This window comes from Nomascus leucogenys, chromosome 7b, assembly GCF_006542625.1.
Source record: "Nomascus leucogenys isolate Asia chromosome 7b, Asia_NLE_v1, whole genome shotgun sequence".
NCBI classification, from domain to species: Eukaryota; Metazoa; Chordata; class Mammalia; order Primates; family Hylobatidae; genus Nomascus; species Nomascus leucogenys.
In genome coordinates, this window is record NC_044387.1 from 50,758,104 (window position 1) to 50,822,348 (window position 64,245).

The 64,245-nt window shown below is 52.1% G+C and overlaps 2 protein-coding genes across 4 annotated transcripts; one reads left to right on the forward strand and one right to left on the reverse strand.

Moving 5' to 3' along the window:
* Nucleotides 1-2,127: 2,127 nt before the first annotated feature.
* SMARCB1 (SWI/SNF related, matrix associated, actin dependent regulator of chromatin, subfamily b, member 1) lies at nt 2,128-48,166 on the forward strand. 2 transcript variants are annotated; one of them, XM_030815966.1, is made up of 9 exons: nt 2,128-2,451; nt 6,911-7,022; nt 8,716-8,845; nt 15,771-15,908; nt 18,112-18,239; nt 30,324-30,490; nt 38,558-38,748; nt 47,225-47,356; nt 47,794-48,166. In XM_030815966.1, exons 1-9 carry the CDS (start codon nt 2,359-2,361, stop codon nt 47,831-47,833), a joined length of 1,131 nt encoding a protein of 376 aa, XP_030671826.1. In that variant the 5' UTR covers nt 2,128-2,358; the 3' UTR covers nt 47,834-48,166. The 2 variants fall into 2 exon arrangements, with proteins under 2 accessions (XP_030671826.1, XP_030671825.1); XM_030815965.1 differs by having other exon boundaries at nt 2,153-2,451; nt 6,911-7,049.
* Nucleotides 48,124-52,680, reverse strand: DERL3 (derlin 3). Of its 2 annotated transcripts, none has more exons than XM_012508059.2 (7): nt 52,516-52,680; nt 52,332-52,397; nt 52,185-52,258; nt 51,975-52,068; nt 51,274-51,469; nt 50,657-50,747; nt 48,124-48,610 (listed from the first exon to the last, which is right to left on the reverse strand). In XM_012508059.2, the coding sequence occupies exons 1-7, from the start codon at nt 52,606-52,608 to the stop codon at nt 48,523-48,525; spliced, it is 702 nt and encodes a 233-aa protein (XP_012363513.1). In that variant the 5' UTR covers nt 52,609-52,680; the 3' UTR covers nt 48,124-48,522. The 2 variants fall into 2 exon arrangements, with proteins under 2 accessions (XP_012363513.1, XP_003281777.1); XM_003281729.4 differs by lacking the exon at nt 48,124-48,610 and adding an exon at nt 50,329-50,557.
* Between the last annotated feature and the right edge of the window lie 11,565 nt (nt 52,681-64,245).

A 64,245-nucleotide genomic window follows, 5' to 3' on the forward strand; every position in this document is an offset into this window, starting at 1 on the left:
GCAGGAGAATTGCTTGAACCTGGAGGCAGAGGTTACAGTGAGCCGAGATAGTGCCATTGCACTCCAGCCTGGGTGACAAGAGCAAAACTCCGTCTCAAAAAATAATTAATAAAATAAATAAATAGGCCAGGCGCGGTGGCTCATGCCTGTAATCCCAGCACTTTGGAAGGCTGAGGCGAGCAGATCACAAGGTCGGGAGATCGAGACCATCCTGGCTAACACGGTGAAACGCCGTCTCTACTAAAAATACAAAAAATTAGCCAGGCGTGGTGGCGGGCGCCTGTAGTCCCAGCTACTCAGGAGGCTAAGGCAGGAGAATGGTGTGAACCCAGGAGGCAGTGCTTGCAGTGAGCCAAGATCGTGCCACTGCACTCCAGCCTGGGTGACAGAGGAAGACTCTGTCTCAATAAAATAAATAAATAAATAAATAAATAACTAAATAAATAAATGAATGATGGTTACCTCTGTACTGAACATGTACAGACTTTTTTCCTTGTCATTGTTCCCTAAACAATAGTATAACAACTATTTATATAACATTTGCATTGTATTAGGTAGTATAAGGAATCTAGAGATGATTTAAGGTATACAGGAAAATGTGTGTAGGTTATATGCAAGTATGACACCATTTTATATAATGGACTTGAGCATCTGTGGACTTTATTATCTGCAGGGGGTCCTGGAACCAATTCCCCTGGATACTGAGGGATGACTGTACTTTGGTTTCCCACCACTGTGAGGATACAGAGCAAAGCAACTTCAGTCACTGCCCTTCCCAACTCTCCAGTGTCTCCTTGCCCTACCTTCCAGCCCCATGTGTGTCTTGGTAATAGTATAGTTGCATTTTTTTTTGAAGAGAGGCAGGGTCTCCCTTTGTTGCCCAGCCTGCAGTGCAGTGGTGCAATCAGCTCACTATAACCTTGAACTCCTGGGCTCAAGGGATCTTCCCCTCTCCACTTCCCAAGTAGCTGGGGCTACAGGTGCACACCACCAAGCCACACCAAGCTTATTTATTTTAAAATTTTTGTAGAGACAGGGTCTTGCTGTCTTGTCCAGTCTGGTCTCAAACTCCTGGCTTCAAGTGATCCTCCCTGCCTTGGCCTCCTAAAGATTTGGGATTACAAGGCCGGGCGCAGTGGCTCACGCCTGTAATCCCAGCACTTTGGGAGGCCGAGGCGGGCGGATCACGAGGTCAGGAGATCGAGACCATCCTGGCTAACACGGTGAAACCCCGTCTCTACTAAAAATACAAAAAATTAGCCAGGCGTGGTGGCGGGCACCTGTAGTCCCAGCTACTTGGGAGGCTGAGGCAGGAGACTCCAGCCTGGGCGACAGAGCAAGACTCTGTCTCAAAAAAAAAAAAAAAAAAAAAGAGTTAGGATTACAGGCATGAGCCGCTGAGCCCAGCCACAGCTGCAATTTCATTAGACTGAACCGTGTGAAATTATCAGTAGTGGGCCACTGTTTTACTCCCTGCATTATTCAATCAGATACATAATTGCTTTGAGACTTTCATCAGTTTCATTAGCTTCGCGCTGTAAGAACCAAGAGGCAGAGCCACAGGGCTGGGCTGCCTGGTTTCGCTCCCCACTGCAGGGCTCGGTTAAGCAGAGTGTAGAGCTAAGAGAGGAATGGAGAAGGTGGAAGGTGTCCCTCCCTTCCAACGCTCATCTAATGCACCAGCCAAACCAAATACCACCTGGGCCTTTGAACATTGCCAGGCCTCATCCGCTGCTGTCATTTTGTCCACCTCCACAGCTGCAGGGACAGCCGTAGGCCTGGTACTGGGATATCTCTTCCTAGGGGCCTGCCTATCTGCTCAGCTGCACTGCGTTTTAGGGGTGGGGAAGCTAGGGCACGAGCTTGGGGTCCCAAAGCATGCCCAGACCACTCAGGCTTCCAGATACTAGGTCCTCCTCCTTCAGGCCTCACTTCGTTTCTTTTCCCCTGGGCTCAGTTCCAGTCCTGGCTGTAAGACTGGGAAAGCCACTGCTTGAGTCAGGACCTCAGTGGCTATTTTTGTCAGTGAGAAGTCCTCTACACCACGACTTGGGAGGCAGCCTGGGAGAAAGAGAAATTAGTCGTGGCTCCTTTAAGGGGTCCGCGGAGGCGCGCCCGGCCTTTTGTTTGAGCGGCGGCGCGCGCGTCAGCGTCAACGCCAGCGCCTGCGCACTGAGGGCGGCCTGGTCGTCGTCTGCGGCGGCGGCGGCTGAGGAGCCCGGCTGAGGCGCCAGTACCGGGCCCGGTCCGCGTTTCGCCTTCCGGCTTCGGTTTCCCTCGGCGCAGCACGCCCCGGCCCCGCCCCAGCCCTCCTGATCCCTCGCAGCCCGGCTCCGGCCGCCCGCCTCTGCCGCCGCAATGATGATGATGGCGCTGAGCAAGACCTTCGGGCAGAAGCCCGTGAAGTTCCAGCTGGAGGACGACGGCGAGTTCTACATGATCGGCTCCGAGGTAGCCCGCGGCGCGTCCTCGCCCTCCCCGGGCTCGGTCCCGCGGGAGCCCCGGGGCGGGCCCATGCGCCGAGAGCGCGCGTCTCCATTCATCGGGGCGGGCGGGCGGGCGCGCGCTCGCGCTCGGGGCTGTGGGGCGTGGCCTAGTGGGCGTGTCGGGTGTGGCCCCCGCCCCCTCATCGACCTGGGATTTCCTTACAAGATTCGCCGAGGTCCGCCGTCTTCAGTGCTGCCAGGATTTTGGCGCGGTGAGGAGCCCCAGTGGTTCCGCGCTGGGTTGGTTTCCAGCCAGACGCAAAGAAACGGGATATTTAGTTAGCCCCTGCGACGTTTGGGGGACCGCACTGCTGCTTTTGACCCTTTTTAGCTGTCGTAAATTTCACGTGCACCCGTCCCCGTATTGCTACTTGTGGGAACCTGAAATGGCAGGCTGGAAACCCTGGACTTAGTGAGGGCTCATCCCCATTGTGTTTGTTGCCTCTTAGGTGGGCAGTGGAGGTCTTTTGACCTTTGTTTACCAGTGAAGAAGCAGATTGGAGGAAGATGTTTGCTTTTGGGTGAATAAGGGCCCCATGCCTAAGCTAGATCTTTAAGCAATTCTGAAGCAATTGACCCTTTCCATATCTGTGAACTGATTCTGAATTATTACAGGGGAAAGAGCCTAAGGATGTTTAACCCCTAACTAGAGTGGCTGCATTTTGTTGCATCAACTGGATGACTGACTTCAGGAAAACCCTACTGGCCTTTGAATGGGTGTTTGTTCCAAGTCTATTAGGTTCTTGTTTTTTGTTTTTTATAGAGACCCGCTATGTTGCCCAGGCGGGTCTCCAACTCCTGGGCTCAAGCAGTCTGCCCGCCTGGGTCTCCCAAAGTGCTAGGATTACAGGCATGAGCCACCATGCCCAGCTGTATATTAGGTTTTTACAGATTGTCTCAAGCTAGCCTTTTTTGCTCCAAAGGCAGTCCCCAGCTAGTATATGTTACCTTTTTAAAAAAATTATGGATATACAGTTCAGATGTACAAATGTCAAGCAGTAGAATCTCATGTAAGGAAGTAAGTGCCAATCCTGGAGAATTAAAGCTGTCATGAAATGCCAAGAGTTTCTTCTCCTTATAGCAGTTTTTAGTATCATATTCCAGCATTTTATTCATACTTTGTTTTATTTTTATTTTTGAAAAAAGGTCTCACTTTGTGCAGTGATGTGATCTCGGCTCACTGCAGCCTTGCCCTCCTGGGCTCAAGCGATCCTCCTGCCTCAGCCTCCCAAGTAGCTGGGACTACAGGTGTGCACCACCATGCCCGACTAATTTTTGTATTTTTTGTAGAGACAGGGTTTTGCCATGTTGCCTAGGCTGGTCTTGAACTCCTGGGCTCAAGTGATCCTTGCACCTCAGCCTCTCAAAGTACTGGAATGACAGGTGTGAGCTACTGCACTCACACTCAGCGCATTCATACTTTTTAAACTTGTAGGTTTTTTCCTTCACAACTGAGCATAGCATGAATGAATGAAGCCTCGAGATGGTCACACTGAGTCCCATGGCATCAGAATTTTAGTGTTAGCATTTTCCACCATTTTTTTTTCTTCTGGATGGGGTTTGACTCTGTCACCCAGGCTGGAGTGTAGTGGTGCAATCTTGGCTCACTGCAACCTCTGCCCCCCAGGCTCAAGCCATCCTCCCACCTCGGTCTCCCAAGTAGCTGGGACTACAGGCACACACCACCACACCTGGCTAATTTTTATATTTTTAGTAAAGATGGGGTTTTACCATATTGTCCAGGCTGGTCTTAAACTTGTGAGCTCAAGTGATCTGCCTGCCTCGGCCTCCCAAAGTGCTGGGATTATAGGCGTGAGCCACTGTGCCTGGCCTCCACCAATTTTTATAAAACAAAAAATACAGGATTCAATAAAATTTTCACGTTGTCACTTAAATTACAGCTCTTCAAAGATGCCAGTGCTAGGGAGGTGGAGCCAGTGTCTGTCCATCTGCCACAGTTGAGAATGGTCCTCATTGGCCAGTAGGCCCCTGCCTAACTGCAGAATGCAAAAGGTGTCGAATTTCAGCCTGTGATACTAGGCGAGTTGTTTACCTGATATAATGGGTGTGAAAGTAATCAGTTTGGCTGTGAGTGGGTGACACTTCAAAAGAAAGCTTTCATTTATTAGTTGGAGCAAATTGAGAAGCTGTGCGTGGCCAAGTGGGAAGAACCTTGGGAGGCCTGGTTCCAGCCCTGCTCTGCCTTGCCGTCGCGTTTCTCATGTGTATAGTGTGATGCTTAGACTAGATGGTCTCCAAGATCTTCCCCAAAACACATTTTAGTTTCTAGAAAGCTAATTATAGTCTTGTCTTTCAGCCCCTTCACTCCTGGGCCTCCCAGTAAGAATAATCTTCCTGAGACCCAGGCTGTAAGAGACTCAGATGGAGAGGCAGTTTGTTCTTTTGGGCCTGACTTAATTATCAGACCTTCGGAGTTTAGGGAAGGGTTCAAGGTCAGAGCTCTATTGAAATTCAGTAGCTCCAGTGACAGTAGTGGATGGATGGTCTCAGCCCACTGCCCTGTGGAAAACAGGCACTGTATTCAGAGAGGTGGGCCAGCCATAGCAACATACCCAGTGCCTCCATGCGCCATCTGTGGAGCTGTCTTGGGAAGGCATCTGCATTTACTATGAGTGTGTGTCACAGTTCTGCCATTGACAGCTGTATTTACCAAGCCGGAGTCATGGAGCTTTGAGGACCCTAACAGATCCCCAAGTTCAGCACCTTCATTTTATATTCAGGAAACCTGGGTCCCAAGAGAGCGAAGGCTGGTTCAGAGAAAAGCCAGGAAGGCAAGTCCAGTTTCCTAAGTTCTGAAGGGGCTTTGGGGGGCATCTAGGAGACTCAGAGCCCTGCAGGGCCTGCAAGGTAGTCATAGGGGGGAGTATTGTCAATTTCTTTTAAAAAACCTAATGGAAACTCTACATTTACCATGATACTGGATGATACTGACACATAAGCCAAATAACATAGAGGGGTCTGTGCCCTCTATGTGGAAAGCGAGTGACTTACTGTGGCTGCTCTTCTGTCAGTGTTCAGTAGCCCTGGTTGTTGATTACAGTCACTGCTAAAAATGGAGAAACATTTTATTTAATACTATGCCTGGGTCTCATACCTATAATCCCGGCACTTTGGGAGGCCCAGGCAGGAGAATCACTTGAACTCGGGAGTTTAAGACCAGCCTGGGCAACACAGTGAGACCCTTGTCTCTACAGATTTTCATTTTTTTTAATTAGGCCAGGTATGTGGCTCACACCCGTAATCCCAGCACTTTGGGAGGCCAAGTTGGGCAGATCGCTTGAGCCCAGGAGTTTGAGACCAGCCTGGGCAACATGGTGAAACTCCGTCTCTACAAAAAATACAAAAATTAGCCAGTTGTAGTGGCACGCAACTATAGTCCCAGCTACTCAGGAGGCTGAGGCAGGAGGATTGCTTGAGCCTAGGAGTTTGAGGCTGCAGTGAGCTATGATCGCACCACTGCAGTCGAGCCTGGGTGACACAGCGAGACCCTGTCTCAAAAATAATAATAAAAATTAAAAATAAATTAAAAAATTCAAAATATATACTATGTTGGGCAGATAAAATGGACAACATAATAGAAGTGGTCCTTCATGGGGGTGAAGTTCAGAGTTGCTGAGCATTTGGCAGATGAGTAAAGAGACCCAGAAAATGGGAAGTGATCCCAGGTTACAGATGGAGCCAGCACCTGGCACCCAGTCTATTGGCCATCCCCTGCAATGTGACTCCAAAGTGATCATACTTGAAAAGTCAATGAGACAATAGGGTACCCTCATAAAAACTTTAGGTCTAGATTTATTTTCCTTAAGGAAGTCAGACTTTCAGTATTTGGTACAAGCAAACTGAAGCCATTGTTTGAGTCAGTGATGATTTATATAGCAGTCTGGTGATTGCCTTGTAAACCTTTTGGAAAATTCCTTTGGTATCCCTGGTTTGGGTTTTGTTACTAAACAAAGCAACACAGGCCATAGGGGAAATTATCTGGCATCTGTCTAAAATTAAAAGACCTTTTTGGTGTTTATTACATTGTAAAAATATCAAAGTCTCGTCCTTAAGATAAAAGAAGGTCAAGGAGGCCTTGCATTTCTGGAAAGTGCCAGAGATCCTTAGTCCAAAATCAAAATCACCACGAACTTCTTGCTAAGCTCTGGGGGCCTCCCACTCAGGCATCTGCCCAGGCCTTTCAGAACTTGGTTCTGTTGTCAGGATGCACACATGCAGGCCAGATGTGCACTGCTGGTGAACCCTTCGTATCAGTGGAATGTGTTTTAATGCTGCCGAAAGCGTGGCGCCTGGGGGCCACCTCGAGGCCTGTTTGTCTGTTGCTTGATGCAGTCTGCGCCAGGACCCTCCCCTTCCCTGTGGTGCTGCGACCCTTATAATGAGCCTTCTTGCTTTACTCATAGGTGGGAAACTACCTCCGTATGTTCCGAGGTTCTCTGTACAAGAGATACCCCTCACTCTGGAGGCGACTAGCCACTGTGGAGGAGAGGAAGAAAATAGTTGCATCGTCACATGGTAAAAAAACAAAACCTAACACTAAGGGTGCGTCTTCACGAGGGTTTGTAAACCTGTTTCAAAACCACTCGCTTATGTCATAAAAATAAAACGTTTTCACTCCAGAGTGTCTTCACTGCAGCCTTGGCCTTAGTCGGGCAGGGAGCATCCCAGGGGTGGGCCGCCCTGTGAGCCCTCCAGGCGAGGAAGTGGCTCCAGGGAGCCATTGGTGGTCCACCGTCAGGTATTTCCAGTGGGGCCATTGGGTATGTGAGCGGGCCGGGGCCAGGACACTAGCAGGTGCTGTGAAGACATGTTGGTCTCAAAACGTTTTAGGAATGCTGCGATGCTCTGCCATCTACCGTGGGTGTGTCGCCATAATCATCTTCCATGCAGCCCAAGTGGCGGGTGGTGGTCCCAGCTCCCACTCCCCTCTGGGGCTTTCACCGCTTGCTTCCCGGAGCACATCCATCCCATAGCACTTCATCCTGGCAGCCAGTGTGCTAGAGCCCATGTGCATGTTGCTGCTCCTGGTGGCCTGTGTGTGCCTGGGGCTTGCTAGGTACACTAGTGAAACTAGTGGGCTTTGGGTCATGGCAGCTCTGTGCAGGGTGAAAGGGTGCTCTTCAGACACTCTGAGGGCTCTGCGGGAGACACTCCCATGGAGACATTTGGGTATGGACACAGCATGTCCTTTGGCAGGTGGCGAAACTGCTTCCCACGTGGCAATGGCGCCTTGTAGAGAGCTGCCCTGGGCCTGGGTGTGTCTGTGAGCACGTGCGTGATGCTTCGTAGTCTGCCCTGTTTGTTTGTGTCTGTAGGTGCTGCTGTGGTTTTGTCCACTGCGGGAAAGTAGTGGTTCTTTTAATGCAGGAGCCGGAGCTTCTTTTTGATCTGCTGCTATGACATTTCCACTTACTTGCTTAAAACAGTTAACTTTTTGTTCCCCCTCCTCCCCTAGCAGAGCATCAGTCGCTAACACAGTGAGTCCCCAGCTTTGCTTCCCCCTCCGCAAGTCCCTGGGCTAAGTCTTGGGAGATACCTTCCCTATAAGCGATTGATTTCTCCAGGAGAAGCCAGACTGGGCCCACAGACAGGTAGCTCTTGACGGAGATTCCCCGGAAGAGCTAGGGGTCGAGCTGCCTAGAATCTGTCCTGCTTCCCAGGCAGCACGTGTGGACCGGCTTGGGGATAGAAATTCGTGTTTGGTGTGAAGCAGCTCTTTCCAACTCTCTGGGCTCTTGTTTTAAAAGAAAAGTATTCTTCATCTTCCATTCCATCTCCCCACCTTGCATCGTGTTGTGGATTGTGGTGGTGTCAGACCTCTTCCCACTGGGGTGTTACTCTGGGAGCTTTCTTTTCCCCTGAGTGAGGACCAAGAGAATATGTTCTGGAGTCGAGTGTCCCCGCTGGTCGTGCTGTATTGTAGTCACTGGTGCTGCCCTGAGCACTTCCTTCTGCCCCTGAGCCAGTGCTCCTGGGGCAGATTAGTCCAAATCAGTCCCATTGGAGGCTCTACCCAGCAGGACTTGTAAGTAAAGCACTCAGTCCAGATTGCCCTTTTGGAAGAGGCCAGCATTCAGCAGTAGTAAGTTTGACACCTTGCTTTTCCCACCTCCCGCATGCGAGGACCTTGATGTGCTGCATCCACTTGGCTGGCTGCTGTGTGCCACCGCCACCAGCAGAGTGACCCAGTGATGTCTGTCTGTTACAGATCACGGATACACGACTCTAGCCACCAGTGTGACCCTGTTAAAAGCCTCGGAAGTGGAAGAGATTCTGGATGGCAATGATGAGAAGTACAAGGCTGTGTCCATCAGCACAGAGCCCCCCACCTACCTCAGGTAATGCGTTCCTGGCCAAGGCATCTCTGGGGACATCTGTGGGGTCTTTTCGCAGACTCAAGAACTGGTTGGGTTGAAGTTAAATTGAAACACTTTTTTTTTTTTTTTTTTTTTGAGGTGGAGTCTTGTTCTTGTTGCCCAGGCTGGAGTGCAGTGGCGCGATCTCGGCTCACTGCAACCTCTGCCTCCCAGGTTCAAGCGATTCTCCTGCCTCAACCTCTCGAGTAGCTGGGATTACAGGTGCCTGCCACCACACCTGGCTAATTTTTTTTTCTTTGAGACAGAGTTTCACTCTTGTTGCCCAGGATGGAGTGCAATGGCGTGATCTCAGCTCACTGCAACTTCTGCCTCCTGGGTTCAAGTGATTCTCCTGCCTCAGCCTCCCAAGTAGCTGGGATTACAGGCATGTGCCACCACGCCCAGCTAATTTTGTATTTTTGGTAGAGACGAGTCTCTCCATGTTGGTCAGGCTGGTCTCGAACCCCGACCTCAGGTGATCCGCCCACCTCGGCCTCCCAGAGTGCTGGGATTACAGGCATGAGCCACCGCGTCCCGTCCTAATTTTTGTATTGAAACACTTTTTAACAGTTCCCTCTGTTTTTATACATTTTCTTAGCCATGTTTCTAAGTTTCTTCTGTATCATTGGAATTTCTAAGAAACGTAAGCCAAGTCCTGGATTCCAGAGAACAGTTACAAATGCTTGGAAAGTGGGACTTGCGGGGCACGTGGCTTATGTTTGTAATCTCAGCACTTTGGGAGGCCGAGGCATTGCTTGAGGCCAGGAGTTTAAGACCAGCCTGGGGCAACACAGTAAGACCTCATTTCTTAAAAAAACAAATAAGTGGGACCAGTTTGTCAGAAAAATCAGTGGCTCACATAAACTCACAAAAGAAACAACAATAGATTTGAATGTATAAAAACTTAGAACCTGGCTGGGCGCAGTGGCTCATGCCTGTAATCCCAGCAGTTTGGGAGGCCGAGGTGGGCGGATCACCTGAGGTCAGGAGTTCGAGACCAGCCTGACCCACATGGAGAAACCCCATCTCTACTAAAAATACAAAATTAGCCAGGTATGGTGGTGCATGCCTGTAGTCCCAGCTACTCGGGAGCCTGAGGCAGGAGAATTGCTTGAACCCGGGAGGTGGAGATTGCAGCGAGCTGAGATCACACCATTGCACTCCACACTGGGCAACAAGAGCGAAACTCCATCTCAAAAAAAAAAAACAAAAACAAAACAAAACTTAGAACCTTTAGAAGGGTATTTATAGTAACAATTAAAAAACCAAGTAATTGGGAAGTTACGATGTTGTATCTAGAATCTATACATCTAGATTTATACAACAAACTTGGATACCCCAACAAATAGGTAAAAGATGGTCCATACCTTGAAGTACAAGGGAGTAAACAAACATGGAAAGAATTTGCCCTCATGTATAATTTCAAAAATTCCAAGCATAAGACTGGTGGCTTATGCCTGTAATCTCAGCACTTTGGGAAGTCAAGGCAGGAGGATCGCTTGAGCCCAGGATTTGACTGTGTTGCCCAGGAGACCAGCCTGAGCAACATAGTGAGACGTTATCTCTACTGAAAGTTAAAAAAATTAGCTGAGTGTGGTGATCACACCACTGTCCTCTAGCCTGGGTAACAGAATGACACTCTTCATCTCTTAAAAAAAGTAAAAAATAGGCCGGGCACAGTGGCTCACGCCTGTAATCCCAGCACTTTGGGAGGCCGAGGCGGGCGGATCACCTGAGGTCAGGAGTTCAAGATCAGCCTGACCAACATGGTGAAGCCTCATCTCTACTAAACATACAAAATTAGCCGGGCGTGGTGGCGCAGCCTGTAATCCCAGCTACTCAGGAAGGCTGAGGCAGGAGAATCACTTGAACCCGGGAGGCGGAGGTTGCGGTGAGCCGAGATTGCGCCATTGCTCTCCAGCCTGGGCAACGAGAGTGAAACTCCGTCTCAAAAGAATAAAATAAAATAAAATAAAAAATAAATAAAAAATAAAAATAAAAATAAAAATTCCATGCCGGGCGCGGTGGCTCACGCTTGTAATCCCAGCACTTTGGGAGGCCGAGGCGGGCGGATCACGAGGTCAGGAGATCGAGACCACGGTGAAACCCCGTCTCTACTAAAAATACAAAATTTAGCCGGGCGTGGTGGCGGGCGCCTGTAGTCCCAGCTACTCGGAGAGGCTGAGGCAGGAGAATGGCGTGAACCCGGGAGGCGGAGCTTGCAGTGAGCCGAGATTGTGCCACTGCACTCCAGCCTGGGCGACAGAGCGAGACTCCGTCTCAAAAAAAAATAAAAATAAAAATAAAAATTCCAAGCATAAAACAAAAAACTGGCAATGTAAGGAATTGGGGAAGGTGTGATAGAGCTGCGCTCATATGTGCTGGAGGTGGTTTTTTTTGTTTCTTTGAGACGGGGTTTTCACTCTTGTTGCCCAGGCTAGAGTGCAGTGACGTGATCTCGGCTCACTGCAACCTCCGCCTCCTGCGTTCAAGCGATTCTCTTGCCTCAGCCTCTGGAGTAGCTGACATTACAGGAATGCACCACTATGCCTGGCTAATTTTTTTGTATTTTTATTAGAGGTGGGGTTTCACCATTTTGCCCAGGCTGGTCTCAAACTCCTGACCTCAGGTAATCTTCCCTCCTCGGCCTCCCAAAGTGCTGGGATTACAGGTGTGAGCCACTGTGCCCAGCCGGGAGTGCCCTTTGTGTAAAGCACCCTGACATCAAACTTTTTTGTTCTCTGGCCCATTAATACCACCCCTGGGAATTTGTCCCAAAGAAACATTTTCAAAGTACAAAATGAATCAATAAACCCACTATATGTACAGAGATTCTTTGTAGCATTGCAAATAATACTGGAGAATATGGAGTTGCTTAAGTATCCAGCCTTAAGGAAAGGCTAGGTTAGTGATGGGTCAGCCACTTGAATGGACAAAGGTGTGACCCATACATGGTATAATTAAGTAGATTCTGCAGTGACCCGAGACAGGGGTCCTGTGGGTGAGACGTGCATAATACAAGATTGTACCCATCTACCTTGTGCATTCAGCTCTCAGCAAAGTATGCAATTCTCTGCACAAAGCCCAAGGAGCATTAAGGAAGAAAAAGGATTATTGTTCAGAGTGATGTGGTTATGGAAAATCTTTTTTATGATTCACCCAAAAGAAAGGTGGCACGCCTCCAGGCTGGCCAGTGTTACAGACGTGTGCTTTGCAGATTCTTTTTCCCCCAAGGGATGTGGTAAGAACATAAGGATGGCTTGACCTTCCCAGGGAAGTTGCAGAAGGAAATTGTGTACATATGGATGGCACTTTAATTCTGCACACTTCAGCTGGGAATCTTTTATGGGGCAATAAAACAGTTTATTGGTGATCATGTCGTGAGGAACAGCTGCAGGAGTGGAATCCTGTTGCCCTGGAGGTCAAGTCTTTAGGGGTGGGGGCTGGCAGAGGTTTGAGGGAAGTGGCTTTGGCTGGTTCCACACTACTCAGTCAGCCCAATAAGGGGACTCATGGCACCCTCCCCATCCTGTCATTGGACAATTTGAGCAGAGGCTGGGTGCCCTCTCTCAGGGATGCTGGGATTGCAATAGAAGGAAGGTTGTTTTTTTTTTTTTTTTTTGAGATGGAGTTTCATTCTGTCGCCCACGCTGGAGTGCAGTGGCGCCATCTTGGCTCACTGCAAGCTCCGCCTCCCAGGTTCACACCATTCTCCTGCCTCAGCCTCCCGAGTAGCTTGAACTACAGGTGCCTGCCACCACACCTGGCTAATTTTTTTTTGTATTTTTAGTAGAGATGGAGTTTTACCGTGTTAGCCAGGATAGTCTTGATCTCCTGACCTCGTGATCTGCCCACTTCAGCCTCCCAAAGTGCTGGGATTACAGGCATGAGCCACTGCGCCCGGCCTTTTTTTTTTTTTTTTTTTGAGATGGAGTTTCGCTCTATCACCCAGGCTGGAGTGAAGTGGCGGGATCTCAGCTCACTGCAACCTCTGCCTCCTGGGTTCAAGTCATTCTCCTTCCTCAGCCTCCCAAGTAGCTGGGATTATAGGCACCAGGCACCACACCTAGCTGATTTTTTGTAGTTTTAGTAGAGACGGGGTTTCACCATGTTGGCCAGGCTGGTCTCTAACTCCTGACCTCAGGTAATCCATCCACCTCGGCCTCCCAGAGTGTTGGGATTACAGGTGTGAACCACCACACCTGGCCGGAAGGTTGAATTTTATGGCTTAGATTTGCAGATTCTGTGTATGGCTGAGCATATTACTCACATTCACTGTGTCTAGTGACACTTGCATTGCCCACTTGGTAGCTAGACCTGGAAATGAGAACTTGCTACTGAGATAGGGCAGGATGAGGGGGAAGGGGCTCAGCCCAGGCTCTAACGTATCCAGTCAGAAAAGAGGAGGTGGTCAAGATCTGTGGTTTCCAAATACAGGCTCAGCTGCCTGGGAATCACCCATGGAAGCTGCAAAGAACCCATCTTCTTGGGCCCTTCCTCAGAGGTGGGAAGTCACTCCACCTGGGTGGGGCTCAGGAATGTGCTACTTAAAATTTTGCATTCTGGGGTCGGGTGTGGTAGCTCACACCTGTACTCTCAGCACTTTGGGAGGCCAAGGTGGGAGGATTGCTTGAGCACAGCAGTTTGAGACCAGCCTGGGCAACATAGTGAGACCCCCCATCTCTATAAAAATAAAAAAATAAAAAAATTGCACTCTGAGTCTGAGCGGCCAGGATTAGGAACCATGACCCAGATAGGCTGTAGAGGGGACCCCTGTCTTGCTGTCCCCTCTTGTAGTCTCTGCCCAAGCTGATTCCATGTTCCCCAAATTGGGTACTACAAAATCCTCCCTACTCCTACCAGCGATCAAGGGGTAGTCCCGGCCTCAGCATCAGACGTGTAAGTGACTCCCACTTTAGAAGGGAAAAGAGTTAAAGGGCCCAGAGTCCAGGTAGATCTTGGCCATTGCTTCTGCCCTCCCCCACTGTCTGGAAAGGAGAAGGACCTTTGTGCTGTCTTCCAGGGTCCCTCCTTAGAGGGCGCTGGCAAACATTTGTCGGCCAGGCGCAGTGGCTCACGCCTGTAATCCCAGCACTTTGGGAGGCTGAGGCGGGCGGATCACGAGGTCAGGAGATCGAGACCATCCTGGCTCATACGGTGAAACCCCGTCTCTACTAAAAATTAAAAAAATTAGCCAGACGTGGTGGCGGGCGCCTGTAGTCCCAGCTACTCGGGAGGCTGAGGCAGGAGAATGGCGTGAACCCAGGAGGCAGACCTTGCATTGAGCCAAGATGGCACCACTGCACTCCAGCCTGGGCGACAGAGCGAGACTCCATCTCAAAAAAAAAAAAAAAAAAGTTTGTCATGACTTGCTCTGAACGGTTGAATAGTTACTGCGGAAGTGGTTGCGCAGGTGTTGGGGTTACACAGGGAAGTGACACACAGTCCTGCCTGCTCCTGCTCACAGCCTTGCCAGGGAAAATGGGAACGCACAGAGCACAGCGGGCACCCAAATGCTCTCATCTGTCTCACCCAGCCCTGGAGCCTTAGTTTAAAATAGCTTTTGGTTTTTTTTTTGTTTGTTTGTTTTTTCGAGATAGGATGTTGCTTTCTCGCCCAGGCTGGAGTGCGGTGGCTGATCTCGGCTCACTGCAACCTCCGCCTCCTGGGTTCAAGTGATTCTCATGCTTCAGCCTCCTGAGTAGCTGGATTATAGACGTGTGCCACCATGCCTGGCTAACTTTTGTATTTTTGGTAGGGTTGAGGTTTCACCATGTTGGCCAGGCTGGTTTTGAACTGACCTTTTTTTTTTTTTTGAGACGGAGTTTCACTCTTGTTGCCCAGGCTGGACTGCAATGGTGTAATCTCGGCTTACTGCAACTTCTGCCTCCCGGGTTCAAGCGATTCTCCTGCCTCTGCCTCCTAAGTAGCTGAGATTACAGGCTCCTGCCACCACACCTGGCTAATTTTAGTATTTTTAGTAGAGACAGGGTTTCACCATGTTGGCCAGGCTGGTCTCGATCTCCTGACCTCAGGTGATCCACCCTCCTTGGCCTCCGAAAGTGCTGGAATTACAGGCGTGAGCCACCACACCTGGCCTGGTTTCGCACTCTTGACCTCAGGTGGTCTGCCCATCTTGACCTTCCAAAGTGCTGGAGCTACAGGCGTGAGCCACTGCACCTGGTGCTTTTGGTAAAAGCAACCTGGAATTTGGGAGAAAAGATCAAACTCTTCATGGGATATGGGTTATTTAAATTACCTTGGATGTCACCTCTGGAAGGTATTTATCAACCCATCTTCTCACTTCTACTGCTCTGGAAGCTCAGAGGCCAGAGGCCTTGCCTGGTTCATCTCAGGATGGCTGGTATGTCTAAAATGACAGCCTGATCACGTCTCTTCCTTCAAAACCCTGGGGACTCCCAGCCACCTGCTGAGTAAAGTCATCTTCTCACGGAGCATGTGAGACCTGTGATCAGTCCCCTCCCTAGGGTCCTCCTCCTTGGACTGCCCCTCAGTCTCTCCTCCTTGCTGCTGCCCGTTTCCCTGCCCGCAGTGAACCCTGTCTCGGTGTCTAAGGCTCGGCTCTATTGTCCACTCCTCCGGGAAGCCTCCCCCTTGTACCACTTCCCTGCTTGCAGGAAGTGCTTCCGTGGAGCCATGCCTGGTTCATAGTGCGGTACACCATGGCTGTGCTGTGTCCGCTGCCCCTCCATACCCTTGCCCTTGCCCAGGTGCCTCTAGCATCTGATGACAGCCTGCGGAGGAGGCTCCTTCAAAATCAGGTGCACAGACAACTCCCACGGGAGCCTTGAGCCTGACAGCGGTACAGTGGGCATCCCTGGAGCATGCTGGTGGGCAGGATCAGGCTCCTAGACTGACTGGGGGGACTTTTCTTGTATCTCCTCAGAGAACAGAAGGCCAAGAGGAACAGCCAGTGGGTACCCACCCTGCCCAACAGCTCCCACCACCTGGATGCCGTGCCGTGCTCCACAACCATCAACAGGAACCGCATGGGCCGGGACAAGAAGAGAACCTTCCCCCTTTGGTGCGGCTGCATCACCATGCTCACCCTCCGTGCTGATTCCACCTTAGTTCTCCAGCACATTTCAGTCCCCTCCTCCCCAGAAAAACACTCTGCTTTGACCTTGTGCTCCCCATGCTACAGTACCTCCACCCCTCTGAACCGCTGTGTTTCCCTGACTTCCAGGACATTGTCCGTAGCCTCTTTGGCTCTGTCTGCTGTCACCTTGCCGTGTCCTCCTCACCTCTCTGGCCCCTCAAGTGGAGTTACTCGGGGCACAGTCCTTGGGCCCTTTCTCTGCCCTCAGTTTCACAGGAGTGGGCCACAGCCAGTCTGATGGTTCAGATGCCATCCACGTGACTCCCACTGCGCCACAACTTCCCAGAGGCTACTGGAATAAACCACCACAAACTGGTGGCTGTGAGCAGAGCACATTTCTTCCCTCTCGGTTCTGGGGCCCAGGAGCCCGGATTTAGTTTCACTAGACGAGACTCACGTGTGGACAGGGCCATGCTCCCTCCAGAGGCCCTCGGAGCGATTCGGTCCTTGCTTCTTCCAGCTTTGGGGGCTGCCACGTTCCAGTCTCGGCCTCTGTGGTCACGTGGCCTTCTCTGCGTGAAACTTCCCTGTCTCTCTCTTAAAAGGACACTTGGCGATGTAATTTAGGGCCCTTCTAGTTAATCTCTCAGGATCTTAATCGCATCTTCAGAGTCTCCTTTTTTGGCCATATGAGGTGACAGTCACAGGTTTTGGGGATTAAGTTGTAGACGTCTTTGGGGTCTGTTTTTTTACCTCTGTGGCCCAGACTTCCTCAGCTGCCCTCACCCCCTCAGCCTCATGCTGCCTGAAGACCTCCGTCTTGGCACGTGGATATCCAGCCCTCTCCTTGCTCAGGCCATAGGTTTCTTTCCCAAGGCCTGCCTTTTCCTCACACAGTAAGTCCAGTCTCTCCAGGTTCTCGCCTGGTAACTGCCTCAGTCAGCCCCCCACCTCTCTCCTTGGGGTCTCTAGCAGCCCCTGCCTCCCCTCCCTGCTGCCTTGTCAGCTCTGCAGCTGGTGTGGCCTCTGCTCCAGGCAGATCATGTCACCTCTCCAGGCAGAATCCTCCAGGCTCCCCATCACCCTCGGAGCAGAAGCAGGAGTTCTCACTGGGGTGCCAGGCCCAACCTGGCCTGGTGCTGCCACTGCCGCACTCTGCCCCACTCACCCTGCCTCAGGGCTGAGAACGTCCTCATTGCTGTCAGACCTCCCAGAGCTCCTGCCCTGCAGTTGCCTCTGCTGAGGTTTAGCCCTGTTCTCCCTCCTTCCCTCTTTCCTTTCCTCCTTCCTTCCATCATTCCTCCTTCCATCCCTCCCATCCTATCCCCTCCTCCTTTTCCTTTTGTCTTCCTTCCCTCCATCTCTTCTTCCCATCCCTAGTTGACTGTCGCTTTCTCCCTTAGAGTGGCCACCTCTTTTCTGCAGCACCCCTGCCCCTTTCCCTGTCTGTTTCCCAGCGCATTCATGCCTGGCACTCAGCTCATTTCTCTCTGTCTTCCATCTGCCTCCCAAGGTCACTGGGGGCCCTTCTCAGCCCTCTCCTTGCTCCCAGACGCCCTTAGGTGTCCTCTGTCCTCCAGCTCCATCTCACCAACCTGCCTGCCCGACTCTTCCCTCTTTATCTTCCCAAAGTACTCAACTCCATTGCTTAGAATCCTCCTGGGACTCCCTCAGGGCAGTGGCCAGTTTGCATAGCCTGAGAGGAGAACTGTGGGTGCTTCGACACCCGCTAGCTTTGCAGCATCCCTGACCACTGCTCCCCACCGAATCTGTGCTCTGTGGTTTGTTTATGCGTCCTCAGCAGTTCCTCCATTCACCTGCCTTGGCCTTGCTGGAATATTTCCTCTTCTGGAAATGCCCTTCTCCTTTCCCACAGCCTTCCATGAAAGTCCTGCCAAATTTCAGGCTTAAATATCCCTTCACAGGACATCTGGGTGTTGTTCCAACACTGCCCAGGTCGATTCTATTGCAGACAGACTGGTGCTTGTTATTTATGGCCCCAACTGTCCCCATTAGACCGTGGCCCCGGGACCCCTGCTGGCCTTGTCTGCTGCCTCAGCTGTTAGCTGACAAGTGGCTGTCTTCTCCAGACGGGTTTGCAGAGGCCTGCTGTGCAGAGAGAGGCTGAAAATTTGCATACCTAGGGCTCTGGCCCTCTTGCTGACTGTTGCTTCCATTTCACTTTCAGCTTTGATGACCATGACCCAGCTGTGATCCATGAGAATGCATCTCAGCCCGAGGTACTGGTCCCCATCCGGCTGGATATGGAGATCGATGGGCAGAAGCTGCGAGACGCCTTCACCTGGAACATGAATGGTACAAGGTGGTCGGGCTTGGCTGGGCCTGGCCCCAACCCCTGTATGTTACGTGGGAACAGTCCCCTTTCCTGCCAGCTGCCTGTCTGGCAGATTCTGGACCTGACACGCAGGACATTGGGGCATAGTTTTGGAGGGTGTGGGCTCTGGGTTCAGTCCTGGTTCTGTTGCTGTTCACTGTGGGTTGGGCCTGTGAACTTCGGACTCCTTTCCCCATACTGAGATTGGGTGGCCCAAGGGGCCTGGCATGGGAGGTGGCTGATCTGCATAGCATGGATGATGATGACAATGCCAGTCAGACCTAGTTCAGCCCCCGAGTCGTGCACACGCCTGCCTTGGGTCCTGTCTGCCACCCTGCTTCTGCTGTGTGAGGCTGCATGTGTGCCCCGTGCCTCTCTCCACCCCTAACTGGTCATCTCTTTAGACATCCTCACTCTGTAAGTCCTGGGTCAGATGCCATCTCTTCTGGCTCTTCCTGGGCTTCCAAAGCCTGAACAGAACTCGGTCTTTGTGCAGATGTAGACAGAAAGGTTAGAAGGATATGCATCCCAAGTGTCTAGACTGCTTATCCCATCTGGGAGGGAGGATCATGCATGCATTTATTGTTTTCTCTATTTTTAAGTCTGTTAGAATGTATTTTTACTATTTTATTATTACTGTTGTTTTAGATCTTGTTGCATACCAGTTTTTTTTTACTTAGTGTCTGTATCCTGCTGAATTTTTATAATGAACATACTATTTATATTCGACAAAATGCAGTGAATATCATCTTTATTTTATTTTACCTATTTTTTTTTTTTTTTAAGAGTCTCATTCTGTTGCCCAGGCTGGAGTACAGTGATACTCTCATAGCCCACTGTAATCTTGAACTGCCTGGGCTCAAGCATTCCTCCTGCCACGGCCTCCCAAATAGCTAGGAATACAGGTGTGCGCCACTGTGCCCAGCGTTATCATTTTTAAGTGAGTAAATGTTTAAAATCATCAGAATCTCACCACCTGAATAATGTTTTCAGTTTTACCTTTTCTGTCAATTCCACATGCAAACATATTTAACATAGTTGTCACTACAGAGCAAGTATCGTTTTATTTTTCTTCACTTATCATAAGTATCTTTCTGGTTTCTCTTTTTTTGCAGAGGGAGATGGAGTCTCACTCTGTCGCCCAGGCTGGAGTGCAGTGGCGCGATCTTAGCTCACTGCAGCCTCTTCTAAGTTCAAGCGATTCTCCTGCCTCAGCCTCCTGAGTAGCTGGAACTACAGGCGCGTGCCACCATGCCTGGCTAATTTTTATATTTTTAGTAGAGATAGGGTTTCACCATGTTAGCCAGGCTGGTCTTGAACTGACCTCAGGTGATCCGCCTGCCATGGCCTCCCACACTGCTGGGATTACAGGCGTGAGCCACTGCACCCAGCCTCTTTCTGATTTCTTTAATCTTCAAACAGTGCAGCATTTTCTCCTGGGTCAAGGCGCCTTTGTTTGCTAAAACTCCCCCTGCTGTAGACGGCTCCACAGCAGATAACATAGTTGCAGCATTTTTCTCTCAGAAGGGATTTCCTAAGGGAGGAGAGTGTGAGTGGTTGTTGATATGCGGCTGCCTTGAGCTTTCTGGAAGGATTAGGCTGCTTCCTTTGGTCATCCTCAGGCACTCAGCATGCTAGGCCTGAGTGCTAGGCCTACCACTTGCTCACACCAGTGCCAGGCCTGAGTCCAAAGGCCTCTGCTCAGCCCTGAGAAGAAGGCCTGAGAGCCATGTGCTGGGTGCTTGTCCCCTAGGTCCCACAGGTCAGCTGGTGAGGGGGGACGCCAGTGGGAGGAGACATGGGTGAGGGAGGACACTGGCAAGAGACTCCAGGAGGTTGTATTGAGTGTAGATGGGGACAGGTACAGTTCACTGGTCATGCCCCAGAACAGGGACAGGACAGCCCATGGGGACCAGGCCACCAGTGCTGCACAATGCCTGTTATCTCTGCCAAGCTCCCCGCTTATCTCTGCTGACCCACATCATAGTTATTTGTTAATTCTTGTCTCTCCCTCCCCATTTCAACCCTTTAAGGTCAGGGGCCTTGTTTTTCATTGCTGTTTTTCTTCTTTTTTTTGAGATGGAGTTTCACTCTTGTTGCCCAGGCTGGTGTGCGATGGCGTGATCTCAGCTCACCACAACTTCCGCCTCCCAGGTTCAAGTGATTCTCCTGCCTCAGCCTCCCGAGTAGCTGGGATTACAGGCATGCACCACCATGCCTGGCTAATTTTGTATTTTTAGTAGAGACGGGATTTCACCATATTGGTCAAGCTGGTCTCAAACTCCTGACCTCAGGTGATCCACCCGCTTCGGCCTCCCAAAGTGCTGGGATTACAGGTGTGAGCCACCGTGCCCGGCTGCTGTTTCTCTTAACATAGAATCTAGCCCAGCATAGGAACTTAGTTGTTCAAATTGGATCAGTCCATGCTCTGTCTCATTACCTTTCTTTGGGCAACACATAGAAAGTTCCGGTTTGTTTATACATCTGCCCTGTTCCAGAAAGGATGCAAGGAAGCTTACCATATGTACACTGGGCCCAAATGACTAAAGCAAATGAAAACAGAGTGGTTAGGAAAAACTGGATAAAGAGGAAATGTTCAAGTTGAAGAGGGAGCTCGTACTCAGATTTTATTTGGTGAACGTTGGCTGGAAGTTGGGCGTGGCTCTGGGTCTTTTTAGAACCAGGCAGAATGAGACGTGAAGATCATTTGCATACTCAGTGTGGTCAAGGTTAGCAGCAGCCTGTGGCTCTGAAGAAGTAGAATCACACGTGGTCCTGGAATCTGAGATTTCCCACAGCCCTCAGGAAGAGGGCACAGTATAGTAAGGAAGACCAGGATCGTCCATGAACTCCACAGTGAGTTTCACTGGGCTGTTCCTCCTAGGAGTCCTCATGTGATATGAGGATGCCCACTGAAAGTAATTTAGAACAAAGTCTTAACCGGTGGAGAACCAAAATAGTGTTGTTCTGCGAACTCTTCCTCAGCTCTGAGTGGTATTTGGCATGTGTAAGAGCTGTGATTCTTAATTGGTGGTTAGAAGGCCATGCCAAAATTGTTATTGATTTGCTTTGAAATTTCATACATCTTAAAGGTGGGCATGAGAGTCTATCACAGAGGGATTAAATATGTGAAGTAGCATTACTTGAGTAGCATGAATGAAGTGTACGTTCAGGCCACCTTCAGAAGCAGGATTGGCCAGGCATGGTGGCTCACGCCTGTAATCCCAGCACTTTGGGAGGGTGAGGTGGGAGGATCACTTGAGGCCAGGAGTTTGAGACCAGCCTGGCCCTCATGGCGAAACCCCATCTCTACTAAAAATACAAAAATTAGTTGGGTGTGGTGGCACACACCTGTGGTCCCAGCAACCTGGGAGGCTGAGGCACAAGAATCACTTGAACCCAGGAGGCAGAGGTTGCAGTTAGGTGAGATTGTGGCATTGCACTTCAACCTGGGCGACAGAGTAAGACTCTGTCTCAAAAAAAAAAAAAAAAAAGAATCAGGATTTTTCTCAGGTTTCTGGTAGGTGTTGTGATGAGTTTGAGGTTATTTTCTCTGAAAAGGACTTGAAGTAGTGCTTCTCTGAATCACTGGTGGTGTATGGTGTCACCTGCCTTAACAGCCTGCTGAGGGAGGGAAGTATTAAAATCCTCCAGAAAAGATGAGTTGCCTAACCAGAACACATGCGGACATAGACGCCATCTTCACCCAGAAGGGGAACAAGGGAATCCCCTCAGGAAGAGGTTTGGAATCTGTCTTGGCACACAGGCAAAGGAGTGATTAGGGCCCTGAGTGTTACACTTGGCTACAGAAGGCAAGTTTTTAGAGATTTATATCCACATGCTTGTTTTGGGCTCTAAAAAATTAAATGAGGCTGAGCACAGTTGCTCACGCCTGAGGCTGAGGTGGACAGATCACTTTACCCCGGGAGCTCAAGACCAGCCTGGGTGACATGGTGAAACCCCATTTCTACAAAAATTCACCAGATGTGGTAGCGTGTGTCTGTGATCTCAGCTACTTGGGAGGCTGAGATGGGAGGATCGCTTGAGCCCGGGAGGTTGAGGCTTCAGTGAGCTGTGATTGAGCCACTGCACTCCAGCCTGGGCAACAGGTGAGACCCTGTCTCAAAAACATTTTTTTTAAAGTTAAAAAAAAAACAACCAAATGATAGATTCAGGAAGCCAAGTGAAGCCCAACATGATTAACCCAAAGCAATCCATGCAAAGACACATCATAATTAAACTTCTGGAAACTCAACACAAAGAAAAAAATCTTGAGAGCAATCAGAGAAAAAGGAAAACTTACTTATAGGGAAAAGACAATAGATTTCTTTTTTTTTTTTTTTTTTGATATGGAGTCTTGCTCTGTCGCCCAGGCTGGAGTGCAGTGGTGCGATCTCGGCTCACTGCAAGCTCCGCCTCCTGGGTTCACACCATTCTCCTGCCTCAGTCTCCCGAGTAGCTGTGACTACAGGCGCCCACCACTGTGCCTGGCTAATTTTTGTATTTTTTTTTTGTATTTTTTTTGAGACAGTCTCATTCTGTCGCTCAGGCTGGAGTGCAGTGGGCATGATCTCGGCGCACGGCAAGCTCCGCCTCCTGGGTTCACGCCATTCTCCTGCCTCAGTCTCCCGAGTAGCTGGGACTACAGGTGCCTACCACCATGCCCGGCTAATTTTTTGTATTTTTGTATTTTTTTTTTTTTTTTTTTTTTTTTTTTGAGACGGAGTCCTGCTCTGTCGCCCACTCTGGAGTGCAGTGCCTTGATCTCGGCTCACTGCACGCCCCGCCTCCCGGGTTCACGACATTCTCCTGCCTCAGCCTGCCAAGCAGCTGGGACTACAGGTGCCCACCGCCATGCCTGGCTAATTTTTTGCATTTTTAGTAGAGACAGGGTTTCACTGTGTTAGCCAGGATGTTCTCGATCTCCTGACCTTGTGATCCGCCCGCCTTGGCCTCCCAAAGTGTTGGGATTACAGGCGTGAGCCACTGCACCCGGCCAAATGATGGTAGATTTCTCATGAGAAACTGGAGTCTAGAGGAAGTGGCATGATATTTTTCAAGTACTGAAAGAAAAGAACTGTTAATCTAGAATCCTGTACCCAGTGACAATATTGTTCAGGAATGAATGATATTGGACATTCTTAGTCAAGACATTCTTAGATGAAAGAAAACTAAGTGCTGGGCGCGGTGGCTCACGCCTGTAATCCCAGCACTTTGGGAGGCCGAGGCGGGCAGATCACGAGGTCAGGAGTTGGAGACCAGCCTGACCAACATGGTGAAACCCCGTCTCTACTAAAAATACAAAAACAATTATCTGGACGTGGAGGCGCATGCCTATAATCCCAGCTACTCTGGAGGCTGAGGCAGGAGAATCACTGGAACCCGGGAGGCAGAGGTTACAGTGAACGGAGATCACGCCATTGCACTCCAGCCTGGGCGACAGAGTGAGACTCCAACTCAAAAAAAAAAAAAACTATCCCCTGCAGACCTTCCCTAAAAGAGTGGCTAAAAGAAAGGAAATGATTGCCGGCGTAGTAGCTCCCCACCTGTAATCCCAGCACTTTGGGAGGCCGAGGCAGGCGGATCACAAGGTCAGGAGTTTGAGACCAGCCTGACCAATATGGTGAAACCCAGTCTCTACTAAAAATACAAAAATTAGCTGGGCGTGGTGGCACACGCCTGTGGTCCCAGCTACTCGGGATGCTGAGGTAGAAGAGTGACTTGAACCTGGGAGGCGGAGGTTGCAGTGAGCCGAGATCACGCCACTGCACTCCAGCCTGGGCAACACAGCAAGACTCTGTCTCAAAAAAAAAAAAAAAAAAAAAAAAAAAAGGAAATGATTAAAGAAGAAACGTTGGGACATCAGGAAGGAAGAAAAGAAAGCATGATAAACAAAAATGTAGATAAATAAAATAGACTTTCCTCTCCTCTTGGGTTTAACAAATTATGTTTTGACAGTTGAAGCAAAAATTGTAACAGTATCTGATATGGTTCTAAATGTATGTAGAAAGATTTAAGCCTGGGCACGGTGGCTCATGCCTGTAATCCCTGCATTTTGGGAGGCTGAGGCAGGTGGATCACCTGAGGTCAGGAGTTCAAGACCAGCCTGGCTAACATGGCAAAACCCTGTCTCTACTAAAAATACAAAAATTAGCTGGGTGTGGTGGCGGGCGCCTGTAATCCCAGCTACTTGAGAATGGGAAGCTGAGGCAGGGAGAATTGCTTGAACCCAGGAAGTGGAAATTGTGTTGAGCTAAGATCACACCATTGCACTCCAGCCTGGGCGACAGAGCGAGACTCTGTCTCAAAAAAAAAAAAAAAAAAAAAAAAAGATGGATAAAGGTAAAACATTAATCAAAGGAAAGCTGGAATGACAATGTTAGTATCACTAAGGCAGACTTCAAAGAAAATGACCAGAGACAGAGAAGGACATTAAATAATGATAAAAAGATAAGTTCACCAAGAAGACATAGCAGTCCTAAATATGTGTGCAGCAAACGACAGAGCTGGAAAATATGTGAAACAGTATCGGATAGAACCGAAAGGAGAAATAAACAAATTCACAATCATCAGAGACCTCAGCATTCCTCTCTCAGCAACTGATGGAACTGGACGGAAAATCAGCAAAATGATGTAAGATCAAAAGCACTATCGACCAACAGAATCTGATTAGCATTTATAGAACACTCCAGCACAGCCGAATGCACATTCTTTCAAGTGCCTGTGCAACATATACCATATAATCCGTATAATGGATCATAAAACAAGTTTCAACAAATTTAAAAGAATTGAAACCATTTAGACTGTGTTCTCCAACCATAATTAACTCAAATACTTGTAAACTAAATAACAGACTTCTAAATAATCTGTGGTTCAAAGAGGAAGTCTGTAGGAAAATTTAAAAACATGCACAGACCTAAATGAAAATGCAGCATATCAAAATTTGTGGGATAAAGCTAAACAGTGCAATGCAGATTATCTGTAGCACCAGTGCGTACATTAGAAAACAGGAAAAGCTTTCCTCAAGTCGATAATCTAAGCTCTAATCTCAAGAACCAAGAGAAACGAAACCAAAGGAAGCAGAAGGAAAGAAGGAGATTTGAAGAGCAGAAATCAATTACATTGAAAACAGAAATCAAACAATAGAGAAAATTAATGAAACCTAGCTGGTTCTTTGAAAAATTAATAAAACTGGCAATCTCTAGCAAGGCTGACAAAAAGAACGTAAATTATCAATATCAGGAATGTAATGGGATGTCACCACAGACCCTGCAGATTCAAAAGGAATACTGCAAACAATTCTATATCTATAAGTTTGACAACTTACACAAAATGGATTAATTTCTTACAAAACACAAAGTACCACAACTCATCCAATATCAAATAGATAATTTGAGTTGCCCTATAACTATTAAGGAAACAGAATTTGTAATTTAAAAACCCCAAAAAATGGCCAGGCACGGTGGCTCTTACCTGTAATCCCAGCTCTTTGGGAGGCTGAGGTAGGAGGATTACTTGAGGCCAGGAGTTTAAGACCAGCCTAGGCTACATAGCTGGATCCAATCTCTAATTAAATTTTAATATAAAACTATTTTTAAAAAGGAAAACAATTCTCCCCCCCCAAAAAATCTCTGGGCCCATGTGATTTCACTGGAGAATTCTATCAATCAAATGTTGACAAATGCATTAACACCAATTCTAAACAATCTCTTCCAGAAAATGGAAGAGGAGAACGCACTTCCTAATCAATTTTATAAAGCTCGTATTACCTAGATACCAAACCTAAAGACAGTACCAAAAAAAGAAAAATACAGACCAATATCCTTTATGACTAAAGATGCAAAATCCTTAGCAAAATATTGGGAAATAGAGTTCGGCAATATATAGAAATAATTATATACTGTGACCAAGTGGGATTTATTGCAGGGATGGAAGGCTGGGTCAATATTTGAAACTCAGTCAATGTAATCCACCATATTAACACACTAATGAAGAAAAATCACAGGATCAGATCAGTTGATAACAGAAAAAGCATTTTGTAGAACTCAACACCTGATGATAAAAATGCTCAGAAAAATAATAGCAAGAAACTTCCTCCATTTAATAAAGAGCGTCTATTTAGTACAGAAAGTCCTGTTGCTATTTTTTTTTTTTTTTTTTTTTTTTTTTTAGACGGAGTATTGCTCTGTCGCCTAGGCTGGAGTGCAGTGGCATGATCTCAGCTCACTGCAAGCTCCGCCTCCTGGATTCACGCCATTCTCCTGCCTCAGCCTCCCTGGTAGCTGGGACTACAGGTGCCCTGCCACCACGCCCAGCTAACTTTTTGTATTTTTAGTAGAGACGGGGTTTCACAGTGTTAGCCAGGAATGTCTCGATCTCCTGACCATGTGGTCCACCCGCCTCGGCCTCCCAAAGTGCTGGGATTACAGGCATGAGCCACAGAGCCTGGCCTCCTGTTGCTAACATTTAATAGTGAAAGGTTGCATGCTTTCTGCCAGAGACCAGGAACAAGCCAAATATGTCTGCTGTCACTATTCTTATTCAACATATTGTTGGAAGTTCTGGCTAATCCAGTAAGCCGAGAAAAGGAAATAAAAGACGTGTAGATTGGAAAGGAAGAAATAAAATCCTATTTGCAGATGACATGATTGTCCATGTAGAAAATCCCAAGAGATCTACAGAAAACTTGGAGAACTAATAACTGAGTTCCCCAAGATCACAAGATACAAGGGATACAAGGTAACATACAGAAATCCATTTTATTCCTATATACCATTAATGAGTACCTAGACACAAATTAAAAATACATTACCATTTATCATCACTCAATAAAAAAAGGAATACTTAGGTATAAATCTAACAAAACATGTACAGGACTTATATACCAAAAACTATAAAACACTGACGAAAGTAATTAAAGAAGACCTAAATAAGTAGACATATCATATTCACGGATTAAAAGACTCAAGATGATGTCAGTTTTCCCCAAATTGATATACAGATTTAATGCAATTTCATTGAAAATCCTAGCAAGAATTATTTTGTAGATATAGACGAGATTGTTCTAAGATTTATATGGAAAGGCAAAGAAACTAAAATAGCTAAAGCAATTTATTTATTATTATTATTATTTTTTGAGATGGAGTTTTTTCTTTTGCCCAGGCTGGAGTGCAGTGGCATGATCTCTGCTCACTGTAACCTCCACCTTCTGGTTTCAAGCGTTTCTCCTGCCTCAGCCTCCTGAGTAGGTGGAATTACAGGTGCCTGCCATCATGCCCAGCTAATTTCTGTATTTTTAGTAGAGACAGGGTTTCACCATGTTGGCCAGGTTGGTCTCGAACTCCTGAGCTCAGGCAGTCTGCCTGTCTCAGCCTCCCAAAGTGCTGGGATTACAGGTGTGAGCCACCGCACCCGGCCAGCAATTTTGAAAAACAGTAAAGTGGGAGTAATCATTCTACCCAATCTCAAGGCTTACTATATAGCTACGATAATCTAGGTTGTGTGGTATTGGTGGAGTGACATACCGTGATGGAACAGAATTGAGAATCCAGAAACAGACCCACACAAACGTGCCCTCCTGATTTTTACAAAGATGCAAATGTGATTCAATGGAGGAAAGACAGCTCATTCAACAAAATGGCACTGGAGCAATTAGACAATCATAGGCAAATAGGCTGGTGCAGTGGCTTACGTCTGTAATCCTAGCACTTTGGGAGGCTGAGGTGGGCGGATCACCTGAGATCACGAGTTGGAGACCAGCCTGACCAACATGGAGAAACCCCGTCTCTACTAAAAATACACAATTAGCTGGGTGTGGTGGCGCATGCCTGTAACCTCAGCTACTCCGGCGGCTGAGGCAGGAGAATCGCTTGAACCTGGGAGGCGTAGGTTGCTGTGAGCCGAGATCGTGCTGTTGCACTCCAGCCTGGGCAACAAAAGTGAAACTCTGTCCCAAAAAAGCAACAACAACAAGAAAGGCCAGGCACAGTGGCTCACGCCTGTAATCCCAACACTTTGGGAGGCTGAGGCAGGCAGATCACCTGAGGTCAGGAGTTTGAGACCAGCTTGACCAACATGGAGAAACCTCATCTCTACTAAAAATACAAAATTAGCCGAGCATGGTGGCGCATGCCTGTAATTCCAGCTACTTGGGAGGCCGAGGCAGGAGAATTGCTTGAACCCAGGAGGCTGGTTGCTGTGAGCCAAGATCACGCCGTTGCACTCCAGCCTGGGCAACAAGAGCAAAACTCCGTCTCAAAAAAAAAAAAAAGGAAAAGGGCAAAAGACACGAAGAGAAACTTCACTAAAGAAGTTATACAGGTGGCAAATAAACATTGAAAAGCTTTTCCACATTGTTAGCCTTAGGGAAATGCAGATTAAAATTACACTGTTATTCCACATCTTTAAAAAGTGGTGACAGCATCAGATGCTGGCGAGGATGTGGAGGAACTGGGTCACTCATAAGCTGCTGATGGGAATGTAAAGTGGCTGGAAAACTGCCCTGGAAAACAGTTTTGCAGTTTCTGTTAAAAACTAAACATGCGGCCAGGCACGGTGGCTCACACCTGTAATCCCAGCACTTTGGGAGGCTGAGGCGGGCGGATCATGAGGTCAGGAGATGGAGACCATCCTGGCTAACACGGTGAAACCCCGTCTCTACTAAAAATACAAAAAATTAGCTGGGCGTGGTGGTGGGCGCCTGTAGTCCCAGCTACTCGGGAGGCTGAGGCAGGAGAATGACGTGAACCCGGGAGGCGGAGCTTGCAGTGAGCCGAGATAGTGCCACTGCACTACAGCCTGGGCGACAGAGTGAGACTCCCATCTCAAAAAAAAAAAAAACTAAACATGCAACCAGTGTACCTGAGCATTTATCCTGGATAAATGAAGACATGTTTACACAATAGCCTACACATGGATGTTCATAGCAGCTTTATTTATAATAGCAGGAAACTGGAAATGATCTAGATAGCCTTCAGTGAGTGAATAGTTAAAGTGAGGCCCCTTTGTACCACAGAATGTCACTTGGCAGTAAAAGGAAGTGACAACCTGGATGAATCACTGGACACAGATACAGTCCTGTATCTTGACTTTTTTGGAGGAAACTGGGCGCAGTGTGCATGGAATTTCTCTGTGTTGTTTCTTGCATCTGCACGTGAATCTACAATTACTTAAAAAGTTTTATTTTAAAATGCTCTGGGCAGTGTATTCACTGGGTGTTTACCCCATGCACCTGAGGTTCCTGCTGTTGCTGCCCTGCGGGCTGTTAGGATGCTGGTCCCCAGCGTGTCTTTAGGGCAGGGAGGAAATAGTGGGGCTATGATCTGTTAGGCAGACCTGCTTCTTGATGATGGAATCCTGCTGTCTGCTCTGAGGGAATTTTTCTTGGCTTTTTCAGCTTATCCTTGCAAGGCGTCTTATCAGTAAGGTCTGGGCAGAGTAGGGAGAGAATGTTGACTGAGAGGACCTTGCTGAGGTCTGGCTGGCCACAGATGGTCCCTGTGAGCTCCCATCTGGTACAATTACTTTTCCAGGATCTGGGATCTGTAGGGACCTCCACGCTTGTGACCTTGTTGAGGCCCTGCTGCTGCTACTGCAGTCACAGGCCTGGAAATCGCTGTGGCTTGGCACAGTGTGTTTTGCTCACATGAGGCCTGGTATTGGGCCAGCCTCTGTGCCATCACGTCTGCCACCAGTTCAGCACAGAGGGGAGTAAAGAGATGGCACGCAAGCTTCGATGTGCCTTTGCTGGCCTCGCCTGGATCATCTCATTAGTTGGGATAATCTCATGCGCCCACCCAGTTATGAGTGGAATGGGGGTAGTGTTTATGGCCATGACCACCCCCAGGGCATGGAGCAGGAGGTCTGTACAGGATGAGGGCTGGGGGCCTGCTAGTCATGTGCTTCCTCCTTCCACTCCCAGTTTCCAGGAAGGCCACCCTCAGTGTCCTGATTGTCATCTCCTGCATCCGGAGATGTTTGGCTTCAAAGAGGAAGGGGTGAGGGAGGCCGGTCCATGCCCAAGCACGGTGCAATCTGTTGGCATCCCTTCCCTCTCCTGATTTCAGAGAAGTTGATGACGCCTGAGATGTTTTCAGAAATCCTCTGTGACGATCTAGATTTGAACCCGCTGACGTTTGTGCCAGCCATCGCCTCCGCCATCAGACAGCAGATCGAGTCCTACCCCACGGACAGCATCCTGGAGGACCAGTCAGACCAGCGCGTCATCATCAAGGTGGGTGACTTCTCACCCAGCACTGGAGCCTTCCTGGCCCTCAGGGTGGGTGTCATCATGGAGCACTGAGGGCACACCAAGGCCTCAGCAGAAGCCCGTCTTTGGGTTCCATGTCATCTGGAAAGTCATAGCACCTGGCTTTGCTCCTTGCAATCCCCCAGGAAGGGCATAGGCTGAGTTCTCATAGTAAAGTGTTACATTCTGCACACATTCGGGGGTGCCTCTGAGGCACTGCCAGGCTATGAGCAAAGCCCGGAGGTCTAGAGGAGGTGAAGGCAGCTGATTGGCTGGGCCAGGCTGAGCGCTCCAGGGTGGCCTAGTAACCCAATAAGACGCTGCCTTAGCGGCCATATTACAGGTGAAGAGGTGGGCACGTGGAGAGCTGAGATCACCTGCAGAAGTTGCAAACTGGCCAGTTGAGAAATGGTGGGGCTGGCGATTGGGCGCAGGCCTGCACCCTGCAGAGCCTATAGCATAATCCTTGCTGTGCTGAGCTGCCACTGCCAGACTATGCCTTGAGGGTGAGGGGAGCTTTGAAAATAGGAAGATATGAGAAGTAGATGAAATTGGCACATGTGATGACCCTAAAAAGGTCAGTGGTTTGGTTAGATCTGATGCTGTGCCTTTGGCTTCCATTTTAGGAAAACATTGATGTACAAAAATAAGAGCCATGTTACAAAGGGTTCCTGAAAATAGTCTTTGGGGTGGAGGAGCCTTGGGAGGGACGCCTCCTGTGACCGAGGGACGCCTCTGCCCTGTGCGCCAGATGGAGCCTGGGCCCATTTCTTCCCACTGTGGTTCTCCGTGGCACTTTACAAAGATTTTGGAAAATAATGTGGGGGAATCACCAGCAACTTCCTCTGTGGTCCCCTAAGTAGCGAATAACTAAATATCTTATTTAGTTAGTTAAGAGTCTCACTGTGTCGCCCAGGCTGGAGTGCAGTGGCACGATCTCGACTCACTGCAACCTCCACCTCCTGGGTTTAAGCAATTCTCCTGTCTCAGCCTCCCGAGTAGCTAGGATTACAGATGCCCGTCACTATGCCAGGCTAATTTTCGTATTTTTAGTAGAGACAGGGTTTCACCATATTTGTCAGTCTGGTCTCAAACTCCTGACCTCAGGTGATCCACCCACCTCAGCCTCCCAAAGTGCTGGGATTACAGGCATGAGCCACCGCACCTGGCCTAAATACTTTGTTTTCTTTCTTTCTGTGTGTGTGTGTGTGTGTGTGTGTGTATGTGTGAGATGCAGTCTCACTCTGTCGCCCAGGCTGGAGTGCAGTGGTGCCATCTTGGCTCACTGCAAGCTCCGCCTCCTGGGTTCACACCATTCTCCTACCTCAGCCTCCCAAGTAGCTGGGACTACAGGCGCTTGCCACCACGCCTGGCTAATTTTTTGTATTTTTTTTTTTTTTAGCAGAGACTGGGTTTCACTGTGTTAGCCAGAATGGTCTTGATCTCCTGACCTCGTGATCTGCCTGCCTCAGCCTCCCAGAGTGCTGGGATTACAGGCATAAGCCTGCAATACACCGTGCCTGGCCAATACTTTATTTTCTTGATTAATATTTTAAAATTGTGGTAACATTCATAACATAAAATTTACCATTTTAACCACTTAAGTGTAAATTCAGTGGCAGTATATTCACATCCATGGCTGTGTAATTATCACCACCACCCATCTCCAGAATTCTATCATGTAAAACTGAAACTATCCATCAAACACTAACTCCCCATTCCCCCTCCCCCAGCCCCTGGCAAGCACCATTCTGCTTTCTGTCTCTATGAATTTGACTACTTGAGGTGTCTCATTTACATTCCATAAGGGAATCATGCAGTATTTGTCCTTTTGTGACTGGTTTATTTCACTTAGCAGAATGTCTTCAAGGTTCATTTATGTTATACCATGTCAGAATTTCCTTCCCTTTTTAAAATGTATTTATTTTTAGACAGAGTCTTACTCTGTTGCCCAGGCTGGAGTGCATGGCACAGTTACGGCTCACTGCAACCTCTGCTTCCTGGGCTCAAGTGATCCTCCCAGTGCAGCCTCCTGAGTAGCTGGGAAGCTAGGACTACCGGCACACTCGCCACACCCGACTAATTTTTTGTATTTTTTTGTAGAGATGGGGTTTCGCCATGTTGCTCAGGCTGGTCTCAAACTCCTGGGCTCAAGCCATCTGCCCACCTCAGCCTCCCAAAGTGCTGGGATTACAGGCGTGAGCCACTGTGCCCAGCCTCCTTTCTTATTAAGGCTAAATAATATTCTGTTGTATGGATCTATTACATTTTTATTTGTTCATCCCTAAATGGACAGACACTTGGGTTGCTTCCACATTTTGGCTATTGTGAATAATGCTGCTATGAACCTGGGTGTGCAGATATCTGTTGGTGTCCCTGTTTTCATTTATTAATTAATTAATTCATTCATTCATTTAGATGGAGTCTCACTCTGTCGCTCAGGCTGGAGTGCAGTGGCACAATCTTGGCTCATGGCACTCCTGTCTCCCAGGTTCAGGCGATCTCCTGCTTCAGCTTCCTGAGTAGCTGGGATTACTGGCGCCCACCACCATGCCCAGCTAATTTTTTTGGATTTTTAATAGAGACGGGGTTTCACCATGTTGGCCAGCTTGGTCTCAAACTCCACGTCGGCCTCCCAAACTCAAATGATCCACCTGCCTTAGCCTTCTAAAATGCTGGGATTATAGGTGTGAGCCCCTGTGTCTGGCCCCTGCTTTCATTTCTTTTGGGTGTATACCTAGAAATGGAATTCCTGGATCGTACGGTAATTCCATGTTTAGTTTTTTGAGGAACCACTATACTGCCTTTCTCAGTGGCTGCAGCTTTTTATATTCCTACCAGCAATGCACAAGGGTTCCAATTTCTCCACATTCTCACTGACACTGTTAGTTTTTCTTTTCTTTTTTTTAGACAGTCTCACTCTGTTACCCAGGCTGGAGTGCAGTGGCATGATCTTGGCTCGCTGCAACTTCCATTCAAGCGATTTTCTTGCTTCAGTCTCTCGAGGAGGAGCTGGGACTACAGGCGCATGCTACCACGCCCAGCTAAATTTTGTATTTTTAGTAGAGACAGGGTCTTATATTGACCAGGCTGGTCTCGAGCTCCCGACCACAGGTGATCCGCCTGCCTTGGCCTCCCAAAGGATTATAGGCGTGAGCCACTGTGCCCAGCCAGTTTGCCAGTATTTTTTTGAGGATTTTTGCATCAACATTCATAAGGGGTGTTGGTCTGTAGTTTTCCTTTCTTGTAGTATTTTTTGTCTGACTTAGGTATCAGGGCAATGAGTTAAAGAATAGTTTGAGAAGGATTGGTGTTAGCTCCTATTTAAATGTTTGGTAGATGGCCAGGTTCAGTGGCTCACGCCTGTAATCCCAGCACTTTGGGAGACCAAGGCAGGCAGATCACCTGAGATTGGGAGTTAGAGACCACCTGACCAACATGGTGAAACCTCGTCTGTACTAAAAATACAAAAATTAGCCGGGTGTGGTGGTACACGCCTGTAATCCCAGCTACTCAGGAGGCTGAGGCAAGAGAATTGCTTGAGCCTGGGAGGCGGAGGTTGCAGTGAGCCGAGATAGTGCCACTGCAGTCCAGCCTGGCCGACAGTGAGATTCTGACTCAGTCAGTCAATCAGCGTTTGGTAGAATTCACCAATGAAGCCATCAGGTCTAAGGCTTTTCTTTGTCAGGAAGGTTTTGTTATTGATTCAGTCTCTGTACTTGTTAATACCTTTTTGAGAGGAATACAAATTTGTTTCCCATAACCTGTTTCAGTTTCACATTATGGCCAGCTAGGAGGAAAAGAAGGGACAATGGTAGGAGAGAAGTGGGGTGGGGATGGGAGTGGCAGCAAGCACCTGCCCTGTGTCCTGCATACGGTCTGCTGGCTCTGGAGGGCAGCCCTGAGGGCTCCACTCTGTGCTCCTCTTTGTCTTGTAAACATGTGGGCTAACCCACCCAGCCACATGGTTCCAAATGACTGGGATTGGCCACACACAGGGTCCTCATGAAGCCTGACTGGCAGCTTCCCTTACATTTTTCTCAGAATTGAGCCCATTTTCGTTGTTATTATCTTGATGGGCCTGTGGAGGAGCCATACAGGAAGTTGCCCAGCAGCTGTAATCCTCCTGGGGCTGTCCCCTGCCCCACCAGAAGAGGCTTCCCCAGTGACCCTCTGACTTACCTGTGATTCCCACCTGGGGGATGGTGGCAGCTGGCAGGTTGAGAGACTGTCCCCAGCCAGGTGTCCTGCTCTGCCCTTTGGGTCAGACCAGATGTCACAGGATGGACACAGCTGGCCCAGGGAAGCCTGCGTTATGTGGGACAGACTGCATTTTTCAGGCCAGAGGCCTCCTGGGCACTGTGACCCTGGGAGCAGTGTCCTGTCTTGCCCATGAGGAATAGAAGGTCACACCCAGGGTTTCCTATCTATAATTCGGACTCAGAAGAGCTGGGTATTTCTTTTTTCTTTCTTCCTTTTTTTTCATGGTTCACCGCAGCCTTGACCTCCTGGGCTCAAGTTATCCTCCCATCTTGGCCTCCTGAATAGTTGGAACTATAAGCATGTACCACCATGCCTGGCTAATTTTTAAATTTTCTGTAGGAAATGGAGTCTCGGCCGGGCACCGTGGCTCATGCCTGTAATCCTAAGACTTTGGAGAGCTGAGGTGGGCAGATTGCATGAGCTCAGGAGTTCAAGACCAGCCTGGGCAACATGATGAAACCCTGTCTCTACTAAAAATGTAAAAAATTACCTGGGCGTGGTGGCATGCGCCTGTAATCCCAGCTACTCTGGAGGCTGAGGCATGAGAATTGCTTGAACCCGGGAGGTGGAGGTTGCAGTGAGCCCAGATTGCACCACTGCACTCCAGCCTGGGCGACAGGCTGTTACCATCCCACTGACTCTGTCTCAAAAAAAAAAAAAAAAAGAGAAAATGGAGTCTCACTATGTTGCCCAGGCTGGTCTCGAACTCTTGGGCTCAAGCAACCCTTCCACCTTGGCCTCTCAAACTGCTGGGATTACAGACATGAACCACTGTGCCTGGCCAGAGCTGGGTGTTTCTGTAAGGACATCCTTCTTTGTCTTGATCCTGGAACATGACTGAAGGAAAACAAGAATCTTTGGAGCCATGGCACGTGAGGACCATCTCTCTCCTCAGAAAGAGTGCCTTAGGTTGGAGCAGCATCTTCCAGATACTCTTGGCAATGCTAGGACGAAAGTCCAGGCCTGGCTGCCCTTGCCAGGGCACCTGGCCCAGGCTGACTTTGCCCAGTTCCAGCAGGGGTTGAGGGGCAGGGGAGGAAGCTGGGGACATGGTGCTGCTGAAATTTGAGCCATCAGACCCTGTGGCACTGTCCAGGCCCCGTCTGGAGAGTGCATGGGGTGAGATGTGAGTCAGGGCTGAGGAGGTGGACAGGGGCCTGGCCCTGTCTTAAGAGTTTTATGAGTCCACCTGGAGTCCAGCGCTCCTCACTACCCCACCAAGGCCACTGCCAGATGGCTCCCTTCCTCCCTCCCCACCTTCCAGCGGAGGTCTCAGCATGGCAGCTCAGCCCGTGTCTCTTGTCTGCCCAAAATACCGCAGAAGCTTCCCACATCCCTCTGTGGAAGCCAAGCCCTTCCAAAGGCCTCAGGGCCCTAACTGCTCTCTGCTGCAGTCCCTCGCCACCCTCATCTCCTCCCTTTTCCCCTCACTGGGCCAATCCGGGTGCCAGACCTTGGCTCCTCAGGCCTTCACATCACTGTGTCCCCCACCTGGGACTGTTCTCCCCCACCGGAAGCCACATTCCTGCTCCCTGGGCACGTTCACTTCTTCCTAAAGGCCACCTTCCTAGAAGCCTTCCTGGCCTCCTGACTTCTGAGGCCAGCCCGGACTTTCTCCCCCTCCCTCCCTTTTCTCCCTGGCACTCCCGTGCTGTCTGGCACACCACATGCTCACTTAACCTACTTAGTGTCTGTCAGTGCCCCCACCAGCATGGCTTCTTTTTTTTTTTTTTTTTTTTTTTGGACACAGAGTCTCGCTGTGTTGCCCAGGCTGGACTCAAACACCTGAGCTCCAGTGATCTTCCCACCTCAGCCTCCCAAGTAACTGAGACTACAGACGTGCACCGCCTCACCTTTCTCAGAGCAGCCTTTTGAATGTTTGTCTCTCTTGTGCCTCTCCTTGGTAGACACACAGTCTAGACTCTGGCATAAATGAATGTGTTAGTGACTGAATGGCAGGGGACAGGCAACTCCATCCATGAGCCCAGGGCAGGGAGGGCCTGCTGGGTGGGAGCCATGTGCCCGTGGTCCTATGGGGTCCTGTTGGGTCCATGGGCTGTCTGCTGCTGCACGTTCTTTTTGGACCCAGCACCCACATAGTTTGCTTGGCATTAGATTCCAGTTGGGAAGGGCCAGCACCTCCGATTCCATTCATCATTAGGCGTGGGCGTTGTGGAGATAGCAAAGGACATGGGGGCCCGACTGCAGCCCCCATTGCCTGGCTGCATGCCGTGTACAGGATGCTGCAGCTGTGCCCTCGGCTTCCTCCCTCTGTGTGAGGATTCCTTCATTCCCAGAACAAATACACTCTGCCTGTGCTAGGATTCCTGGAGGCAAATGATTCAGATTGTTTCAGACAGTCCTAAGTGCTGTGAAGAAAACAGGGGAGGTGCCAGCATGGTGGCCCGCACGTATAGTCCCAGCTACTCAGGAGACTGTCGGGGGAGGATCTTTTGAGGCCAGCCTGGGCCGACACGGAGAGGCAGCAGGGAAGCCTGCGGGGAACAGAAGGCTCAACCACAGGGTCTCTTCTCTGCCCAAAACACTTGGTACATTGCCTGGGCCTTGTAGAGACCTTGTCTCTACAAAATATTAGCCAGACATGGTAGTGCATGTCCGTAGTCCCAGCTACTCAGGCGGCTGAGGCGGAAGGGTCTCTTGAGCCCAGGAGGTCAAGGCTGGAGTGAGTCATGATCATGCCATTGCACTCCAGCCTGAGTGACACAGTGACATCGTGTCTCCACAGGGGGAGAAAATGGAGAGAAGGGTGTGGAAAGGGGCTGATGGGAAGGGGAGCTCTCAGGAGCTGGCACTTTAGCTTAGACCAGGATGCTGAGAAGAGGCTGGTCCTGCCAGGTGAGTGGAAGACCATTCTAGCAAGTGGGTGGTGGTGTGCAGGACTCAGAGGCACAGGGCTTTATGAACATGATCGGGGATTGGGGTGCCCTCATCTCTAAAAGGAGGCAGAAGTCCCCGGAAGGGCTGGGCTCCGAGGCAGTGGTGAGTTCTCCCTGCAGCTGCCCACCCTGATCCTTGACTTAAAAGATAAGGGCCAACGATGAATGGGCAGGTGCACCGTGGCCTGCTTGCCCCATGGAGCACTGGACAGCAATGAGGGATGACCCCAGCCCCACACTGTAGTGGGAGGAGTCTTGTAAGCATGACGCAGAGTGAATGAACCTGGACCCCGAAGTGTCCATCCTATTCAGAACAGCCACACCTACTCAAGGGGTGAGAAGTCAAAATGGTGCCTCCCCAGGGGGGCGGGCGTAGGTGGGAGCTCCTGGGGTACAGTCTGTGTTCTCTCCAGCTGGGTGCTGGCCTTCCAGGTGTCCACTGGTGAAAAACCCCTGACAGCACACCCGGGGCCTGGGCCCTCTGGCTGTGAGTCACGTGCTGCAGGGAGTCCTCTGGGGAGTGTGGGAGGAGATGGCCCAGCACTGTGCTCCTCGCAGGCTTCTCTGTCCCCTCACCGTGTTGGCCCAGAGTGGGGTGCATCTGTGAACACGCTAGGCAGGGTTTTCCGAGAGGGGTAAGCTCTGTAAAGGGCATAGACATTGGCTTAAGACAGGGCTTAGGGATGCCTTAGCTGAGCCCTGCCTGGCTGGAGTAGTCACGTAAGACCGATGGCAGCAGGAGTGAAGGGCAGAAAGGAAGGTCCCCGCCAGCACAGGGCACGGGGGGATGGGATGAAGGTAAGGTGGGACTGAGGTGGGACTCAGGCCCTGCTCCTTGCAGCCTCCCTGGGCCGCAAAAGCTCTAACTTGTGTCCTTTGGTTGTCGCCTCAGCTGAACATCCATGTGGGAAACATTTCCCTGGTGGACCAGTTTGAGTGGGACATGTCGGAGAAGGAGAACTCGCCGGAGAAGTTTGCCCTGAAGCTGTGCTCGGAGCTGGGGTTGGGCGGGGAGTTTGTCACCACCATCGCATACAGCATCCGGGGACAGCTGAGCTGGCATCAGAAGACCTACGCCTTCAGGTAGGATCGCGCACGAGTCTCCTCCCTCATCTCCCTGCAAAACTGTTTTGAGAAAAAGACTTCTCTGTGTGAGTGGTGATACCTTAGAGGCTTTCTCAAGCTTTGCAGCATGATCTGGCTGGGGTCTGTGTGTTTGCTCTGTCCTCCTCCTGCCCTGTGTATCTCACCAGGGCTCTGCTGTGCCAGGTAGGGTTAAAAGCACCTAACGCAATAGCTGGCAAAGACTTGGAGCTCTGTCAGGGTGAACCTCAAGTCCTTGCCTCCACGGAGCCCTGGGCCTGCCCCCGCCGTCCACCATTCAGTCGTCCTGCCCCACACCCTCTGTCTCTGCTCTTGCCCAGACTGTTATTTTGGTCAGGGTGACCCCTGCCCAGGGTTCTTCATCTGTTGAACTTGAATTCTGTCTTAAACACAAAGGCCCGCCCAGCTTTTGAGAGTCAGGGGTCCCTAGCAGCTCCTTCTTACTGTAGTATCTCTGCCTTTGGTCAGTCAGAGAGCATTTGATGAGTACCATGCTGGGCTGGACCCCATCCTGGCTGCCCTGGAAGACAGAGACAGGTCACCTTGATCCCTGCCTGCAGCATTTGGGCCAGCTGAGATGGTGGAGGTGTGAACAGAATATTCCAGTCCAGTGTCCTCTGTGGTAGGGATGAGGATGGACCCGGGAGAGGCCCTCCTGTTCCTGGCAGGAGGTAGGACTCAGAGTTAAAAGCGAGGTCAAGGCCCAGTGCGGTGGCTTACACCTGCAGTCCTAGCACTTCGGGGAGCTGAGGTGGATCACCAGAACCCAGTAGTTCAAGACCAGCCTGGGAAAAACATGGTGAGACCCCATCTATACAAAAAAATAGAAAACATGAGCCGGGCATGTTGGTACACGCCTGTAGTTTCAGCTACTCAGGAAGCTGAGGTGGGAGGATCGCCTGAGCTCAAGAGGTCGAGGCTGCAGTGAGCCAAGATCATGCCACTGCACTCTAGCCTGGGTGACAGGGCGAGACCCTGTCTCCAAAAAAAAAAAAAAAAAAAATAGGTTGAGCCCTCCCGGGTCAGCAGGACTCTAGGACTGGGAAGCCCCGTGGTTCCTAACCCTGTCCTCTGTGTTGGGATGGGGTGGGGGTGCAGCAAGCATCCCTACATCAAAACAGGATGTTCGGATTTAGTCTGCTCATCAGACTATCATCATCCACATCTGCAGTCATCACTCAGGGATGACAGCTTAAAATGCTCCATGAGGAGCAAATAGGAAGGTCTGTTTTGCAAAGCCATGACAATTAATGGAGCTCGTTAGGTTTGTGTCTAACTTGTTTTCCCAGACATCCCAAGAGATAGCTTTCTACGACTTCCCGTAAATCTGAGCAAGGAAGAAGGAATGAGAGCCACCCACGGGGCTGGAGGGCTCTGGGCCTGGGAAACAGCTGAGTCCCTGCCTGAGCGCCGTGGTGCTGAGATCCTGTGACCTGCCCCCCAGCAGCCCTGCCAGTCACATGGTTCTGCTTCACAGACAGGGCAGCCCAGAGAGGAGGCTGGGGGGCTGGTGTCTGATGCCTCCCTGTTCCCTCGGGGTGTTGCCTGGGAGTGCAGCTGTAGCGTGCATTCACCCTGCACGGAGCCAAGCCCTGTGGCCGGAGAGCCAGTCAAGGGTGGCCTCCCTCCACCAGCGTTGACTCTGAGGCCCCGGGAGGCAGTGATGTTGTGCACATCAACACTGAGCACCTCCTACCCCAGAGGCTGATCCAGTCAGAACCTTCATTCTGGGCTCGCAGGTGCAGGTGGTAGACTGGCTGCCCCCAGCATCCAGCCCCTACGGTGTTGACCTTCACCTAGTCCTGCAACCGCTGTCAGTGCCCACAGTCCAGGGTCAGGAACTGAAGTCCCCAGGGCCTCTTGACAGGTCCTTGCAGCATCCTTTCTTTCAGCCACCATGGCACCATCCCTCCTGCTCTGACCCGAAGGTGACCTGAGCCTAAATTCCTTGCCAAGTTCCGGGCCCTCTGCAGTTTGCAGAGTGGCTCCAGAGCAGACCCCCTGGGGAGTCCCTGGTGGTGGCAGGTCAGGACTTAGAGGCAGAGGCGGACCCCTTCTTTATCTCATCGGCCACTTAATGCATTCCAGTTGTGGGGCCTGGGGCATCACAGACCCCCTGCCCCCTGCTGTCTCTTATGCTGAATGTGCAGGTTTCAAATCTTTGGGGTTAAAGGCAAGGCCATCCCGCTGGGACCAAGGTGAGCACACATCCCTATCACAGCAGCCAGATGGAGAGGCGGCCTGCCTGGGGACCTGGGAAGTGTCCTGAGTGGGCTTTTCGTATCAGGAGGGCTGCGTGTGTCTTCCCAGTCCCCACACTGGAAGACAGCCGCAAGGACAGGACAGGGCCTTAGGGTTGGCTGTCATCCCTGACTCCAACCCGAGTTCCCCCCACTGCACCACCCCACCCCATGGGATCTTAGGAGGGACTTCATTTAACTCTGTCCCCAGGGAGATCAGTGTCAGTCCTGCCTGGCCCTGCCTGGGGAAAGGAGGCTGGGCTGCTGAGTCCCCAGGTCCAGGGGCCAGTCAGCCCACAGAGAGCTAGACCAGGAGTCCTGGCCTGGTCTGCCACACAGAAAGCTTGGCAACTGCTGTGTCACATGACTTCCTTTTTTTTTTTTTTTTTTTTTTTTTTTTTTTTTTGAGATGGGGTCTTGCTCTGTCGCCCAGGCTGGAGTGCAGTGGTGTGATCTCAGCTCACTGCAAGCTCTGCCTCCCGGGTTCACGCCATTCTCCTGCCTCAGCCTCCTGAGTAGATGGGACTACAGGCGCCCACCACCACGCCCAGCTAATTTTTGTATTTTTAGTAGAGATGGGGTTTCACCGTATTAGCCAGGATGGTCTGGATCTACTGACCTTGTGATCCACCCGTCTCGGCCTCCCAAAGTGCTGGGATTACAGGCGTGAGCCACCGCTCTCAGCCACATGTTTTTTTTTTTTTTTTTTGAGACGGAGTCTAGCTCTGTCACCCAGGCTGGAGTGCATGGCACAATCTCGGCTCACTGCAAGCTCCGCCTCCCAGGTTCATGCCATTCTCCTGCCTCAGCCTTTCCGAGTAGCTGGGACTACAGGCGCCCGCCACCACGCCCGGCTAATTTTTTGTATTTTTTTTAGTAGAGACGGGGTTTCACCGTGGTCTCGATCTCCTGACCTCGTGATCCGCCCGCCTCGGCCTCCCAAAGTGCTGAGATTACAAGCGTGAGCCACCGTGCCCGGCCAGCACATGACTTCTTAAGAAGGGTTTTCAGGCTAGGCATGGTGGCTCACGCCTATAATCCCAGCACTTTGGGAGGCCGAGGTGGGCAGATCACCTGAGGTCAGGAGTTAGAGACAGGTCAACATGGCAAAGCCCCATCTCTACTAGAAGTAGAAAAATTAGCCAGGTGTGGTGGTGGGTACCTGTAATCCCAGCTACTTGGGAGGCTGAGGCAGGAGAATTGCTTGAACCTGCGAGGCGGAGATTGCAGTGAGCTGAGATTGCGCCATTGTGCTCCAGCCTGGGTGACAGAGCTAGACTCCATCTCAAAAAAAAAAAAAAAAAAAAAAGGTTTTCAGCTCTGGGCCTAGGTCACTCCATAATGGAAGCACTCGCTGATTCCCCAAGAGCCAGTCCCTCCATCTCTCACAGCCAGAGCTCAGTGCCTGGCTTCCATACCCTCCTCAGCAATGGAGACATTGATTGGATCCATGGTACAGTGGTGCAAGCTGCTGACCACAGGACGTGTGCGCAAGGCCACTATGCCCACACCTCAGGGGAACCAGGGCAGAGAACAGCCTGCTCCCTTTGGCAGTGGGACAGACAGGTGACAAGCATGAAGGGGAAACAGGGGCATGTGACAAACTGGTCAGAAGCCCTAGGCTCCTAGAGGACAGACTGGGACCAGAGTGACACAGACGTCCTAGAGCCAGTGGAGTGGGATGAAGGGCCAGCGAAAGGAGGGAGAGAGGGCTTAAGGGGAAGGAGGCTGAGCTAGGCAGAGCCTCTGAGGAGAGCTGATCCTGCAAAGTTACTGGCACCTCCCCTGGGCCAGCCCTGTGTTCTTGGCCAGGGACCGGAGGAGACAGTGCCCTGTCTGGCAGAGGAGACAGATTCATGTGCATGGCCATCAGTGTGCCATGGCCACAGAAAGCACCGGAGGCTGTGGGCATGAGGAAGGGCAGTGGGGAGCATAGAACCTGGGGTGAGGATGGCCAGGGCAGGTGCTGATGGGGGACTGCAGCAGGAAGGACTGAGAGGAGGCCAGGGACAGACAGGTGCTTGAGAAGGAAGGTAGGCCCTGTGGATCAGGCACGGTGTCTGCCCCAGGGGGCTGTGCACACCAGCAGTCCTACACATACAGGGTGGGGATGAAGAGAGACTAAGGGTCAGGGAGCTTGGTAGCTGGGCCTGCGTGAGGGACAGAGAGGCAGTGTCCCTCTGATGGCACAGCATCAGGAATTAGGCTGGGGGACGTCAGGGACACGTTGGGCTGGTTGAGTGTGAGCCTCAGAGTTTCCTTCCGAAGCTCTGCCCGCCAGCCCCTGGCCTGATGTCAGGTTTTGTTTTTTTAACAGCTTTATTGTGATATGATTCATAAACCATACAATTCATACATTTAAAGTATATAGTGCAGCGGTTTTTGATATATGCAGAGAGCTGTGTAACTATCACCACTGTCAATTTTAGGACTTTTTCATCACCCCGCTGCAGGCAGTCCCGTTCCTCCCCGCTGTCTCTCAGCCCTAGGCGTCCACTCATCCACTTTCTATCTGTAGATTTGCCTATTCCGGGTACTTCATATAAATGGAACCATCTAATATGTGGTCTTTTATGACTGGCTTCTTAGCATAATGTTTTCAAGGATTATCTGTGTTGTAGCATCTTTTATCAGGACTTCATTCTTTTTTATGATCGAATATTATCTCATTGCATGGATACACCACATTTTATTCATTCATCAGCAGATTGACTTTTGGGTTGTTTCCATTTTTCGGCTATTGTGAGTACTGCTGCTGAGAACATTTGTGTGCGAGTTTTTGTATGAACATCTGTTTTCAATTTTCTTGGATATATACCCAGGAGTAGAATTGCTGGGTCACGTGACAACTCAGTGGTTAGCATTTTGAAGAATTTCTAGACTGTTTTCCAAAGTGGCTGCACCATTTTGCATTCCCACCAGAAGTGTGCGATTCCCGTTTCTCTGAATCCTGCCGGCATTTGCTGTTCTCTTTTTGATCATAGCCGTCTGAGGAGGTGTGAAGTAATTGTGGTTTTGATTTGCATTTTTCTAATGACTGATGATATTGAGCATCTTTGCATGTATTTCTGGCCGTTTGTGTATCTTCTTTGGAGAAAGTGCTTTGCTAGTTTCTTAATTGGTTTTTTTTTATTGTTGAGTTGTAATTGTTCTTTATATATTCTACATAGAAGTCCCTCATCAGATACATGATTTGAAGATATTTTCCCTCATTTGGGGGATTGCCTTTTCACTTTCTTGATAGTGTTCTTTGAAGCACAAAAGTTTTCATTTTGATGTAGTCCAATTTATCTTTTCTTTTTTTTGAGACAGAGTCTCGCTGTGTCACCAGGCTGGAGTGTAGTGCTGTGATCTTGGCTCACTGCATCCTCTGCCTCCTGGGTTCAAGTGATGCTCCTGTCTCAGCCTCCCAAGTAGCTGGGACTACAGGCACCTGTCACCACACCCAGCTAATTTTTTATTTTTAGTAGAAACGGGGTTTCACCGTGTTGGTCAGGATGGTCTCCAACTCTTGACCTCATAATCCGCTCACTTTGGCCTCCCAAAGTGCTAGGATTACAGGCGTAAGCCACCGCGCCCAGCCGGTAATTTATGTATTTTTTTAGTTTGTTGCTAGTGCTTTTGGTTTCATATCTAAGAATCCATTGTCAATCCAGAGTCATGTTGCCCCGGCACCATGTTGAAAACTGCTCTTCCTCCATTGAGTGGACTTGGCACCCTTGTAAAAATCAGTTGAGGCTCCTGGCGGCCTCGGAGGTGTGAATTGCAAACATAAGGGTGACACCAAGTTTTGGCATCTCCCCTTCCTGGTCGAGTGGCTGTGGACAGGTCATTTTCCCTTGAAGTCTATATTTTGTCATTTGTAATGTGGGGATGATACTTGTCTGTTGCATCACATGAGGTCATGAAAGTGAGATCACATTGAAAGTAAACCTCAAGATACTCGACCGGCATCAGTCCTGGCTCCCTCTGTCACCTCAGACATGAGCATCCCCTGCCTGGGTGTCTTTGTCCCCACCTGGATGCTTTGGGTGGTAGGAAGGTCTGGGGTCCCTGGCGGCTTCGAAGCCCATGAACCAGAATTCCCTGGAAGGAGTGGGGAGCAGGTGGCTCCCAGGGTCCCCAGCACCCTTTGGAACTCAGGACAGCATCTCCCTGCCCACATGCCCCCAAAATCCAGGGCAGGCTAGTGCAGGCTCTAGGCCCATTCTTACATGGTTGGTGTGAGCATTTCTTATTTTAGAACAAACCCACTGGAGTGGAATCTTCCCAGCATCAAGGGGAGGTAAACAAAGGAGCCTCTGGGACCCACTCGCCAGCTCTTGCTTAAGTTAAGAGGAAAACATGTTTTGCTCCCCTCGGTGTGGGCTTGGTGCCTTTCATGTCTGCCCTCCAAGGAAGGCTGCTGGGAGCCCTCACGGTGAGGAATGATGTTTGGGGTCTGAGGCTGGGGCGGTCCCTAGACTGCTAAACCACCCGGTGCTGGCCGGGGACCAGCTGTCAGGAGCTGCTGAGGATGGGTCAGCCCCAGAGGGTGGGGGTGGCGACACTGCCTCTGGCCCTGCCTCTGCGTCACCAGTATGAGCTCGAGCTTCTGGGACTCATGAGCATGGACCTGGTGGGCTGAGCTTCAGCTGTGAGGGGTCAGGCCTGCTGCAGGGAGAGCCAGCTGCAGCCAGTGCCCTGCACTGTGCCCTGTGTGCCCACAGTCCCTGAGACCCCAGGCTGAGGAGAGCAGCACTGAGCCCAACCTGGAACGGGCTCACGGCTACCGGAGCTGGGTGTGCGCTCACTGGTGTGGATGTGCAGAGTCAGGACTTGCTCTGCAAGCAGGCTGGTCCCACAACCTTGAGCACCGGCTACAGGGAGGCTGTGAGAAGGTCCCTGGCCCCTAGGAAGCTCCCTCAATGGAGATGTGTTGGCTGCTTTAATAACAGTCATCCTTCAAAAGCCCTTCACAGCAATAAATGTTTCCATATTCCAGATGAGGTTTGCAGGGACCTGTCCTCTCTATCAGTGTCCGCCTGGCGCCTCCCCTGAGCCCGGCCTGCCCTTGGTCCTCCCAGAGCTCATGGTGTTTTTCAGGGCCGCAGGCTGGCAGGGTGTCCTTCTCCCAGAGAACTGGGCCTAGGGAGAGCCAAGTGGAGGTGCCCAAGTGGAAGAGAAAGGAAAGGACCACGGAGAAGGGAGGGGAAGTGGGAGAGTCATGGTTAGGACCTCACGCTGAGGCCTTCTGCCAAGCCAGGGGTCTGGTGTCACTCAACTGGGAAACACTGTCAGCACCCAAAGCTGCTCTCTGAGGTGGGGGTGACGGGAGCCACTGCATGTGGGGGGCACACGGGCCCTGTGGCATCCTCAGCTGTGGTCTCCTTAGCGTCCTGTCACAGACTTGCAAATCAAAGCCCAGAGAGGCGGCAGCCAGCCACCCTCCCACCTCCCCAGCACTCCTGTGCCCACCCCATGCCTGTGTAGCCTCTGCCCTTGCTGCCTCCCTCCTCTGCTGTATCCTTTTGGCAAGAGGAAGGTACCTTGGGGCAGAGTCGGGTGGTCCTTGTGAGACCCAGGGCAGAGTGTGGTCCAGGGATATGGCTTCAGTCCAGCTCCCTGCCAGCCAACTGTCTGATTCTAAGCACAGACCAGCCTCTCGGGGGTTTTGTTTGGCCAGGAGGTGGGCTGAGGGGCAAGTGTGTGGAACATGCAGGAACAGGCTGTGCAGTGGCCCTCAGTAGTGGGGTGCTGGGGACTTCTGGGAGACTCCTTTGCTCCCATTCGCCATCCATCCCCTTTCCCTGATCAGTGGGCCCTGGCTGTGGACACCAGGTGGAGCAGACAGTCCTCCTGCCCCTATGGGTTCCACCTCCTGACTGGCACTGTGGCATCAGCATGGTCCAGCCCGTGCTGTCCTGTCAAGGAGGACCACCTCCACAGCCAGTGGCCCCCTCCTCCATCTCAGAGACAGAGAGATGCTGGGCACAAAAGGCCTATTGAAAGTTCACTTTGAAGGGAAGCCCATGGGGTCATGGCGACAACACTGTTGTTCTGGAGAGGCCCTGGCGCCTCCAGCAGCTCCCTTGAGGTTCAGGTGACTGGAGCATCCACTGGGTGCCAACAGTGCTGCTGGGAGGAGCAGGGCACAGACAGGGGCCAGAGCTTTCTGAGGACTCTCCATCTATAGCTGGAAAAGTCATTCTTCTCACTGCCTCCCCTCCTCGTAGCGAGAACCCTCTGCCCACAGTGGAGATTGCCATCCGGAACACAGGCGATGCGGACCAGTGGTGCCCGCTGCTGGAGACTCTGACAGACGCCGAGATGGAGAAGAAGATCCGTGACCAGGACAGGAACACGAGGTACCCCTGGCCCTGTGGTCCTGGGCTCTGCCCACAAGCACCTGGCTTTCCAGGCAGGGGCAGGGCCATTGTCTTTCCCAGTCTCCCGTGGTCTCTGGGAGAGAGTACCTCTAGTGCTGCTAGAGGCAGGCAGGCTTCTGGGTGATGAGGCCCATCCAAGCCCCAGGGTGTGTTTCCCTGCATTGGAACAAACATAATTCCTCAGGCTGAGGGTCTGACCACAGCCCAGATCCAGGTTTTGGGGTCCCTAGAGTGATAAGCAGGGCCTGAGTGGCAGACAGGTGAGGCTGAGAGAAGGCTGGGTCCGACCCTGCTGGGGGCCCACATCCTGCCTCTGTTCCCACCCCCACACCTGGCTGCCCTGTAGAGCCTTGGGAAGGGCGGCACCCAGGCTAGGAGCTGGCCCAGACTCATTGCCCTCCCCACTCCTCCTCCAGGCGGATGAGGCGTCTCGCCAACACGGCCCCGGCCTGGTAACCAGCCCATCAGCACGCGGCTCCCACGGAGCATCTCAGAAGATTGGGCCGCCTCTCCTCCATCTTCTGGCAAGGACAGAGGCGGGGGGACAGCCCAGCGCCATCCTGAGGATTGGGGTGGGGTGGAGTGGGGGCTTCCAGGTGGCCCTTCCCGGCACACATTCCATTTGTTGAGCCCCAGTCCTGCCCCCCCACCCTCCCTACCCCTCCCCAGTCTCTGGGGTCAGGAAGAAACCTTATTTTAGGTTGTGTTTTGTTTTTGTATAGGAGCCCCAGGCAGGGCTAGTAACAGTTTTTAAATAAAAGGCAACAGGTCATGTTCAATTTCTTCAAAGTTTTAGCATAAAAATAATGAGAGCCAGGATTGGGGCTGGGGCCGGGGCCTGGGGGGATGAAGGTGGTATGTGAACAAGGTTGGCACACAGGCCTCACCCTCCTCTGCCTCAGATTCCCAGGTGGGTGGGTGGGGGTGAACGGGGCTCCTGGTAGCACCTCAGCTCCTTTCAGCTCCCCTCAGCCTGTTTTCCTTCCAGACCCAGAGAGCTGAGAAGAGTAGCTGTGAGGCTCAGGGCAGAGGCTCTCTGCCTTTCAGGAACAGCCCTAACCCTGCTCCCCTTGCTTGGCCTCAGGAAGGTGCCGTGAGCTCTCCTGCTGTCCCTGGGCCGCCCTGGCTCTACTGTGTCCAGATGGTCAGGCTACTGCCAGGTGGGGCCTTGCTGCTCTGAAGTCCCCTGCGGAGGGCCCAGTCCTGTGTGGGCACTGCTGGGCTGTCACCAGCCTGGGTGCAGGAGGGCTGTTCTAGCTCCAGCGGCACCCATAGCCAGGTCAACTGGGGCCCTTTCCCACCCCAGCAGGCGCTGTGGCCTGTGCCAGCTCCTGCCTCACAGGCCAGCTGTGAGAATATGGGAATAGCCCTCCTGGCCTGGTGCCAGCTCTTGGGGTGTACACGGTACAGGGAGGAGACACAGCCCGGGGTCCCTTCTCAGCCGTGCCTCCAAGGAGTTCATGTCCCTCTGTGTTCTCATCTGTAATAGGCAGGTGTCCCCACTCTTTAGAATGGACACAGGATCTGGGAGGACAGCAAACTGGCTTGCAGCTCCAGCCTTACTGAAGAGAATGGGCACAGATCCCAGCACAGACTGCGGCCACCCTCAGCTGTTGGCAGGTCCCTTGCTGCCAGGGCAGGGCTAGGGTCAGAGGCTGCTGTGCTCCCTGGAAGTGGGGTAGGGCCCCATGTGGGGCAGAGGCAGAGCTCTGATTAGGGATTGGGGTTCTTGGTCGCTGAGATATGAGAGGGGGGCTCCTTTGAGCATGTGTTAGCATGGGACTCTTCCCAGGGAGTTTGCACTCAGGGCCTCTGCCCTCCATCAAAGAGTGGAACTCCCCAGAGCCCCACGCACAGCAAGGGGACAGCTGGGCCTTACTGGAAGGCCTTGAACAAAGGGGAAGATTCCCAGCCCAGCTGCTCTTATGAACAGGTTTCATTGCTGAGGTGTTTGTTCTCAGCAATGTTTGTCCATGAGGTAGGAACCTCGGCAATGAAAGGGTGAGGCAGCCCTGTGTCTCCACAACTGGGGAGATGGAAGGAACCTTGGCTGCCTCACCCCACAAGTCGGGCAGGGCCACCTGGCTGGGAGGTGCCGGGGAGGCTGGGCCCTCACTCCTGACCGCCAGCTTACACCGCCACAAAGCCATCTCCACAAGATCTGGCTACAACATGGAGGGCAGACTCAACAGAGAACAGTGTTGTTACCATGAAAATGACAACCTGTAGCTGGAGGAGGCCCCATGCCACGGAGCATCCAGAAATAAACCACAACATGGACAGGCCTAGAGCAACAAGGAAAGCTGCCAGGTCAGAAGAGAAAAGTGAGCCACAGGGGTCGGATAAGGCTCACACAGGTCCTCAGCTAAAAAGGGCAGGAACAGAACCTTCCAGAAGTCCCTGCCTCACTCAGTCTCAGGACTGCTAAGGTGAAAACTTAGGCTCTGAGGTCATAGAAAGGGCAGAAGACCCAGTCCTGGCCCTCGTTTGCACCTGACTCCATGGGGCTTTGGCGTCACCAGATGAAAAATGAGGCATACGCCCACCTGTCAGGGTGGCTGATGAGGGACAGGAGAGGCTAGATTGGCATCAGCCTGAAGGCACCACTGGCAGGAACATCTGTAGGCTGGCTTGGCACAACCTAGGAGAGGCCTGTCCTGGCCTCAGCAGCCGAAATCTGGTGAACTTCCCTGCTGACTGGCAAGGAGCAGAGGCCTATGGTGGGCAGGACTTGCCCAAGGCCCTGGTGGGGCCAGGATGAGAACCCTGAGCCTGTCACCTGTGAGCTCAAAGCTCTGCTGGGCAACCATGGGCAGTTTCTTTGCCCTCTATGGGCACCCCTATCCTACCACCTGCAGTTGGGCTGAGAGGCCACACTGAGTGAGGACGGGGCAGGCATAGAAGGATGTGGCCGGGTGAGATGGGGAAGCCAATGCTGTGGACCAAGAGACTGCAGCTCATTCTGTTTATTTGGGTGGGCCCTTGCATGGGCCCAGGCTTTAGGACGGTTTTTTTCTGCCCCAAGTAGGGGTCACAGGTAGGATGGAAGCTGCCAGAAGCCTCTTAGGCCTGGCCCTGGGTGGGGGTCACTGCTGCGGGGGTGGCAGATGGGGTCCCGGCTGTTCCTCAGGGAGGGGCAGGTAATTGGGGTCTTCCGCAGGGGCATCCAGGAGCAGCTTTCTGTGGGGAGGGGCCCGTGTTGAGCAGAGGCCAGCACAGGTCCCCATCGGGGGATCCATCTGAGGGAGGGGAGAGGGAGGTAGGGCTCTCAATACTCACAGGAAGCCAGGGGTCAGCAGGAGCCTCTTGCCTCCAGGCTGGTTGGGGAAGACGTCCTCCAGGAAGTAGTAGATGTGGCCCACGGCAATCCCTGTGAGACAGCCATGGACTGTGGGGTCACCCTCTACAGCCCAGAGTCCTAGACCAGCAGAGCCTGCCCCAGGCCCCCATCCACAGCCTGGTGGCCCCGCAGGCCCCAGAGCATGAGTGCCCCAAAGTCTTGCACAGAGTGCCAGCCCAGGGCAGGCCAGGGTTGGCCCTAAAGGACAAGCTTAAAGGGCCCAGAAGCAGGCAGGACCCAGGGAGGGGAGGGCCTGAGAATAGTGGAGGAGTGGGAGCCATGGGGCAGGAACCCTGACCCACCCATCCCCACCCCCATCAGGACCAGGCACGCATCAGTAGATCTGCCCTGAAGATACAAATCTTCAGGCCGGCTGGCTTGAGGGGCTGTGAGAGCACAGCAGCTGGGAGGGCAGGAAGATGGGGATGGAGCCAGATTAGAGATCCAGATATGAGAAGAGCTCCAGCACGGATGGGAGAGGGGCCCCAGGGCATAAGCAGTGTGTCCTGAGGGGAGTGGCCAGCCTGGGGCGGATTAGATGTACCGGGAGGCTCACCCAGCAGGTCCACGAGGATGGAGTTGCCCAGCAGCAGCGAGAAGCCCATGAGCGCCCAAGGCAAGAACGGTGCCTGGAAAGTGAGCAGGCCGAAGAAATTGACCCTCACCCGAGGGCTGCGGCGGCTCCACACGTACACCAACATGGCCATGAGGGCCTGGCCCAGGAAGAACAGGCTGCCCAGGAGTCCCAGCAGCTGGGCCAGAGTCAAGGTGCTCCGGTGCAGGCCTCAGCCCAAGCCCAGGGCCCCTCTGACTTCCCAAGACTGTGGAATTCTTCCCCTCTTCATCTCCCCTATGTGCTATTCTCTCATCAAGATGAGCCTGTGCAATAAAGGCGACACACTCCGCGGGCTTCAGGTCCCACGAGATCTGCCCTTCACACCTACAGCCTCATCCCAGGGCCCAACCACTGCCTGTCCCTGTCCCAGTTTCTCCCGGCTACTCGCCTTCAGGGCTCACCTAGTGGCCCTGACACCCCACCCGGCTCTTTTGTGCATGGCTTTGTATTTTGCATACAGCACTGAAGATCTAGCCCTGACCCCTGCAGCTGAGCACAAGGTGGACCCTCAACACATACTAAGCTGGAGAGCGCGACTGTGTCCCTTCCTGGCATGGCTGTTCATGTCAGGCCCCAGGACCAACACAGGCCGGACCCCGAGGCGCCCTAGCCCGAGGTTCCAGAGCCTGCGGGAAGGATACGGTCATAAGGACGCCCCCGAAGAGAAACATGAAGACGAAGTCGGCCGTGCGGCCGCGGAAGGAGCCCTCTTCCAGCATGCGGCAGTAGCGGAACCTACAGCGTCGGTATAGGAAGTGCCACCAGGCGGGGCCTCAGTTTCCCCGTCCCGGCCTCTCCCAGCCCGGCAGGCCTGCCCTCCACCCAGCCCGTGTCTGCAGGGCGCAGGATACACGAAGAGCATGTTGAAGAAGAAGCTGAATCCCAGGGGCCCGAAGAAGAGGAAGTTGGTGACGAGCCTCCAGACCTGCGGGGTACGGGTGGTCAGGTGCGGGGTGGGCGGGCCGGGCCCACAGGTGCGCGGCGCGGGGCGGCCTCACCTGGAACTTCCGGAACACAAGGTGCGGGTTGAAGTAGAGTTGAAAGGGGCTGAGAAGCTCCAGCTGCTGTGGAACCAGGGGCCAGTCAAGAGCTGCCCGGGAGCCACGCCGTAACCATGGCGACCCTCACCCCTCCCGCCAGAGGCTGTAACCAAGGCGACGTCCGGTCCGCCCGGCCGCTTACCACCGCGGCGGTGGTGAGGACGCAGGCTGCGGTGTAAGCCCGCGTCACCGCCGGCACCTGCAGGAACTCGGCCGCTAGTCCCTGCCACGCCATTGAACCTTCTCAAGCACGCAGGGCCCAGCCCGCAACGCGCTCTTTAACCCGCCTCCCAGCCCCGCCTTCGGCCAATCCGCATCCGAGGCGCTGCGCGCCCCAGGCTGAAAAGAGGGCCCCTGAGCCCGGCAGCCAATGGAAGGAGGAAGAGGGAAATTAGGGGCGGAAAGGGGGAGTGGGCGGGTAGCGGCTGGTGGCCAATGGGCAGGCGCCAAGGTTGAGCACGTGGCGGTTGTTGTGGCTGCCGTGGTGGCGCGGGAGAACGTGTGGCCAATGAGGAACTGGTCATTTCGCGGCTTTCTAGGAGCGGTCCAGTAGCGAGGACCCACGACACCACGGGGGCGGGGCTAAGATTGTAAGGGTTAGAGGAGCGAAGACCCAAGCAGGCGAGGCGAAACTGGAAAGGGCGGGGCGCGGAGTGTGGCGGCTCAGACCGTGCTGGGTCACTTGCAGCTCACTGACGACCTAGCCACAACGTTCTCCTAGCTGCGAACCCGAGACAGGCCCACCTAACCCACAGCAGGGAGGCATTCGGGAATGTGTCCAAACCTCCCCAAACGTCCAGGGTCCCACTCAAATGTGCCGGCCCCTGTCGGGGTTCTTCCTGGAGGCCCACGGAAGGAGAGGCTGGACTGGGGGATTGAGTCCAGGTGGGGCGCGAGGGTTGAGAGGCGCACCAGAGCAAGTGGACAGGTAGGAGAGGGCCTCAATATTTTGGTGGAAAATAGAAACCTACCTACCTACCTACCCTCCCTCCCTCCCTCCCTCCCGTCCGTCCGTCCTTCCTTCCTTCCTTCCTTCCTTCCACCGTTTATTAAACAACTGTATGCCTGTCACTGTTCTAGATGTTGGGGGTACAGCATGCAATAAAAGACACTGTCTCTTAGAGTCCAGCCAGGAGGCAGTCAATACAATAAGCTAGTGCTGACACTTGATGAGAATATTGCCAAGTGAGGAGTGGGACCACGTGGGCATCCGCAGTGCTAGGTGGGGTGACCTGGGATGCCTCTGGGAAGATGTGAAGTTTGTCAGTTTACAAGCATCCCTGTGTCCATTAGGATGGTAACTGTGAAAAGCAAAACAATAAAATAAGTGTTGGCGAGGATATGAGGAAATTGGAACCCTTGGGCACCATTGGTGGGAATATAAAATGGTGCAGCCGCTGTGAAAAACAGTATGATCATGACTCAAAAAATTAAAAATAGAATTATCGTATGATCCAGCAATGCTGCTTGTGGGTACATATTCAAAAGAATCAAAAGCAGGGACTTGAACAGATGTTCATACACCCATGTTCATGGCCCCATTATTCACAATGGTTCACATCGGTTCACCCACCTATGAGACAGACGAAATGTGGTGTCTACATGCAATGCAATACCATTCAACCTTAAAGGAATGAAATTCTGATACATGATGCAGCATGGATGACCCTTGAAGACATTAGGCCCAGTAACATAAACCAGTCACAAGGCTGAGCGCAGTGGCTCACATCTGTAATCCCAGTACTTTGGGAGGCTGAGGCAGGTGGATCACCTGAGGTCAGGAGTTCGAGACCAGCCTGGCCAACACAGTGAAACCTCGTCTCTACTAAAAATACAAAAATTAGCTGGGCATGGTGGCACGCACCTGTAATCCTGGCTATTCGGGAGGCTGAGGCAGGAGAATTGCTTGAATCCGGGAGATGGAGGTTGCGATGAGCCGAGATTGCACCACTGCACTCAAGCCTGGGCAACAGAGTGAGACTCTGTCTCAAAAAAAAAAAACAGTCACAAAAAGACAAATACTGTATGGTTCCACTTACATGAGAGGGGATCAGGGAGTTATTGTTTAATGAATGCAGTTTCAGTTTGGGAAAATGAAAAAGTTCTGGAAATCGATGGTGGGGATGGTTGCATACGAATGTTTAATACCACTGAACTGAACACTTGGAAACAGTTTGGACAAATTTTATGTTATGTATATGTTATTAAACTTAAAAAAAAACCTCTGTGTTTGCTGTCAGGGTAGTGGACTGACAGAGGAATCTGTGAGCAGGGGGAGGCTTTAAGGGACAGTGATTACTTTGGGGTGGTGGAACCTGGAGGACAAGGAGGGGTGGGATATGGGTTTGCTTACAGACGGGACAGGGCTGAGAGGGGAGTCCAAGTGGATTCAGAGGCCTGAGCCGCAGAGTGGATGGATGATGGTGGTCTTTGTTGAGATGGAGGGCTCGTGGGGAGAAGGTGAGGGGGATAGGGGTCCTGTTCTGGCCTCATCGAATTTGAGGCATCTATATGACATCACTTGGAAAAATCTGAGTGTGGTGTTGGGGTAGGGGTTGGAGCAGACAGTCCAAATATGGGTGCCGTCATCCAGCAGTAGATCAATGGTATTTGTAGCTTTGGGCGTGTGTGAGATGCTCAACGGGCAAGGGTCGATGGAGAAAAGAGCCCAGGCCTGGGTAGCCTGACCTGCAGTAGCCAGGCAGGGAAGGCAGCCCCAGCTGGGGAGGCCGAGGGAGGCTGAGCCAGGAAAGGACTTCAGGAGCTAGGCAGTGAGAGTCCAGGGAGACGTGGCCCAGGAAGGGACTGTGACTTGCAGCCACGCCAAGGTTCCTGGTAACCAGGATAATGACAGGCTGGAGGGAGAGGAAGGCACACAAATGGATGTGCCTTAACAAACAAGGGGAGTGCAGCCTTGGAGGGAAGTGTGGAAGACGACGGATGCCCTGGACAGGGCCCTGAGGTCCCCCGAGGAGACTGGAACTGGCCAAGAGGGAGAACTGGCTGAGAAGGCTCTCAGGTGGATCCCAAGATCATGAGGGTCCCACAAGGGCCCTGAGAGGGGTTCCCTGGAGAGTGGGGTGAGACCAGTGCCTGATGAGAGTGGGTTCAGGAGCCTTCCTCCCTGCTCTGGAGGGGACCGGGAGAGCCTGGAGTGCTGGAGGGATGTGAGAAGGTCTGGCTTCATACAGCAGGGGTTGGACCAAGACACTGAGGGGCTGGGGGCTGGGAGCAGGGTGAGCGGACCCCCGCAGACAACCTTGGTTTTCCAGCGAAGCAGGCTAAGGTCATGTTGGAAGCACGCCAGGCAGCGCAAATCCCACCCTGGCAGCCACAGTGTGCGGCAGGGCGGGGACCCAGGGCCTCTGACGCCTGGGCGGGCGCCTGGCGGGCACAAAGGAGCCGGTGCAGGAGGTCGGGTTTCATGTCAGCGTGGGGAAGGGGAGGTATTCCTCCTCCAGGCACTTAGCAGGCGCTGGCCGGTCCTCAACTCAGGGTCAGGCTGGGGCTAACAGGAGGGGCCGTCATTGTCGACAGGGGCGTCTGTCTCCCCTTCGATTGGGGGCCGATAAGGCAGGTGCCCAGATTGGGGGCTGAGAAGCACATTCCTAGGAGGCCAGGAGCCTGGGGTGGGTGGGGGAGGCCAGCCAGGGATGGGAGGGAGGACATCCAGGGAGCAGCAGCTGGGTCCACTGCAGAGGCTCCCTTTCCGGAGCCCCGGGATATCCTCAGATGGGGAAACTGAGGCACATAAGGATGCAGAACAGGGCCTGGGGCAGACCTCCATTCTTTCTTGTCCAGTCTGGGGACCAGCACAGGCCACTCTGGAAACACTAGGTCCACTTCTCCTTGGACCTTTGAGCCCCTCCAGATAATTCTTTATAGAGAGAAGCCCTGGGCATCCCAAGTTCCCAGGGTCCTAGAGATGCAGGGTGTGCCTTACACTAACATCAGGGTGGCAGACCTGCCGGCTGGGCCAGCCTTCTTTCTCCTGTGCTGAGGACTGTGGGTGGGCGGGGGACCTGTGGTCCCTCGGCAAGGTGACAATGGGCTCTGCTCCCCATGCCACCTCCCTGGCATTGTGACGCTTCCTGCTGACTCCCAGAGGATGCCTAGATCTCCTGTCCAGGCCCTTTCCGTGTCTGTAGGCAGGATAGCGCCCTCTGCATACTCCCCACCCAGCTTTCCCCCTCACTGGCCTCACACACTACCAGGAGGGGCCATCCTCAGCCCCCGAGTCTGGAGTCAGCTCTGTATCCTCAGCCCCATGTTGCACTTTTTTTTTTTTTATTTATTTTTTTTGAGATGGAGTCTCGCTCTGTCGCCCAAGCTGGAGTGCAGGGGCGTGATCTCGGCTCACTGCAAGCTCTGCCTCCCGGGTTCACGCCATTCTCCTGCCTCAGCCTCTCTGAGTAGCTGGGACTACAGGCGCCCGCCATCACGCCCGGCTAATTTTTTTGTATTTTTAGTAGAGACGAGGTTTCACCGTGGTCTTGATCTCTTGACCTCGTGATCTGCCCGCCTTGGCCTCCCAAAGTGCTGGGATTACAAGCGTGAGCCACCGCGCCCGGCCACTTTTTTTTTTTTCTCTAGAGACAGAGTCTTGCTCTGTTGCCCAGACTGGAGAGTAGTGGCGTGATCACAGCTCACTGCAGCCTCAACCTCTTGGGCTCAAGTGATCCTCCCCCCTCAGCCTCCTGAGTAGCTGGGACAACAGGCATATGCCACCATGCCCCGCTAATTTTTTAATTTTTTTGTAGAGATGGCGTCTCACTGTGTTGCTTAGGCTGGTCTCAAACCCCTGTCTTCAAGCAATCCTCCCTTGGACTCTCAAAGTGCTGGGATTACAGGCATGAGCCACCACGCCCGGCCTCCTATGTCACACTTGATGCTCCCATGGAACTCTCTAGTCCTTTCCCTTCTCTTCTATGCCTCACCACCACCACTAACTCTTATTCAAGCCTCAGGTTCTCTCCTCTAATATTGTCCCAGCTCTCTGAACTATTCATTCTGTTAAAACAAAAAAAAACAAAAAAAAACAAAAAGGCCGGGCGCGGTGGCTTACGCCTGTAATCCCAGCACTTTGGGAGGCCGAGGCAGGTGGATCACGAGGTCAGGAGATCAAGACCACGGTGAAACCCCGTCTCTACTAAAAATACAAAAAATTAGCCGGGCGCGGTGGCGGGCACCTGTAGTCCCAGCTACTCCGCAGGCTGAGGCAGGAGAATGGCGTGAACCTGGGAGGCGGAGCTTGCAGTGAGCCGAGATAGCGCCATTGCACTCCAGCCTGGGCGACAGAGCGAGACTCCGTCTCAAAAAAAAAAAAAAAAGAAGAGGAGGAAGGCTGGGTGTGGTGGCTCACGCCTATAGTCCTAGCACTTCCGGAGGCTGAGGAAGGCGGATTGCCTGAGCTCAAGAGTTGAAGACCAGCCTGGGCAACGTACAGAAACCGCATCTCTACAAAAAATACAGAAATTAGCCAGACATGGTGGTGCATGCCTGTAGTCCCAACTGGGAAGGGGGAGAGAGCCAGGGGGCTGAGGTGGGAGGATCGCTTGAGCCCGGGAGGTCAAGGCTGCAGTGAGCAGAGATTGCACCACTGCACTCCAGTCTGGGTGACAGAGTGAGACCCCGACTCTTAAAAATATTTTTTAAAAAAATGTTTCCTGGCTGGGCACATTGGCTCATGCCTGTAGTCCCAGCACTTTGGGAGGCCAAGGCAGGCGGATCACCTGAGGTCAGGAGTTGGAGACCAGCCTGGCCAACATGGTGAAACCCTGTCTGTATTAAGGATACAAAAATTAGCCAAGCGAGGTGGCACGCACCTTTAATCTCAGCTACTCAGGAGGCTGAGGCAGGAGAATCACCTGAACCCCAGGGGCGGAGGTTGCAGTGAGCCAAGATCGTGCCACTGCACTCCAGCCTGGGCGATAGAACAAGACTCTGTCTCAAAAATAATAAAAATAATAAATATGTTTCTTAAAAGCAAAATAAATAAAATTTTAAAAATAAGAGGAAGAGCAGAGGGTGAAAGTGCCTCCTACTCCAGGAAGCCCTCCCTGATCACCTTCAAAGGGACCAGAGCTCACCTACTTAGAGTCCTGAGCACTTAATTTTTAAATATATTTTTTTCTAAAGGCAGTCCATGCCTGTTGTAACTAACCACAAGCATCAGAAACAAACTGAATATTTGTGTACCTGCTGGTGCAGCTGTATTTTCCTCTTGATGACACATAGTGCCTCTTTTGGGCCCTGAGCACTTGTCCATTGGGGTACCTCTCCTCAGGGACTGTGAGCACGGGGCCCACCCCGTTTGAGCACAGGGACCTCTGAAATTGCTGCGAGTAGGCTTCCAGCCAGCCCCTCCCAGAAGCAGCTGTGTCCCCCTTGGCCCTTCCTGTCTGGGCCACGGGCTATTTTTATCACTGAATCCGGAACCCACACAGCAGCAGCTGCTTGTGGCCGGAGCGCAAGAACAACAAACCATCCAGGTGGGTTGTGTCAGGCTGCAGAGGGAGCGGCCTGGGCCTGGCCCTTTGAACCTGGTAGCAGATTCTGGACTTTCCAGGAATAAGCTGGTCTCTGGGTGGGATGGGGAGGGAGGAAGCAGAATGGAGCAGAGGATGGGTTGCACTAGCCAGGCCAGGATAGGGGAAGGGCCTGTGCAAAGGCCCTGAGGTAACTGGGGGAGAGGAAGACAGCAGAGGAAGGTGAAGGAGGCAAGGAAGAAGAGTTGCTTGTGATGCGAGGGAGGAGCGGGGCCAGGCCAGGTAGAGGTGTGTCGGCTGTGGTCTCTGTCCTAATCAGATGAGCAGGGGAGGAGAGCGGTGGCCTGCAGTGGCTTGCATTAACAGCGAGGGAGCGGAAGGGTTAGGATGGCTGAAGCCACAGGCCTTAGTGAATGCTTGGTAGTCAGGGTGAAGGTAGGAGGGGTCCTGGCCTACCCAGCTTGGGGGACAGTGAGCCCCCACTGGGCGGAGACATGGGTGAATGGTCAGTAAGGGAGGGAGACCACTCGTTGAGTTGGGCAGGTGAGCTTGGGGTGCTGTGGGGTGGAAGCCCTCCCTGGCCTCTAGCCCAGTCCTCCCAGCTCCTTCCCTTCCGTGGCCCTGGTCATTCCTGCTTCATGCAGAAGGGCTGCGGTTGTCCATATAATGGCCCCTCTAGCCCTGGTTTCTGCTGCGGAGCTGGCACAGGCAGGGGCTTGGTAAACAGGGAAAAACAGGGAAACTTGTGAAGACAGAGACCTGGACTCCAGGGCTGGAGATGCAGCCTCGGGGCTGGCACTGTGACCTGGCCACTCCCTTCCCTCTCTGGCTCTGTGTCCTTCTCTGTGAGATGCGGGTCAGAAGGGTCCATGTGTAGAGTCTCTTTCAGCTCCAAGGTTGTACTCTGATCTATAATGGGGGTATCAGAGATTTCTGGGTGGAAGCCCCTTCCTGTAACAAACACAGCTGGCCTCCCCATCCAAGGCCCATCTCTGCTATGAATAAGTGAATGCTTGTGAGCAAGAATGCACCAACAGAGGAAGCTGGAGGGCCCCTGCCAGTCCTCTCTGCCGGATCTGTTCCTCGCTGTCTCCTCTCAGCCAGGAGCTCTCATGGGCCTATGGTCAGGAACAGCCAGAGAGGCCTGCAGGGCTGGGGAGGGTGTCGCTGTGGGTGTCTTTTTTCCTGCAGGAGCTCAGCTTCTGGCCAGGAGAGGAGACACTGAATCCCATACCAAGCAGGGAGTGGAAATGCACTGGTGAGTGGTCCAGGGCAGCCATGGGGCAGGAGACCTCTTGATGAGGACAGGAGGAGGAGGGGATGTGCTAGGCAGGGAGAAAGGCTTGAGCAAAACTGGGGAGGCAGGAATGGGCCCGTGTGCTGCTCATGGACTAGGCAAGGACCTGTGAAGTGCGAGAGATAATAGCTGCTCAGTGATCTATAGCCAGACTGCACTATGGCTTTTACTAAACTCACCGAAGCCTCATCACCACCTGATGAAATAGGTTACTATTACGGAAGAGAAAATAGGCTCAGAGAGGTTAAGTAACCTGCCTGAGGACACACAGCTAAAGAGGCACAAAAGCAGCAGTCCTGGCTTTGCCACCATGACGGGTGATGGAAGGGACCCATGCGGAGGAAGTGAGCTATCCCTGACCCCATCACTGGGGCACAGGGGAGTGAGGGGCATCACCAACCAGCTAACACTGTGCAGCCCCAGACCCTTTTCCACTCTGATTTGGAGGTGAGAACTTTCTGCAGCCTCTGGGCTCCCAGGGAGTGTCTCTGACACGAGACTCCACTCCCGAGCTGCTTGCCTGCTGTCTGGGCCTCGTTTTACTGTCTCTGACCCTTCATGGCTGATGAAACTGTCCCCATTCAGCCCCCAGCTGTGGGACCTGCCCGAGCCTGTGTCCTGACTGTCATGACCCAGAGCAATTGCCAGGAATTCCCACTTCCTGCTGTGGCCGCTGCCAGAATGTCAAAGCCACCTCCGGCCAAGCACCACAGAGCTCCAGAGCATCTGGTGGGGGCTTCCCCCTCCCCTACCTCAGCTATTTTCAGGCTCAGCGCTGTGGGCGGTGTTAGGGGAGAAGCAGATTATCTGTTTGGCAGAGTCAGCCATATGGCAGGGCCAGGGATACGAGTTCACAGAGACAGAACCTGAGACAGATCTGTCTTTGACTTCAAAAAAGCCTGGTGGAGTGGCATGTGGCTGTAGTCCCAGCGGAGGCAGGAGGATTGCTTGAGCCTGGGAGTTCGAGGCCAGCCTGGGCAACAGCGTGACACTCCATCTCTACAAAAACAACACTAATCTTTAAGGACTGAGGCCACAAATCTGGAAAGCCTTGTCCAGGACTAGTGACTCAGAGCCATGGGTCTGGTGGAAGGAGAGGTTCAGAAAGGCCTGGGTTCAGCCGGGTGCGGTGGCTCACGCCTGTAATCCCAGCACTTTGGGAGTCTGAGGCTGACAGATCACCTGAGGTCGGGAGTTCGAGAGCAACCTGACCAACATGGAGAAACCCATCTCTACTAAAAATACAAAATTAGCTGGCGTGGTGGCGCATGCCTGTAGTACCAACCCCTTGGGGGGCTGAGGCAGGAGAATCACTTGAACATGGGAGGCAGAGGTTGCGGTGAGCCGAGATCGTGCCGCTGGACTCCAGCCTGGGCAACAAGAGCGAAACTCCGTCTCAGAAAAAAAAGAAAGAAAGGCCTGGGTTCACCCCATCTCCCACCTGGCTTGCATCCACTGATAGCCCCACCAAGCAGCCAGTCCCTGCTCCCATGAGTGAGGGGCATGCTCCCCATGACAGGTGATTGTCCAGCCACTGGGATGGGAGGCTCCTAACAGTGGGCTGAGATGAGAACCCAGGTGACCCATCCTCTCACAGTGACACCACCAGAGCCCCTGCCTCCACGTCCTCCTCCAAACACTCACCCAGCCCTCCAATGCCCTTCACTTTCATGAGACTGGGGGGCCTCTTTAAGAAAATGAATGCAGGCCGGGCGCGGTGGCTCACGCTTGTAATCCCAGCACTTTGGGAGGCCGAGGAGGGCGGATCACGAGATCAGGAGATCGAGACCACGGTGAAACCCCGTCTCTACTAAAAATACAAAAAATTAGCCGGGCGTGGTGGCGGGTGCCTGTAGTCCCAGCTACTCGGAGAGGCTGAGGCAGGAGAATGGTGTGAACCCGGGAGGCAGCTTGCAGTGAGCGAGATTGCGCCACTGCACTCCAGCCTGGGTGACAGAGCGAGACTCCGTCTCAAAAAAAAAAGAAAATGAATGCAAAACAGCCGGGCGCGGTGGCTCATGCCTGTAATCCCAACGCGTTGGGAGGCCGAGGTGGGCAGATCACCTGAGGTCAGTAGTTCAAGACCAGTCTGGCCAACACGGCAAAACCCTATCTCTACTAAAAATACAAAAATTATGAAAATTAGTGGGGTATGGTGGCAGGTGCCTGTAATCCCAGTTACTCGTGAGGCTGAGGCAGGAGAGTTGCTTGAACACAGGAGGCGGAGGTTGCAGTGAGCCGAGATCGCGCCATTGCACTCCAGCCTGGGCAACAAGAGTGAAACTCTGTCACAGAAAAAAAAAAAAAAAAGCAAAACAAATGCAAGATTAGGTAGCAAAGTGAGTATTTGAAATGCAAACAAAAATGACCAATTTGGTTGCCCCACTGGAGAGAAGAGAAAACCGAGGCTGTGGCACGCAGAGGGCTTTCTTGGTGAGGGCAGACGCAGGAAGGCACACCTGTCCCACTGCTTGCGCATCCCAAACCAGCAGAAGGTGGTCCAGCCACAGCGGACTGGCTACTTTGGTATCTCCCCACCCCCTTCCAAGGGGCCCTGCTTAGAGGCCCCCCTTCGTCCCAAGGAATGCAGGCATCAGTGCTTCAGACTCTGGCCTAACCACCGTTCCCACCTCCCAGGCCCCCACCCTTTCCCTCCAGATGTGGGCACAGCTGTATTTTTAGAACAGCCGACCACGAGGACATTCTTTCCTTCTAATTAAGATGGCTTCAAATCTCTCATCCGCAATCAGCCCCATTGTTCAGTCCTCAAACATCAAAGGGTGGCCAGGAGGGGCCGCCCCAGCTGGTAGTGGGGTTGGGGTTTGTTTTCTTTCTTTCTTTGTCTTTGAACCATTATGCTGGAAATGAGACCCAGAACCGGAGTGGGTGCCAGCCCTGAGGAGGAGGATGAAGCAGGGCTTTGGGTAGTTTGCAGGACCTGCCTCTCTGCACCCCTGCACCTTGTCCCCAACCTTGAGTGGGGTTGTCCAGCTAGGCTGCAGCCTCTCAGTGCACCCGTCTGAGGTTAGGGTCTGTCTGGGACAACTGGAGGATCAAAAAAGGCCCTGTGTTGGCTGGGCGCGGTGGCTCTCGCGTGTAATCGCAGTGCTTTGGGAGGCCAAGGTGGGCAGATAACCTGAGGTCAGGAGTTCCAGACTAGCCTGGCCAACATGGTGAAACCCCGTCTCTATTAAAAATACAAAAATTAGCCGGGCATGGTGACTCATGCCTGTAATCCCAGCTACTCAGGAGGCTGAGGCAGGAGAATCGCTTGAACCCTGGGGGCAGAGGCTTCAGTGATCATCAGGCCTCCCGACCTCCTTCCCCTCCCCCGTAGGAGGCTCCTGGTGTGGGACAGAGATGCCCACTCATGTGGGGGCAATAGGAAAGGCTGCAGGGAGGAATGGCCTCTGGGTAGCCTTGAACCGCGTTGCAGTCCTCCGTGCTACAGCGCTCTCAAGCCCACTGACAGATAAGGAAACTGAGGCTCAGAGAGGCCAACAGGGTGGCCTAGAGCTGCTCAGCCCACTAGTAGTGAGGTACTCAGGAACGCTAGGTCCCCGCAGTCAGCCGTGCCCCGCATCCCTCACTCACCCCCAGGGGTGGACCGGGCCTGCCGCTGCCTGAGCCTTGGCTCAAGGTAGGAGGCAACTGTCCCACCCCGCATGGAGCAGAGAGGAGAGCCACGCAGGCGGGCCGAGGCCGGGTGGGACTGGCGTCGGGCTTCTCAGCTCCCCAGGGTCCAGGCCCACCTGGCCCCGCACTGCTGGATGTGAGGACAGGGGAAGTGAAATCGCACCGGGGCAGGTGGCGCAGAAGGCTGCAACACGGTACAACGGCCAGGACTTGAGCGCCCAAGGGCTGAGGGGCAAATAAGCTGTAGAATACGACAGAATACCACTCGTCAGTGAAAATCAGTGGACTAGACGAGAGGAACAGTATCAACATGTGTGAATCACAAAACCGGCTGGCCATGAAGAAAGGTTGGCAGGAAAGGACGCCATACACTATTATGCCCTGAGGGGAGGGGCAGAGAGGCGTCCAGAAAAGGGAGGAGCCCTCCCCCAGATGAAGTGCCCCCTACCCA

Excerpts from the sequence above, each read along its gene's own strand:
- SMARCB1 (XM_030815965.1), top strand. The coding sequence starts at position 2,359 with ATGATGATGATGGCGCTGAGCAAGACCTTCGGGCAGAAGCCCGTGAAG. Across the intron at positions 15,909-18,111 it reads AAGAGAACCTTCCCCCTTTG|CTTTGATGACCATGACCCAG; the intron begins GTGCGGCTGCAT and ends TTTCACTTTCAG. Across the intron at positions 47,357-47,793 it reads GACCAGGACAGGAACACGAG|GCGGATGAGGCGTCTCGCCA; the intron begins GTACCCCTGGCC and ends CTCCTCCTCCAG.
- DERL3 (XM_003281729.4), bottom strand. The coding sequence starts at position 52,608 with ATGGCGTGGCAGGGACTAGCGGCCGAGTTCCTGCAGGTGCCGGCGGTG. Across the intron at positions 52,398-52,515 it reads TCCTCACCACCGCCGCGGTG|CAGCTGGAGCTTCTCAGCCC; the intron begins GTAAGCGGCCGG and ends CTGGTTCCACAG. Across the intron at positions 52,259-52,331 it reads TTGTGTTCCGGAAGTTCCAG|GTCTGGAGGCTCGTCACCAA; the intron begins GTGAGGCCGCCC and ends CGTACCCCGCAG.